Source organism: Acomys minous (assembly GCF_964271855.1).
Source record: "Acomys minous genome assembly, chromosome: 10".
NCBI classification, from domain to species: Eukaryota; Metazoa; Chordata; class Mammalia; order Rodentia; family Muridae; genus Acomys; species Acomys minous.
In genome coordinates, this window is record NC_140491.1 from 56007973 (window position 1) to 56080061 (window position 72089).

Below are 72089 nucleotides of genomic sequence, written 5' to 3' on the forward strand. Positions count from 1 at the left end.
AGGAAGGAAGGAAGGAAGGAAGAGAACATGAAATTGCGGTGGGGACCGTGAGATAGATCGTGGATCTGAGAGGATTTAGAGGCAGGACTTGGGGGCGATCAAAGAACCTTGTCTGCAGGTATGAAGTTTTCAAAAAAGTGATAGAAATATTAAAAGAGGACACAATATTTAATGGTAATTTATGAAATGTGAACAAAACAATGCACTGTTGTTGTTTCTTGCCTATTAGAAGTGTATTAGTACTGATTCTAGTAACATGAACACTCTGGGAGAGATTACAGCAACAGAATCGCCCAAACATGGGTAAGAGATGCTTTTAAATTGGCAGAAAGAAGAGAAATATTCTAGGGTCACAGAACAATATGTAAGTTTAAAATATTTAATGTACTTCGTTAAATATTTGTTTATACTTACTTCTTCCTGTGTTACTATGCCTGCATGTCTGTATGTGCACCACATATGTGGAGATGCCATAGAGGCTGAGAAACAGTCTTGGGTCCTCTGTAACTAGATTTATAGGTGTTTAGGAGGTGCCTGATGCCAGTGCTGGGAATTGAACCTGAGTCTTCCAGAAAAGCAACACACATACAGCCATCTCTCTAGCCTCAGGTAGTCTTTCTTCATGTTGATCAATACGTAAGTTTACTCTGAGTAAATAATAAGCTAATCAGATAATTATGGAATCTTACCTTTCCAGGTCTGTGTTTAACTGCAATCTCATTTATAAGATAAATATTTAAAATATGACAAAAGTAGGGTATTAGTTATACAAGCCAAGATGCAGCTCTGTGATCATATACAAATTATTTAAGTGATAAGTACAGACACTTAAATTCATTTTTTCAGTATTATATTGTTCAGTGTGCACATTAGCATATAAAACAATATGCTAATACATACACAATATGTTTAATACATACAACTGTAGAAATGGTATAAACATACATCTCCCTGGTTTCTCTGTGCCATGTTGAAGCCAGCCCATGTCCTGTCAATTGTGCTATTTACTCTGATTTTTCTACTTGCCTTTCTTCCTGTCTTTCTTTCTTTCTTCCTTTCTAAAATTGAAAATAGATTTTTTTATAGGATAAATTCTGATTACAGTTTCCTTTCCTTAGCTCTCTCATTAGAATATAAACAGGCTTCTAAAAAAAGGGATACTCATAAAATAAAATAAGATAAAATAGAAACAAACCAGACCAGGACAAAACAAATAAACAGAAAAAATAGCCCCCCCCCCCAAAAAAAAGCACAAGAAACAGAAAAAAAAATGCTGGCACATATAGATATGATCAGAAACCATATCTATAACAGAAAAAAATCTGTAAGGTTAAAATGGACCCCCTGACACCCAAGGAAGTACCTCAGAGCCCCTTTTGTTTTGGCCATGTACTGCCAGGCACATGGCCAGTCTTTTGTTGTGGTTTGTGTACCAAGCAAGAGTCAGATTGGAAAAACTGATTTTCTCCTTTGCAAGGGGCTATTGATTAAAGATAGCTTCTAGATCAGGGATGGGGGCTTCTGTCCACTTACCCTCTTAACACTGAGATCCCATCTGGCTGAGGCCTGGGAAGGCCCTATCTATTATGTTATTTATTTCTGGTCTTTCCATTTTCAGAGCCTGATATCAATCATATTATTCCATTTGTTGTCTCTTGAACTACCATGACAGCTTCTTTGTCAGGCTTCTTGTCTTTCCTTTCCATCCAACATAGATAAATCATACTGATACTCAGTGATCCTTGGTCCCTTCCTCAAAATCCGTCAGTGATTTTTTTTTTTTTTTTTTTTTTTTTGGCATATCAGATGTGGGAGCTGCCATCCATGTGAATCTCCAGACTGTCATGATCTGAAATAGCTATGTGTCAGGCTTATGTTCTGTCACACTGCTGTTTCACTTTCTTCAGCGAAAATCTCCTGTCTCTACCTTAACAAATTGCCACATTTCTCATGGCTTAAAACAACAGGAATGCATCCGTTCACCGCCATGCATTCTGCGTTCTGGAGCTCACTATTAAGATGGCAGCTTTGTTGATTCTCTCAGGATTCTTTGAGAGATGTTCACCATTCCATGCTTTATATTATTGTCTTTTGTTGGCTTTCAGAAATCTCTGGCATCCATTAGATTGAAGCTGCACAAGGCACATTTCTACTTGGCTCTGCTTCCCTGAGTGTTGTATTTGAATGAAAATGGCCCCAAAGGCTCAGACATTTGGATGCACAATCACCAGAGTGTGGGGCTGCTTGAAAAAGATTAGGAGGTGTGGCCTTGTTGGAGGAAATGGGATGGACGGCCTTTGAGGTGTCCAGTGTCTCCCTTCCTGCTACCTGCAGATCAGGACGTAGTACTCTCAGCTATTTCTCTAGCATTATGTTTGCTTGTGTGTCACTACGTTCCCTGCCACGATAATGAGCAAACCTCTGAAACTGTGAGGAAACCTCAGTTAAATGTCTTTTTAAAATAGTTGTGGTGCCTTTTCGCAAACAGTGACCAAGACAGAAGATGGTACCAAGGGCTGGGATATTGCTGTGACCAGCCTGATTGTGCTGTTTATTGGAGAAAAGCTGAAGACATTGGAGCGTTGGGTTAGAAAAGTGGTTGATGCTTTAATCGGGGCTTAATGGGTTATCTTAATGATTGATTAAATAAGTGCAATGAGCTAATTGGTGACAAAGCTATAATATATAAATGCAGGTTTATTGGACGTGGCATGGGAGGAGGCGGAGAATGGGAAGTACTCACTGGTGTTGGAGGGGAAGGGAAGGAGAGAGGGCAGGGAGGTAACACAAGACAAGGACAGCAAAGGGAACAAAAGGGCCCAGTGAACCCAAAATGTCTGGTTTATATAGTAAGAGTCTCTTGGACAGGGAAAGACCTGCCCCTAGGAGAGGGCAGGTCCTGCCAGGCACACCCTGCAGCAAGACCTAACATCCTTTTGGTTGATAATAAATGGATAAAGGCGTGAAGAAATAATCCGGTCTTTGACTGCTTCCTGCTGGCAGTAGGTTGGTGAAGGGGGTGGTCACAGTCAGTCCCATGTCAGTGTTGGTCATCTCGGTCAACACAAAAAGGTCGGTAACACACACAAACAGAATTAGCAGACAGGAAGACACATGCCGCGCTGTGAAGGATCGGCCCCAAACCGAAAGTACAGATACCGATTCGGATGGCAAAAGCTCTCTCTGCCACAGAGGCTTTTACCTACTAAAAATACAGATTACAAATTCAGATACCTCCTGGAGCATCCCCCAGGATGAAGGGGAGAAGGTGCCGGACACATCTGCCCCCTTCTCGTCCCGCTACTGACTTGCACGCTATGGAGAGACAGAAGTACAGACAAATACAAAATGAAAGTAACTCACGTCTCTGTTGTCGGTGGCCAGGGCCAAAAAGGGCCTTCAGCAAGGTGAGTCGGTGGTCCCAGAATGACCGCCAAATCCCAAATGAGCCCCCAAATGTTGGACCCTAGCCCAAAATGTTGGACCCTGGGAGTCCAATTCGGGAAGGGGGTCACCGCGAGAGACCACTCAAGTCACACCAGCTGAGAGGTATAGGTATAATTTATTACTGACACACTAGAAGTCCCAATTGTTGATGTGTCAGGGTCTCTCAGCACTTGGGAGTAGCTGTTACAGGCTAGTTTTAAAGGCAAAAACCACAAAGCAGGTGGGGTTGCTTATTACTGGAAACCATATGGACGTTAGGACATCTGGCCTGGGGGAACTTCTTGTGAGGACATCTGATATCTGCAAATTTGCATGTAACTATTCTGGGAATTAGGGTGGAACTCTGGAGGTTAGCAGTTCCGAGAACTGGGAGAAGCCTCTGGGGTCAGAAGTTTAGGTTCTCAGGCCACTGGGCAAGCAAGGCTGGAATTTTACAGTTTCTCAGAACCATGGCAGGGTCAGCTGGTTTCTGGTAAATGACAGACTGCTGGAGAAATAGGAACCTAGGCTCTGACAAGATGGCTGAACATTGGCCATATAGCCCATCCCCAACACTTATATAAGGCTTAGCAAACATACTTAGCCTTTTAATTAAAATGGCAATGAGACCACAGTCTTGTCTATGTTAAGGATATTTCAATAGACAATTTTGTTTATAGTTTATCTCTCAAGTTGGAATGTTAAAAACGCAAGTACATGAGAGAACAGAACAGTTTTTGTGTAACCATTTAGACTTTTAGCCTAAACATGGTTTAAAGCAGTGATTGAAAATCTATTTTTGTAAACACATGAATGTTAATACAGTAGAATATTATAGAATAACTTAAAAACTGTATCACACCCACTAGCCAGGAAGGCTACAGTTGAATTCAGGTTGTCTGGTAGAAGAAGAAACAGTATTTATTTGCTTGTTTAGGAATTAGGAAAAGTATAAATTAAAATATAGCGAATAAACAATTGTATATCCAATAAATAATCACACTTTTTTTTGTCAAAAAGCAGGTGTAATAAACAGCAAAGCTGGGCTGATCAGCTGAACATATCTACTGAATTGTCGGCATACCTGCAATGGAAAGGGGGTGGGGTAAGAGCAGGTGGTGGTTGCCCTTAACAAAGATGGCAGCTAATTACAGCTGTCCTTAGAGGGTAGTCATGTGGTTGACCATAACAAAGACGCCGACTAACTGTGTGGCCTGAGCGGAGGTCAGCGGGCAAATTTTAAAATGATAGCAGGCTGTGAGCGGTGTTACAGGGTTCTCTAGAAGGTTGGGCAGTGGCTCTACCACCAGGAAAGTACAGCTGAGGCGGTGGCTGTGGGCTCCCTGCTGACCTGTTCTGTCCTGTTGTGGCCACGGTGGGGGATAGTGGCAGCGGTGACACGGTCGGACATTAGAACCAGCTGGATCTTGGCTGGAGGAACAAACGTAGCTGGTGGCACAGTGCCAGGAAGGGCCCAACAGGATCAGACATCTGGGCCTCTCTTGGAATCAAATTAGACTATCTGAGGTTATAGGCGTTCATTCCAGGGGAGTTGGTGTCTAATCAGAGGGAAGATGTACACTGTAACCCCAGAAGTCCACAGCTGATGGAGCAGATGGGCGGGGGTGGGGGTTGAGATCCATACTTTACCAAGAAGTTCGGCGTTGGTTGGGGGGAGGCCAGCCATAAGGACAGCAGCGGAGAGAAACGTGATTTTTTTTTGTCCCGGGAGAGAGCAAAGTAGCAGACTTTTTAGGTGGAATGGGGTCCCAGCTGGTTGTATAGAGAGCAGAAAGTAGGAGAGTAGACGGGAAGGTCCTATGAGGTTTGTAAACAGTTTCAGCACCAATGCTATATATAAAAATTAAAGACAAAGGCAGATGTTACGATATAAGGTACCAGGCAGCAGATGTTATGTTATACAGAGTTTATTAGATGAGATGGCAGGAGAAGAAAAGGGGGAATGGGCTACCCCAGAGATGGGGGGGCGGATGGGGGGGGAAGAGAGAGAGGGAAAGGGAGGGAGGGAGGGAGGGAGGAGAAGAGAAGAGAATAGAGAAGAGAGAGAAGAGAAGTAGAGAGAGGTAAAGAAGTAGTGAGAGGTAGAGAGAGGTAGAGATATAGAGAGGAGTAGAGAAGTAAGGGGATAGAGAGGCAGGGAGGGAAGAAGAGAGAGAGTGCGCCACATGGAGGGTGTCTTTTATATGGCCCAGGGCAGAGCCATGCCCCATGGCAGGTAAGCAGTGACATCACAGGTAGGCAGTCTGAAGCAGAATCCTAACAGTGTGGGTCCAGCTTAAGCTGAACAATCAATAAATGAGACCCTTATGTGTTTGCATCCAAACCAGCTCCTAGTGTTGACTGGGGTTTCATTTAAGGCCAGCACAATAGTGCCCCTCGGCAGCAGCTCAGAGACAGGATAACTTACCGAGAGCAAAGTTGCATCAGGCAGGGAGGTAGGTGAGAGAGAAGCCATTGCCATGTGGCCCTGAGTCTCCAGCCTGGGTACTCAACTTCTTCCAGGCTTAGAGGTGATAGGATCAGAGCAGGGAGAGAATAGTGAGGTATCGGGAGTGACCCCCACAAGCCTAGCCTGCCGGACTGAATGGGCCTCAACTTCCTCCGAGTCATGGGCACCTGCGATTGATTAAAGAAACGGCATGAGGTAATGTTGATGAAGCTATAATATATAAATGCAGGTTTACTGGAAGTGGCATGGGATGGGGAGGAGAAGTGGGAGCACACCACTGTGAGGGGTAGGGAAGGAGAGAGGGCAGGTAGGTAGGGCAAGGGCACAGGCAGCAAAAGGGACAAAAAAAGTCAGTGAAATAAAAATGTCTGCTTTATATAGTGAGGGTCTCTCAGAGAGGGTAAGCCTCACTCCTAGGTAGAGGGCAGGTCATTCCAGCCACATCCTGCATCAGGTCCTAACACTTAGTAGGAGTGTAAAAGACAGTGGTGGTGAAAAGGAGAACATTACTAAGTGGCCTTGAAACTTTTCTTGTGATATTCTGGCGAAGAGTGTGGCTGCTTTGTTGATAAAAGATTCCCAAGGCTAGTGAATTTGTCATGTGGTTATTAGTGGTCATTCTTACACAGATCAATAATGAAAAGGAGAAAGCTAAACAAGTAAGAATAGAAAATGTACAGTTTGAAGAGAAAAATAGCACTAGAAAGTATAATGACTGAAGTCTAGTGCTCAAGGAGATCAAATGTTTAAAGAAAAGCCTCATGGTAAATGCAATAAAGGGAGTGGTGACCTCAAGGCAGGATTCCTCCCAGATTAGCTTCTAACTTCTGAAAAGTAATTAAAGAGGACCTTAAGTAGTGAAGGAAATTATCAACAACAGAAAGCTATTGAAGATAAAAGTGCATGAATGGGCCATATTCCAGCCCCAGCAAACAGCAGAACTTGGCAGCTTCAAGCATGTGATTCTGGCTTTAGAGTCAAGGATGAAAGAAAGGGGTTAGGAAATCTCCCTCTGCATCTAAGGAAAGCCACTGAGGCATTCATGGGTCAGGGACATCACTGCATGGAGGGCAAGAGAGGGCTGAAGCTATGAAGGTGAGTCCTGGACTGTGTTGGAGACCGCAATAGTGATGCCAAAGTCATGGAATATTTTTCAAGAAAAGCTGCAGACCAGGAACAAGGAAGGGAAGAGTGTTGCAGTCAACAAAGCTGAAAGGAATCAGAATTCTGAAGAACGCTTTCATATCAGACATGGAGATGCAGAATTTAGTGTTTCTCCTGCTGGTTTTAGGTCTTGTTTTGTGCAATATTTCCTCACTATGGTCCCCTTCTTCCCTTTTGGGATGCTAACGTGTGTTCTGTGCCATTGATGGTTGGAAGTATGTGATTTGCTTTTTAAATTGAGTTTATCCAGTGGTATGATTAAATCAATGTAATAAGTCTCAGAAACTTTGAACTTTGGACTTTTAAACAGTGATGAGATTATGATAGACTATGGGGCCTTTTGAAATTGTACTAACTGCATTCTACCTTGTTATATGCTACAAGGCCACATGAGGACTAGAGAGTCAAATATGGTGGTTTGGGTGAAAATGGCCCCCATAGGCTCATGGATTTGAATTCTTGATTACCAGGAGTCAAGGATTAGGAGGTGTGGCCTTATTGGATGAAGTATGTCACTGGGCGAGAGCTTTGAGGTATCAAAAGCTCTACCTGGCCCAGACTGTCTCTGGGGACCAGGATGTAGAGCCCATCTATTGCTTTTGTTCTCTGTGTGCCAGTGTGCTCTCTGCCATGATGAGGGTGGACTAAGCCTCTGAAACTGTAAGCAAGTCTCCAAGAATTGCCTTGGTCATTGTGTCTCTGACTAAGACACTGTGTCTTATTTCTACCTTTGTGCATTTTACCCTCTTTTCCTTTAGTGTATGAACACCAGTCATTGGACTTTGGTCCCAATAAACCCAGTATGATCTTAGTTGGTGTAACTTAACTGTATCTGCAAGGACTTAATCTCTAAGCATCAGATTCCCATATCTCTTTAAGGATCAAATTCTTTTTAAAGATCTCGTTAAATTCAAATTACTGTTTGTTCACCTCTGTGGCTGCTTAGTCATACTAAACAACAAGAAATATCTCCTCAAGCCCATCTTTTTCTTTACACACATTGTAATCAATGTTTCTTCTGTCTTCTGATTATTCCCCTTGCATTTTTATCTATCTATCTATCTATCTATCTATCTATCTATCTATCCATCTTCTTGTTTCTTTTTTCTGCTTCTGCTTCTACTTCTGCTTATGTTACTAGGTGTAGTTTTTTTTCAGGACTTTTATAATTTTTTAAGTAGAGAATTAACACTTTCTCTCACAGCTCTAAAGACCAACTCAGCTGTATACCAGTAGGATGAAAATTTCACCCAAATTCCTCTATGCTGAACTGTCACTCTTTCAAGGCCTTGACCACAGTTATTTTATTATTGTTTTTTCTTCTTTCCATCCTTAGGATATCATTTACTGGTTAATAAATTCTTCATAACTACAGGAGTGGACAATAATATTAAACACTAAATCCACTACATATGTTACCTCCCCATACACATACAAAAAATGAAAGAAAGAGAGAAAGGCAGGGGAAGAGAACTGCTCTGGTCTTGGCATTTTGTCAAAGAGTAGTAACAAACTTAAAACCTAAAACATTTAATCGTTCAAAACTAACATCTAATTAAATGAAATTAAAAGAAAGACACACACTCTCCCTTCAGTCTATATCAAGAACTTTACACGATAATGGTAGTTAAACAGATAGAGGAGTCACAGAATATGCAGATTAAAGCAAACTTTAATAAACAGAGAATTTGAAGAACACATCAATATATACCTTGACTAGCTTATCAGAAACTATGGGGTCAGTGGATCTTCAGTGATTTCAATACACTTGAGCACCATCTACAAGATCCTTATAGTAATGATAAGAACATCTCATTGCACTGAGAAATAGACCATACAGCCTGACAGACATGGCTTCCTACTGTCCTGTGCCATTTCCTAACCATAAGACTTAAGTAAATTGCACAGTACTTTTGTCTTCATTTTTATTAATGTGGTAATATGAAAGAAAGCTTGGCTCTCCTAGGATCACATGACATAAAAGGATGATACCATCGAGGGTATCTATTTAATGTGTTAGTCAAGGAAGATGGTATCTAAGTGCTGTGTCTTGTTTCTTTTTCTTTTCTTCTTAGTGTATTTGTATTGTACCAGGTTATATCAAGATGATATTGATGTGTATGTCTTATTAGGTGCTTTGGGTTAGAGAATAAGAATGCAGAAAAGTGTTGTTGCTTTAGCTGGAAAGAATTCTGATGGTAGAAAATATTCCTTTGAGGGCATTATCTTATCAGGTAACATGGTAAAGCCATAATAACCAGGCTTTACTATACTTCTCAGCTACCCACTCCCTCCACAAGGGAATAGATAATGAGGAGGGCATAGTGCTTGCTCAGGCTCGATAGTCTCTCTGTGGGAAGGTATGAGATACATCATGAGTTGGGAGCTATCTGAAGAGAAAACCAGTTCTAGTTTATTGACTTTTCTCAACTTAAAGCTGGGTAGCCAGAAAGAATGAAGTCTTCAAATCATGAGGTTCCAAAAGGCCAAAACAGGGTAGCTTACCTCTCCATATGCTGCTCTGAATGCAGTGAGTCACAGCATCAGACCTGGAAGAGTTATTAAGCTAAGGCTCCTGGGCAGTCATCTCTTGGCTTGCCACTTCAGGTGGCCTGGAAGTGTCCAGAAATCTGATCATCTGTGTTTCACATATACAGCAGGGTTGTTTGTGAGGCAAGTGTTTTGGGAAAACAACAACTCACAAAGGGTTTTGTCTTTAAGTTGTTAATGTTCACGTGATAGCATGTAACTGGCATCTACTTCTGTGTCATCAAGGAGGAAACATAGTTTCCTTTATTCTTATGGAGAAGACACCATCACATTCTCATTGTTAAAGCATAAATTTCACTGCTACCAACTCCCACAAGTGCTGATGTTTCTATGCTTCAAAAGCCCATGACTCTTATATAACAACAGAATTCTAACAGATTGGTAAAAGTTGCTTGAAATATAATATTCTGTTAGAATTTTCTGATAAAATACAAAATGCCAAATGTGGTTTAATGCCCAAGAGAGATACATTCTTGTAAAATCTACTTTTTTTTTCAATACTAGAATGTTGTGTAATAGGCTTTTCTGGGGCACATAGGTATACTCTCCCCAAAAGTAGAACTCTCAAGACAAGACTGTAGTAACTATTATACCAAGGTTCAACTTGGAGTCTAATGAGTTGGGCTTACTAATAGAAGAATTGAGGAAGAGTTTCTTATAGGATCCAGATGACTCCACACCATGGGAAATCCCAAGTCAACATGGGTAATGATTCAGGAGAGATACAAACAAGCCAGCAGGAAGATGCTTCAAGAATTTCTCTTTACTTTACTCCTTTTTTTTTTTTTTTTGTACTGATGAGGACCCACCATGGAGAATCCTCCACATTTCAGTTCTCTGAGGCATGCAACCTTTTGTATAACTGGTGAAACTCATGAGTTGCTTTCTCCCACCTGATTCAGAGGACATTGGTGAAGGCTGTTTTTTTAAGTGTCAACTTAATGCAAGCTTGAGTATCTGAGATAAAGAAAGCTCAAATGAGAAAATGACTCCATAACATTGGGCTTATAGGGGATTTTTAAAATTAGTGATTGATATGGGCCCAGCTCCTACATCAGCTCCTGCCTCCAGAGTTTCTACTCTGATTTCCTGAGTGATGGAGTGTGATTTGGAACTATAAGCTCAAACAAACCCTTTCTTCCTCATGATGCTTTTGGTCACAGTGTTTTATCATAACAATAGTAACTTTAGTGAAGACACAGAAATACAATATAGGGATAACCTCATATTAATTTCCTGTTTTTCTCTTGAAATTAACATTCAATTGGCTGTCTTATATTTCTATGTCCTCAAGTTCTGCTGTTTTGTGGTCTAGGAATAAAATGCATTATGAAATAATTTTTGCTTGCTATGTATGTTATTGAACTGTGTGTGAGTGAGCACAACTGGTTGAGTATAAAACAAGCTAAGTAATATAACTAGAATTCCCTATCAGTCAGATGTGGATACTGATTTTGAAGACTCTATACTTCAGCAAAGGACCACAGACACACATATTCTGTCACAGCATTTCAACCAGGTCTGAATCCTTCGGCCTGGGATGTGAAAGGAGAGCTAAGGCTGCAGCTTCTGGAGTGAGTGATAAATCGCTTTCTGATAACACACCTAACAGTGCCCGGCATCAGTTGCTTTAGAATTATGGTTTCAATTCTGAAACCAAACTAGCATTTGTCACTAAACCAGTCTCTGTCCCACAAACAGAACTGCTGGAGAGAACACCATGGGATGTGTTTATACTTTTCTCATGGATTTGACTAAACAGTTCCAATATTTTACAAACAGACTGGTCTAACATTATCAGTCCTAGTCAGTGTTCAAACATCTCCCTAGTAGTTCTATCTGTACTAAACTTTTTAAAGTGAAATTCTTTATTCTTTAATATCCTGGAAAAAAAAGAAATAGAAGTCCAGATGACACGCCAATAAAACACGTCCTATCTGAAATGCTGTTGGCAAGAGCTTTAGCTGCCAATGTGGGGAGCAGAATCAGACCAGCATCCAGAAAAATATGGTATCTACAGTACAAGCATATTGTCACCTAAGAAACATCTACTTAAAAGTCATTCCAAAAGAAAACAAAAAATTTTTATTCATTAAAACTAAAAAAAAAAAAAAAAAAAAAAAAAAAAAAAAAAAAATTGCCAGGCATGGTCACACAGCTGTGCTTTAGCAGCAAGCAGCTCAGCAAGCAGATTCTGAGTTCCAGACCAGCTTGAGATACTCAAGGGAAAGTGGGCTTGTCAACCAACCAACAAACAATAATAACAACAAAAACACAATCATAAAACTATGGCAACCACCAAATTAAAATATGATGTAATACATACTGCTACTCCTATGATATGGAATGTTTTATATATTTTCTCCCATATTCATTTTAGTATTTCATATTCCTTGGTACAATTTAAAGCCTCTTGTATGTAGAATCCTAAGCATGTTGTCATAGTGGCATGAGTGTTTACAGTCCCAGCACTGGGCAAGCAGAGTCAGAAAGAACAGAGGTTTAAAAATAGCCTGGACAATTGTGAGATTCTGCCTTCAAAATAAGCAAACAGGCAACAGCTAATACCAAACATATAGCCCCACACATCACAAAAATTCTGAAAAGCATCAGCAACAACAAGACAAGATGAATAGACAAGTAGTTATTACCACCTTTCCTCACCATGTGATGATACCATGAGCAAGTGGACATTTGTGAAGCAGAAGCAGGGCCATGTCCCAAGGCTAGCAATCTAACTGCAAGGTCCAGCTCTCAGGCCTGAGAGAAACAATCCTGATGGATGAAACAGCACCATCTAAGGTATTGTTACATAACACAAACTGACCACAAGCCTATGGTGGTAGATGAAACAATGTTTTTCTCACTGAGAATATATACAAGATTTGTGTCAACCATGGTGTCAGTAACCTTCACCAGTTGATCTCATGCAGCAGGTACTGTAGGGTGGTGGTCTATATAAGTAGTTTTAATGCATCATGTAAGAAACCCACTCCATTCCTGCCCAGGAGAGAAGTAATGATGGGGTTTGCCAGCTCTGTCAGTTACAGGATATGTGTACTTATAACAAAGGGGCCTATTTCAAGTTAAAAACAAGAAAAAATATTTCCAAAGGATTTTATCCAGCATGAACTACAAAAGGTTTTTCATTCATCTTTTTAATTAAAATTTTATTCATTTTTCTTTTAGAATTATACACACAGACACATACGCAGAATATACACAAATGCACACACATATAGACACACCCAGACATATGCACACACATGCACATATATAAGCAAAGATACACATATACATAACTGCATACACACACACACACATATACACACAAACACACACACTATGCTTTGATAGAAATCCTCTGCCATTAACCATTACACTGGCTTATCTCTTTCTGACCAAACGTCTTCTTCCCAAGTCCTCTTCTTGGGTCTAGAGAGGTCGTGCAACAATTAAAAGCATGAATGGCACATTGCTTTCTCAGAGGATCAGCCTGCTTGAAGTTGGGTTAGAGGCTATTTGCATGAGTCAGGGCAGTGTTCCAGTGACTAAACCACTGATGAATAAAGTTTCTCCCTCTATCTGCAGCCTTTGACCAACTCTAGCATGTAGGCTTTGAACTTTTTCAAACCATTTTATCTGGGGTTCTTTAATGTGTATACCTCCCTTCCAAACTACCTACCCTAGAAAAAAGGTTAATGGGAACAGGAGAAGTAGACCTTTTTAGACTCAGTACCTTCTACTCAGCAATTCTACTCTTCATAGGATTTCGACAGACGCATTAAACAGCAAAGCAGCAATTTAGCAAAGGTGATGTTAACCTCAGCAGCCAGAATCTGGGGTAGTAGCTGGAAGCCAGAATCTCAAAGCATTCTCTGCCAGTGTTTCCCTCTAGGAGCAACTTGAAGAAAGTAATGAACAGCCAAATGATGGGAAATGATGCCAAGACCCAAAAGCCAAAACTCTTGTTTTGTGGCTTGTAAAGATTCCATACTAGGATGCTTATCAGTTCCTCTTCTCTTGGACAAACACCACATGTTCTCTCAAAAGTCTGTCTCCAGTAGACAAACACTGCACATCCTCACACAAATCTATTTCACATTCAACACTGGGGATCAAAACAAAAACATGCTTATGTCCCGTGAATCTGTAATGGAATGTCAGTGGCCCAAGGTGTTGTACAGGTAGCCACTGATACTGTAATTTTTATGTGAATAAATAAGGCTAGGCATAGTGGTATATGCCTTTAATCCCCACACTTGGGATAGAAAGACATGTGCATCTGTGTGAATTTGAGACCAACTTGTTCTATATAATGAGTTCCTGGCCAGCTAGGGCTACACAGTGAGATCTTGTCCCAAGAACAACAACAATAATAACAGCAACAATGCCAGCAGCAACAGAAGCATAAAAATGGAGGAAAAGAGAGAGACAGAAAGACAGATAGAGCCAGACATAGAGACAGAGAGAGAGAGAGAAAGAGAGAGAGGAAAGAAGAGAGGGAAGGGGAGGCTGGAGAAATGATTCAGAGATCCTCATGCAGAAGGCTTGCGTTCTGTTCCCATGACCCATAAGTGTGCTCACAGCCATTAGAAACTTCAATTCCAAGGGATCTGACTCTGCCCTGGCTTCAGTACTCATGTACATAGTATACTTTTACAAACAGGCAAAACGCGTATAGACGTGCAATAAAAATAAACCTTTAAAAGAGATATTCTTGATCCATGAATTATTATGTTGTGATTTCAAGAGACTGCATTGCTTTTGTCCAAATAAGACAGATAGGAGAATGTTTCAGAAGACCAAGGAAAAGAACTGTGGGATTTACAACCCCAAGAAGAGCAGTTTTAGCTTTCTGGATCTTCTGTTGCCTCACATGCTGAAGACGAAGCAATAGGAGTTTGGAGGAAAATCTTGGCCACGCCAACGGGCACTGAGAGGAACAAGCTCGCACCCCACAGCTCACACTCTGAAACCAGTGGACAAGGGGAAGGAGAGGTAGACAAAAACTTCTTATGTTCTCTTCACATTTAATTTGTACTGTGGGTTTTGTTTCCACCTCTGGGGAAGACAGGCCTGAAGTTATAGACCACTTCCTCGCTACGATGTTTTGTCATCCTGTTCTACTTTTGACAGATCTCCTGACACCTCTTCTTGATTCCCTGTGTCTTCTCTCTCATTTTGTCTCCAGAATATTAATTTATCTCTGTTAGCGTGACTCTTTACATTCAAAGAGTTGCACAGAGAAAGCCTCTAGTCCACCATCTGAAATCCACCTGTAGGTGGAGGCATTAAGTGGAAGTTTCTGTTTCTTTGAAGACTCAGTTGTGTCACGTGGTGCTCTCTTGGAAGATGTCTTAGGAGAAGGCATGTGATGCTTTGCTGGGAGCAGACATGTGAGAGGGCATGTGATGTTTGGAACCAGCATAAACAGAACACCACAAACAGTGGGACAGCTATGCCACCATGCAATGCTTTACTAACATTCTTTCTCCTCTTTCTCTGTTGGTGGGTTAGAAGTGAGGGTGAAGTGTTTAAGAACTCTAAATAAAGTAAGTTTTGAGAAATCTAAGCTTACAGAGACATGCCCTTGTCTCTTCCTTTAGGAGTTAATTCAGTTGTCAGGTCACAGGAACTATCCCTAAAGAGGTAGGTTCATCTGAGAAGAACATCCTTTTCTTCCCAGGCTTTCCATCCTCGAATGCAGTCCTTATGAGCTGCTATGAGATTTGGATGGATTGGTTGCCCATTTTTTTCCCTCTTGGTCCTGTTCTTTCAGATGCGCATGGATACTTGTACCTTCTTCCACAATACTCTGGGCGACTCCCTCTTTTTTTAAAGCCCCTTCCTAACATTTGGCTGACTTCCATGCCAGCTTATTTCAAATGACATGACATTTTTCACTTTTCATTCACCTCTTCCTTTCTGGGGACTTGTGAGATTTACAGATTGCCTGAGATTCTTTTTTCTTTAAACTCTAGTAATCTGTTCTTCAGCTTCAATTAAATATAAGACAGATAGCTTGTTGTTGTTGTTGTTACTGTTGTATGTGTGTTTTTCCAGACAAGGTTTTGATAACTGGACATTTAATTCCTATAAATGAATTGCATATAAGTACAATAAGAACATGCTAAAGTCTGAGATCAAGAGCCAAGAACAGTTACGAAAGGGCTAAGTCCAGAGTTAATGAAATCATGAAAATATGGATCTCAAAATGTTTGTATTTGCTATAAATAGAGATGTCACATAAACTCTTGGTCTATATACTGATAATAACTTGCCTTTCTTAGAATGTTGAATGTCATGAGCACATGGATTCTGGTTACCTTCTTATAATCCCAGTGCTAAGAACAGAAGCATGACAGTAGAATAAGGCATCTTTTTCAGAAATATGGCATCTGTTTAAACTGTCATAAACAAAAGATGATTTACCCCTACAACTAAAATGAAGACCTAATAATATTTTTTATGAGGATCTAACAGTAAAGGGTGATTGACTTCTGTTTAGATGGATTTAATCTTCAGTTACACTAATGAGGGCATTCTGTTTGTTTGCATCGGTTTTGAGTCACTGATTGTTATGTAAGTTCTAGTATGTGTGAATTAGACACTGTTAAAATGCTTTTAAAGATAGATTTTAAACTATAGGTCTGTGTGGTTTGTGCACATGTGTGAAGGTGTTCTCAGAGGTCAGAAGAGAGTGGTGGATTTAAAGCCTTTGATCCAATTGAAGTTGAGTTTTGTGAAGATGATAAATATGGTTCCCACAGCTGGACCAAAATGAAAACATACTCGTTAAAATTCTCTCTCTCTCTCTCTCTCTCTCTCTCTCTCTCTCTCTCTGTGTGTGTGTGTGTGTGTGTGTGTTTTAAGAAATTAAAATTCAAAGATTCATCCCCCCCATTGTTTGTGTTTTCCTGGATTTCTTTAAGGGATTTATTAATTTCTTTTTTAAAGGACCTCTATCATCTCCTTAAAGTTGGTTCCAGTGTCATTTTCTTGTGCTTCGGCTGTGTTAGAATATTCAGGTCTTGTTGTAGTGGGCTCTGGTGGTGCCATATTGCCCTGGCTGCTGTTGATTGTGTTCTTCTACTGCTATGTAGGCATCTGGGTTTGGGATGAACACAGGTCTAAGTGCCAATTGTTGAGTTTCTCTTTGTTGGATGGGTGTTTTGTTCCTTGGTTTCTGTTTCACCCTGGGTGTTTCAATCTTCATGGTTTGTTATTTCTGGTGTCTGGCATGGCCTATGGCCCACCCGGGAGTCTCCTTCAGAGTTCAGGACTGGGATTTTGGCAGCTAGTGTTCTTCTGACTGGTGTGCCCTTTACCTGAGAAGTGGGTATGATTTTAACAAAAAAAAATAGCTGAATGTTACCTCATGTAATTTCTGCACTTTCATTATCAATTCATCCACTTATAGACATCTAGGCTGTTTCCAATTCTGTTTGTTTTGAATAGAACAGCATTGCAAATGGTTGAGAAAGTATAGTAGAATGCATACTCTTTTGGTATTTCCCCAAAAGTAATATGGCAGAATCTTCAGGTAGGTTTAATTCCACTTTGAAGGGACAACCACATCAATTTCCACAGTGGCTGTGCAAGTTTGCACTCCCACCAGCATGGATGACTGTTACCCTGACTCATCCTTACCAGCATGAGCTGTCACTCGTTCTATTGATCTTAGTCATTCTGAGGGCTGTGAGAGGAAATCTCGAAGCAGTTTTAATTTTCCTGATGACTAAGGATATTGAACATGTCTTTGTTTCTCAGTCATTTGTGTTTTCCCTTTTGGGAACTCTCTGTTTAGCCATGTATACCACTTTTGAATTAACCTATTTCCTTGATGTCAAGTTTTTTGAGTTATGGAGTTATTTTAGATATTGGCTCCCTATTAGTGAAAATCTTTTTCCATTCTGTAGCTTGTTGCTTTGTCTGAATGATAGAGTGCTTTTCCATATAGAAGCTTTTTAAGTTCATAAAGTTGTATCATTCAATTTTTGTTTTTAGTTCCTATACTATCAGTGTGCTGTTCAGGAAGTCTTTTCCTGTGTTAATGAGTTCAAGAGTATTTCTTACGTTCTCTTTTATATGATTCAGTGTGTCTGGTCTCTGTTGAAGTCCTTTATTCATTTAGAGCTGAGTTTTGTGCAGGAAGATAAATATGGATCTATTTGCCTCTGTCTACATGTACCTATCTAGTTTGAACAGCACCATTTGTTGACAATAATGTGTGTGTGTGTGTGTGTGTGTGTGTGTGTGTGTGTGTGTGTGTGTGTGTTTGTTTTCCAGAGTGTATTTATGGCTTTTTAATTTAAAAAAATAGGCTTTCACAGGTATGTGGACTCAAGTTTGGGTCTTCAATTCTATTCATGATCAATGTGTCTGTTTTTGTGCCAACATCATGCTGGTTTTCTCATTACAGCTCTGCAGTATAATTTAGCATGCTGTTACCTACAGCAGTTATTTGATTGTTAAGGGCAGTCTCCATGCTTAGCAGTAAGAAGCCAACACCAAATTAACGCCATGGTCACATTGGAGATATTTTTTCATTATGTATCCTTTAATCATATATTACAGATTCATTTTTGTTTTTATGGGTTTTCTGTATGCGTGTGTCTCAATGTCCTTATTTCTTGTGTTTTTTTTCCTTTTTATTTTCTGTTAGCTTGTTTTGTCTTATTCTGGTTTGCTTTCTAATTTTTTTCTTATCTTATTATCATTATTATAAAGATATCTGTTTGTAATCTAGTGAGAAAGAGAAAGAAGGGGTGAATGAGAAAGTGGGGAGAATCTTGGAGTAGTTGGGGGAGGGGAAGATTAGTCAGAATATACAGAATGAAACAAACTTCTATTTTCAATACAAAAAAAAAAAAGATTAAAAGCATCAGCAAAGAAAAGAAGCTCTGCCACTCCTCAGATGCTCTGTGCCTTCTGAGTGAGATGCAATGTGACCAGCAGCCTCACATACCTGACCCCATGGTTTTCACCCCTTGACGGCATCCTTCAGTGTGAGGCAAAATAAAGCCTGATTTCCTACAGCAACAAGTGACAATACAACTCATGAGGCAAGGACTCTTTCATCTTCCCCTGAGCTACTGCCTTAACTCTTCAACAAGGGTCTTTTTGCTTTTGTTTTACATTGTGTTTGTTTGTTTATTTTTTCTTGTTGGACAGAGTACTGTTAGATTGGTCATGCTGGCGTAGACCTTGTTCTGTTGCACAGGCAATCCTTTGCCTTGCCATCCTCTTCCTCTACCTCCGTGCATTTGGGGGTCACAGGCTTCACCATGAGCCACACAGTTCAGCAGCTTAATTGTTAAAAGCATGTGCTTCAACACTGAGCTCCATCTGTGGTATAGAAGTTTGTATGCTTTTAAATGGTGGCAATATTTGGACTTAATATACAATACCTTCTTAAGTACCTACTCAATGTCCAGCACAATGCATTATGTTAGATTTTAAATGCATTAACAATAAGGGTTAGAGGATAGAGTCCCATGGAGCTGAGGGATGGATGGCATATACTATAAAAACAGAGTTAACCAAAAGTGCATGAGTATAGAAAGAAAGCCTTTAGTGTAGGCGAATTGCAGATTATCCTAGTATGCCTTTATGTGGAGACATTCTTTGAACTGGATAGATCAAATTGCACCAGCCGGAAGGAAATAGGTATGCATGGGAAGTCACTTCTGGCTTAACCAGGAATGGTTCATGTGACCATGAGTCCAGTTGGGCAGGAAGCTCAGCAAGGCATATTGCATCCTGTTGATTACAAAGGGCCCACAATGCTTGGGTGAGTTTGCATTTGACACTGTAGACGGTGGAAATTATATTAATTGGAAGATTATTACTGCCAGGTATTCGAGATATAATTAAGGCAGTAGCACTGGAGCCAGAAGGAACAGCTGTGGTGTTGGTTTAACACACCTGCAAAGAAAGCAGAACAGTACACCTGGGATTAAAGATGATTATGTAGATAGGGCATTGGAAAGTCCCTTTTAGGTATTTGCAAGTGACTGACTTACAGACTTTCCAGGCCCAGCTTTGTCAGAGGAGAATGAGGGGTAACAGAGAAGGATTAGCTGGATTTTATATTAGAAAATTTGGGGTGCACAAAAGGCCCCGGGTGGAAAATGCTCAGCTGTGAGAACGAAGCTTAGGACAGATCTGAGCCATGTGTGGGTGAGGGTTCTTCACCCTGGGCCTGGGCCCTGCATCCCTGTGCTCCTCTGTTTTGTCAAGGTTGCAGATCGATCAAATTGCACAGTCCTTTTAGTCATTGTGAAAAAAGAAATGGCATTTCCCTTGAAGGCATCCAGGTGATCTATTGTAAGCCTGGATTCTCTCTTTCTGGGCTGAAATTAGTCTGGAAAAAAGAAAAGTCTTAAATGATAAACGTTTCAAATGTTGGTAGGCTTTCCAAGACAAAGTTCAAAGAAACATTTCCAGCTTGAAGTCGGTGGTCTCTCCTTGTTGCAGAGGAGAAGCGGTGAAGTAAAAGAGCAACCCCTTGGCGTCCTGCAGAGGCACTTAAGCGAAAGGTCAAAAACATTTTAGGTTTAGGTACGGGGAAAGAAGCTGCCACCAGAGGGCAGTCTCACCTTGAGATGAGCTAAACAATGCCTTTCCTGCAGGGTTTTAATGCAGCTTTTGGTTACCAGGGAAATGTGCCATGTGGCACCCATTACCAGGAGAGCCAGGTCTACAGGGCAAACTTAGAGAACCGCACAGGCACCCAACCAGGGAAGCGATTCGATCTGTTTGCTTTGTAATTCAGAACAAACCGGTTCACGATTCCCCTACATAGAAATTGCTTTGTTTCTATCAGTAAGAGGAACCGCGTTTTGCTCTGTCCACAGGGGAGTTCACTGGATGGCTCAGATCTGAGTGGCAGTGTTCTTTGTATCTTAGAAAACTGTTATGATTACAGTCACAGACAATGCCAACATACATGAAAATGCTAACCTATAAAGGTGGAGCTCCACTGTTGGATGCAGAGGCCAACAGCATATAGTTAGTAGTCCACTTAGTCCCAGCTACTCTTTCTGAAGAGTCAAAAATGATATCAGGGGTTTCTTTTCAACTACTCGATAGCACTGCTGCAAGCCGTGCCACAAACCTTTACTTAACAGAACGGTAAAAGGTACCTCGGAGAATATCTATTCCAAATTGTCACACGTAGAAAAAATGGGAAGAATGAGTTGAACAGATGTGTTTTGTGCCCACGTCTTTGTTCTTTGCTCTCTGTAGGTTCTGTGCCTTGGATGGAGGGTTTCTCTCGAGAAGCATGGAGGGAGAGAGGCCAGGAGAGAGCTATGAAAGCGCATGCAGGCAAACATTCCATCCGTCCTGGCGTCCTTCAGCTTGACACAGAGCACAGCACATGATTCCTTAAGGAGGTAGCAGCAGTGAGGAGGCTTTCTGATAGGAGTGTGGGCCTTATGAGTCTTCAATAGAGATCCTTCCTCATCTTAATCTGTTTGGAAATTACACCACCATGTGTCCAGATATATCTTTAATAAGCACAATCATCTCTGGGGAGAGGAAGGAGGTGTCTAGAAGTCAAAATGAAAGAGGCCAAACTAAGAGGACACAACTTAAGTACTCTTCTCAGATGTTCAGAGGATGAACACTGTGTAGAAGTTTTTCCTCTGTTGTAAGATAAAAAAGCAAATGTTTTCCTTCCATTCCGCAGGTTAGGAAAGGAAAGATAGAAGGGAGTTGTTCCCTGATGGCTTCAAACTGAATGACCCTGCAGTCAGGACCTGAAGGTAGGGCTCCATACTCTTCAACTTTTGAAGCTAATGTTTAGTAACAATGATGATGATGCCCTCCATTGAAAATGATAATTTCAAACAGCAGCAAAACCAAAATGACCCTGCCTGAGCTCCTCTTCCCACCTCCGGGGCATCCCTGCTTGGCGCTGGTCCAGTACATTGAGAACAAGAGTACACGCAGCACTTTGCTTGGTAGAAATGAGCAGAGGCTGGTGTTGCTAAGCTGTGACTAATTTCAAATAAAAAAAACCAAATACTTCTGGAAAACAGGGAAAACGTGCTTGCCACCTTCATGCCATGACCGAGTGTTTATGTGGTTCCTGAGTAGCACAGATTGGAAAGAAAAATGAAATGGGTACCCCTCCCAAAATGTAACGTTGCTTCTCTGTGCCTTGAGACAATCACATATTTACACAGGAGACACAGTGCAATCCTATCAGGTCGATGGAACATTAGGTGACTTGAATTGTTGGTGATATGATACAATGATCATATTTTTCACAGAATTTACACAGTTTTAAAAGTAAGTTATGCATTATTTTTTTAAATCCCATATATATTAAGTAATACACACATAACATATACTATTACATTTCTTTTGTTTTGTTTTGTTTTGTTTTTTGTAAGGTGTGCACTTTTATTAAATGGTCTTAAGTCAGTGTACAGGCAAACCCTGGCTGCCTCAACACCTCAGCCCACTCCCAGGGAGACCAAAGCCTTCATACATCAAATTGAGGGGACCAAATAAAGAGGGGGGGGAGCCACGGAAGGCCGACCATTCAAAAATTAAAAAACAAAAGTAAAGTAGTATGAAGGCGGAAGATTTTTAAAAATTTTGCAGTACATAATTAACATAGAAGCAATGCTGTCACCTCCCCAGTATGGACTCAGGGCGTGGACTTGGCCATCCTCCTCTCAGGAGTAGGGGTGGTTTTTGGGAGGGTGAGGGATTTCCTGTAGCCATCTCATGGATACTTGGAATGACTATTTAAAGTGAAACAAAAACAAAAAAATGTACAATTCTATTATTTATTCCATGACTTTAAAAGTAGTATAAACTATATAGTGTATCATTATTATACATGTGCAGTATCTAGGAGGAACCATCCTCACCTTTCCCAGGTTCTAGAAATTACCTAAATTCCTTCAGTTATGGTTCCCATCTTCATCTTCAACCCCCTTTCTTCACTGCTGTTTTCACATCTCATTCTGACTTTTCTCTGAGCTTATATTGGACAACCAGACAACCCGGACATCTCATGATCTTCAATTATCTGTGACATCCTCTTTGCCATGTAAGGCGACATATATAGGTTGTAGGTATCAAAGCTATATCTCTTGAGGTGAGACATTTTGCTAGATACTATAACCCAATATAATCCATTCCTGACTAAAATGGATCTGATCACATTTTTATACTCCTAAAATACCTTAAAATATAAAAATGTGGGTTATTCTGAAGAATTATAAAAATGGTATGAGATTGTTCACGCTGTCTTGGTTTTGCACAGAACTCAGCACCAACACTATGGACAAGCGGGGGAATTATCTGGGATGTGAATTGATTTCTGGCCATTGTATAGAGCTGCCTAGCAGGACCAAATTCTCTCAACGCTGTGCCCATCTTACATGGCTCAGTTTCTCCAGTGAACAGTAAATGCTGTCTGAATTCTTTTGGATGTCATGTCAGGAAAAATTTCTCCATTATTTTTTAACATAATTAAAATAATACAATTTCCACAAATGCACATCTATTTTAATAAGAAAATCAATTGAGTATTTTGGATCTTAATAATATTTCTCTAAAGGAGACCACTTTTTTTTTTTTTTTACAGCTCATAAAGCATGGAAGCTCCAAGGATATGGTAGACAGACTGACTTCTCATTCTCCATAGGCTGAACACATCCAGAGATTAAGAATAGAGGTGAAGCCGTTAGTCTGCTGTGCTCCTGTAACTGAGCAAGGCAATGCAATGATGAGAAGATTCATTTCCTCATTGCTATGGAGGCTGTGGGGCCAAGAGCAAGCTTCTGTGAGGCTGCTTATCAGGTGAGACCTGCATGTGTTTCTTAATTTCAAAAGGGATTCATGGCATCTTGGCTCATAATGACCCCAGAATCTTTCCAGATTTCAAAAGCAGGTCTATTTTGTTATAGTTTTGTTTACAGCTTCAACAGAATTTAAACACATATACACATGTATACATGCATGTTCATGTATGTGTGCATGCACACACACATGTACAATATTTCATTTAAAGATATTCTTACAAATCTTGGCCTTTCCTATTTCCTACACCAAATAAACAGAACTATGTCTCCCTCACAATGAATGGAGAGATGACTCCACCTATGTCCTTTCTGTCTTTTTTGGGCAAAACAGGTTTTTTGATAATCAGTTCTATATATTGTTGGTTCTCTTTTTACCTGAGCGAATGTAATGTGAAGTAATATAATAGCCCACCAGGTACTTAAAATCACTTTGAGGTTTCCTTGGAGTCTTCCATAGACATATTATTAAGAATGTCAAGGCAGTATCTCACATTGGTTGACTGCTTGTTACTTGCTGTTGTGGGGATTCAATGCTCTGTAGGTGTTAGATCAGAAACTCAGCCACTATGGTATAGCTACGTATAAAGAGGTATGGACAAAGTTAAGAATCTGTGAGCTGATGTGTGGAGCAGGCTTTGACTTGGGCACTCTACCAGGTATTTCTTACTATAACTTGCTTAAAGGAAAGAGCTTTGTCTTATGCGGGACCCTCTGCTGTGAATGTTTCGCATCTTGGTCTTCCACTTATATACAGCACCTTGGAATTCTGGAACCATCCCCAGCATGGCCAGCTTTATATTTGGTGGTCAGCTCATGTACATATCAGAACACATTTAAATAGTCACATTGGTAAGCCACGATTTGTCTTCCTCACTTCTTAAAGTCATGAACTCATACTATATCCTCATTGTTGCATATTAGGAAACTTTAAAAGAGTTGAGGATGAAAGATACTTTACATAAATCCACAATTTAAGTAACTTCTATAGATAGAACCACTTGATTTTATTTTTATTGTTAAGTTGACCTGCTCACTTTGATTAAACATTTATTAAAGTCAGAAGAGGACTGAGAATATGGCTTATTTTTTCAAGTAATTAAGAACTCAGAAAGCAAAAAAAAAAAAACAGATAAACAGTGATAGAGTCAATAGGTATATGCAGTGCCTCTCAACCTTCCTAATGCGGCCCATTAATACAGTTCCTCATGTTTTGGTGAACCCCGATCATAATATTATTTTCATTGCTACTTCATAACTGTAATTCTGTTGCTCTTATGAAGTGAAATATTTTTATAAATAGTTTTGGAGACAGAGGTTTGCCAAAAGGGTTGAGAACCACTGAGGATATGGAACTCATATTCATAGAAGACAAAAAGATCTGGGTAACAACAGAAGTATTACTGGGCAGATGAAATTTAGAACTGGGATGATTTCTGCTCAGGAGTAGGGAGAAGGTGGGGGAAGGAGGAAGCAGGGTGGGATGCAAGAGGGGGAAAAAGAGAGAGATGGGAAAAGGGGAAAGAGAGACAGGAGGGAGAGGGAGAGAAGAGAGCTAATAATAACAGAGGGAGGACAATGATCATGTCAGAAACAGAGCCGAAATGAAGAATTGGTAAAGAACGTCTAAGAGAGGTACTTTCTGCAGTGCAACGCCTACACGAAGAGATCAACAGCAGAAGAGGCTTCTCCTAGCCAGGACCAAGCCGACTTAAAGGGCTGCACTCTTCCATCTACACTGTATGCTGGAGAACTAGCACAGGGCTGTGTATCAGACTTATTTAGTGTCCTTACAAAGGATATTAAAGTTTGCTCACTGAGCTAGAGATTTGTTAGATAAATAATATTAGACCGTTCTATTTTTCTAAGCTTTTATTAAAACTCCACTTTATGGCATAAAGATCACTTTAGTCAATATATTTTATATTGAAGGTCCCCGACCCATAGATAAGTATGAGAATCCACACTGCAAAATACAATGTAACTTTTTCTATACAAGGAAACTATGGTTGTTTGTTCATTTTTTTTTAGCATATATACAAAATAGTGAAAGCACACACACACGTGTGTGCATACTCACACATAACATTATTGGCCTTGGCACAAAATGAGTTTTAAAGCAACAGGCAAAGATGAGGGAGGCAGAAGTTACTGAGATGTGTGCAATCTGACAGGAGCATCCTCGGGCCCAGTTGTCTTTTTTTGTGAAGTATTTCAATATTGTTATTCATTCCTGTGCCTCTTGTTTTATAACTCTCAAATTACAACCTGTCCTTCTCTTAGTGCCATCTTTGCACAAGTTGACTCATATAAATTTGAGTCTTGTTCTTTTCAATGAAGACAAAATTTCTTAGTTTGACATTCTCAAAACCCACTCTTCTCTTTTTTTGTCTTAATCAACACAATATACGTTCTACCCGCAGCTACTGACAACTATTTTGTTTTAAAACGCTATTGCGCATGTATATGATACTCACTTTAATTCTGTCATAGTTATATATGCATATAGTGTATAAATTGATTTGTGTTCCTTTACAGCAGAGATGCAAACCCTTCTTCAGAGACAACCACTTTCACATGTTGGTCAATCCTATTGATTTTTAACTAAGTTGCTTATATTGTAGCATCTTGACTTATCATCCTTAATCATTAGATGAACTCTTCTCTCAACAAGGATTTAGATTTGTGTGTGTGTGTGTGTGTGTGTGTGTGTGTGTATGTGTGTGTGTGTGTTGTGTGTGTGTAATCATATGGAGGACAGAGCTCAATCGTAGGTGTTGTTCTTCAGTTATTGTCCATTTGTTTCTTAACACAGCATATCTTACCATCCTGGAGCTTCCAGAGTAGGCTAGTAGCCAGGACACTCCAGGGATCTTTTGATGTCTACCTCCCCGTATTGATTTACAAGCACACCCAATATGTCTGCCCTTTAATAAGGGTGCTAGACATTGACAGTAGGCCCTCATATGAGGCAAGCACTCTTCCTGGCTAACCTATTTTACCAGTCCCCAGGAATTAGACTTTTATTTCTGTGACTATAATCTCCACCACACATGAATGCTTTTCTTACCTCATCCTCTCAACCTTGTCCTATGGAAGTTTATATGTGATCATTTCCATAATCTTTCCATATTATGATACTAACAATGTTCATAGTTAAACCAGTTAGTAAATTATAATTTTTCCCTGCTAGGAATTATGATTTAGTTCTATTTTTCCAAGTACAAATAATTTTCTTTCGCCCTAATTTCCTTCCTTCCTCCCTTCTTCTCTCCCTCCCTCCATCTTTTTTTGTTCTTTCTTCTTTCCTCTTCCCTTTCCTTCTAATAATGAATGTATCAATAAAAAAATTGTCAATTTCTGGAATCTCCACTGAGAATGTTTGCTAGTTTTGCATATTCTGGTATTTATCCTTCTGTGAAGACACTTTTCTCATGTGATTTGGTTGTTCACCGCACTTGAGCTGTCATCCTGGTTCCTAGCTGCATGCATACTCCAGAAGCTCCTGACTGCTGAGCTGTCAAAGCTACTGCTATTTCACTTTAAAAAAAATGTTTATAACTTTGTCATTGTAGAGCACTTTATTCAGCAATTTTCTTTGAAGGCTTGTGTTAAAACTAACACATTGAAAGTATCACGAACCAAACACAGCAACTTGCACTCTGTTATTTCCATCTAATTATATATTATTTATTAAACATTATAGGCAATCCAGAGATGATTTGAAGAATTTCAGAAGATGTGTTTAGATCTTATGAAAATAAATACTTTGTAGAGTAGACACAAGTTTCTGGGGATTTTGACATCTGCAGCAGAGGCTGCAACTAGTCTTCTGTATACACTGAGCAGCAAGAATATCTCTATAGAAAAAGATTCTACCACAATGCATAAAAGAACAAACAACAACAGGAGAAGCAATACAATGCATACACTAATGAGGCAGCAAAAAGATAGAGGGAAAGGAGAACTTTCTGGATAATATATAGAGTTTTACACACTTATCTTGTTTCTCAGCATGACAGCCAAATCTCTAGCTCTTCTGTTTGGTCAAAGCTCTTCCTGTACCATGAGAAAAGAGGATCATTCTTTCAGGCTTCACTGAGGCTTGTGTGCAGTGCCTTCCTAAGTCGAAGAATACAGATATTTTATAATTGTGTGTATTCTAACGTGACCTAAAGTAATTTTGGTGCTTTTTTATTTTTCTATAACTTGAGGGGCACTAATTAACAGAATAATGAATGAATATATATATTTAAAATGGGGAGGTGTTATGTGGGAAGAGTAAAAGGCAACAGTTATAAAAGCACCAAAATAAAGTAATATTTAAGTGAGTTACTTTCTAAGTCTAAAAGTCTTTTTCATTTTTCTAAATTTTAATTAAAATATAATTACACTATCTATTCCTCTTCTAGCTCCTCTCGAGTCACCTTTCCCTAACTTCTTAATGTTCACTTAAATATCTTAATTTAAAACAGACATTTTCTATTGCTCGTAAGACAAACCAACAAGTCATAACATTAATAGATAACTCTTCAACATTTGGGGAACAAAACCAGATAATAGGTCTTAGAAGTAAAAAGCATCTAGACCATGATTCTCAAAGAAAGCTAATGGGAATGCAGATTCTCCTGAGAGAGTGTCATTTTTGCAAAGAGCAGAGAGGAGGTGCTTCATGAATCTACAAAGCCAAATGGGATTTAGAGTCAAGACTGCCTAAATACTGATTTTGGTCTTGTTAAATTCTAGCTGTCACCTGACATCTTAGTCCTCCCTAAGGGAACTAAACAAGTGTTGTTCAGATATTGACAGAAATCCTAGGGAAAGAAAGCTCTTTTAGGATTGATATGCTCTTGAAAAGTATGCAGAAGAGCAATAATAAAACAAATTTTCTTTTCCAAAAAGGTTATCTAAAGAATTGAGGATCTTCAATGGATACATGTTGCAAAGTGGCTACAGTTTGTGGGGATTAAAAAAGACTTTCTCTTTCTAAAGAAGAGATTATGACTAGATGTGTGTAGTAAGTAGCTGGCTCTCAAATGACCCTGCAGAGAAGACTCACCCCCTAGATAAGAAGCTATAGGGCAGTCAGTCTTATTGAGGGATGCAGCCTCTGAGAGACCGCCCATGTTCCACTGGATGATTCTACACCCTTGCACATAGTCAGAGCTAAGTGGGTTAAGTAGCTTTAAAATGCAGGAGGGAAAAGTTGTCGTGGGACTTGGGTAGTTATTAGATGGGAGATAATGTGAGCTGATTTAAGAAAAACATTTTATATGTATGCATGAAGTGCTTCATTAAATAAAACCATAATAATTGAATCCCAATATTTTCCAGGTTCAGAGTGTTGAAAGGTCTTGTGTGCTAGCACACTGTTGAGTAGAGCTCTTTGAATTTAAGTGGTCCTAGCTGATGTTATCAATAATATATTACAGAAATCAACAGGCATGGCCAGTTCAAAAACAATATTGTTTTTGCTTTGAGCTCTTGAATATCCTAAAGGAAAGTCATACCCCATATCAGAAGGAAATACCAGAAGCCTCAGGACATGTCCTTCAAGCAAGGAGTTGAGACTGGGTCAATATCCAGCAATAGCTTGTCATTGGTTTCCTGAACATTTTTAGGTAGTGCTATCCCCTGTCAATTCCTCAGGTGACTGAAAAAGACCTAGCTGACATTTTCAATTCAACCTGATAGGAGACAGTGACATTGGAATGGCCTTGGTAAGCTATGCAGAATTCCTGACAGTGAAATCATATAAGATTACTGATATTTTAAGTGTTCATCTGTTAAATGTTCAGCGAATTTGTCTCATAGCCACAGATAACTAGTAAAATAATTGTACCTTAAAGTGAAAATGATGACCGAAAATATCTAAGAGGGACTTTGTGTCATAAGTGGGTAGAAGTTTGGTTGTCTTTGGATACCACATTATTGAAAACCTAAACTGCCTTGGACAGTCTCTTAGAAGAACAATAGATGTTGAAGGCTGGGAAAAATGGCATCAAAATCTGAAATAATGAACAGGTATTAAATAGTGAATAAAAGTCTAGTAACACTGTCATCTGTGGTGACATGACAGTACAAAATGGAGCTAATAGTCTTTATTGGAGTGAGTAGATTCCAGTAGAGTGAAATGGGAGAAATAATCCAGAGAGGGGCTTGTTGAATTGCAGTGAATCAGGAAGAACTGGTTTTGTAAAACACAAGACCCTTTCATTTACAAACAGCTCTTAAAATGAAAGAAATGTTTCAGGCACATATTATTGAAGAGCATTCCCTAGAAAATGTGATCAAAGATGCCACCAAGGCTGTGGTTATAAAATCCCTTGTTAAGACCATAGATAGATAAATTCAATTCATCATGGGAAAGGGATTGTAGAAGGATTCTTGGAAGAACTTTAAGGCAAGTGAGGAAAGGCTGTGCAGGTGATTTTTGTTTAATATAGTATATCTCTATAATATTTTTAGGATGTCTAGTACATTTTAAAGAAAGTTACCCTGTCCAAATCACAGGTAGATTGACGTCAATGTAAGATACCAACCTCAACAGCAAAACCATGTTTGAATATACACAGTTGGTTTCTACAGAAAGAAACCAAACTCCAGAACTTTCATCTAAAAACACAAACTCATTTCAGTGACAATAAAGGGAGTATATGGGACTGGAGAGATGGCATAGCAGCTAAGAACACTTTCTGTTCTTTCAGAGGAAATGGGCTGCATTCCCAACGCTTAAGTCTTACAACAGCCTGTAGCTCTTGTTCCGGGGGATAAAGAACCCACTTCTCACCTACATAGGCATGATAAACACACACAGTGCATATACATATATGCAGGCACTCAGACATACACATAAAAATCTTTTTAAAAAAGAAAGGTGATATTCATTAAATAACCTATCACTATAGAATAGAGATAAGAAATAAAGAAAAAAATACACATTTTTGGCTTGCATGCCCTTTCATTTATATAACCTTCTCTATATTCATTTATATACCTCCTCTGCAGGAGGAGGAGGAGGAAGACAAGAAGAACGCATGTTTGAACTTTATATAGATCTCAACAAGCTAGTTTCTGAAATGAGAAAGTGTTGATTATATGATCCATAGATAAATGTTTGACACTTTAATTCACTGGCTCCAATAACACATTGAAAGTTAACAGGGATCTATTCAAATTATTGCTAAGATTAAAACATTAACTGAACTTATGCTGGACACACAGATGATTAGAGTGACTATGTAGGAAAGCCATGAGACTTCCATTAGGGAGGGCATAGGAAGTGAGCCAGCCAGTCACTAAGCACATAATAACACCAGGTAAGCAAACATAGTTATTGGAGGACACATCTCATGAGCTCTGAACACCACACCTGTAAGCTGAGAGTTTTCCCTTTTACTGAGATTATTTTTTCTCACATGATTTATCTTGATTCTTATTTCCTTTCCCTTTACTCTTCACAGTGCCTCTCCAGCTCTCCTCTTATCCTTATCCACCTTTTTCAGTGTCTCATTAGAATACAGACAGGATTCTAACTGATAATAATAAAGTGAAATAATAAAAATAAAATAAATAAAAAACTAGCACAGCTGGATCGGAAAAAAACAAACAAACAAATAACTTGAAGGAAAAGAACTCAAGAAAAGGCACAAGAAACAGATATGGATGCAGAGACCCAGTTGAGTTCGCACACTCAAGAATCCCATAAAAACACTAAACTGTAAGCCACTCTCAGTTCCTGTGAGTTCATATCTGCATCAGTTCTGTTGTATTTAGAAGGCCTTGTTTCTTCGATTTCCTCAATTACCTCTGGCTCTTGCTTCAGCCTCCTCTTCCAGCATGGTTCTCTGAGCCCTGAGGGGAGGCACTTGATGGACACATCCCATTTAGAGGCGAGTGTTCCAAGGTCTCTCAATCTCTGCATGTTGTATGTCTGTAAGTCTATGTATTTGTTCCCATCTGCAGCAGGAAGAAGCAACTCTGATGATGTCTGAGGAAGGCACTGATCTATGAGGGTAGCACAATGTCATCAGCAGTTATTTATTGCTGCTGTCTTTTGCTAGAACAGTAGTATTTTTTTTTTATCCTGGGTGCCTGGACTATCTAGTATCAGGTTCTTGTTCATCCAAGCAGTGTCCAGCATGGGTTCTAGCTCATGAAGTGTGTCTTAAGTCAAATCAGATATTGATTAGTTGTGATGCCACATTGTGGTGTGTGCCATCATTGCACAAAGATATCTTGTAGGCAGAACACTATCGTAGTATCTGGGTTGGCATTTATATTTTCCCTTTGGCAGTATGCAAAGCACCTGCATGTGTCAAAGATGCTGTAATGTAGGGGTCAAGTCCATTTAGGCACCAGCTGTACATCTCTATACTGAGTGAGTTGTATAGGTGTTGGCTTCAGCAATACATCCTTGCTGTCAGTTTGTTGACAACAGCCTGAGTTGTTTTCACATCCCCATGGAACCATTTTGGCAAAAAGTTCAATTAGATGAAAGGCAATTTTGGTACTGGCAGCATTGTTTGGTGACAAGAGATGGCCACTCTGCCTCCCCAATTATTTGTCAGTTTCATTTAGATTGTGTGTGTATGTGTGTGTATGTGTATGTGTGTGTGTGTGTGTGTGTGTGTGTGTGTGTGTATTAGTATTCAGTTTTATACTACCCATCAAAACTCCCTTAATTTTAGCTGTCTCTCCCATATTCTCTCTTTTATCCCCTTTTCTTTTTTCCTTCCCTCTTGATATTTTTTCTCCAGCCCCGTCCCCGTCCAACCATGACTATTCTATTTCCCTGTCTCAGAGAGATCTGTCTGTCCTTTCCTGGTTCTTACTCTTACTCTGTACCTAACTTCTGAGGTTCACAGATTGTAGCTTGATTATCATTGATTTAATAGCTAATATCTACATATAAGGAAATAAATATCATTATTTGTCTTCCTCGGTCTGGGTTCCTTCACTCAGGATGATTTTTTTTCTAGTTCCATCCATTTAGTAGGGGGAGTTCTTAATGTTGTTCAAGACACTACCACTCTTGTAATTTTTCTATTGATTCATAAATTTTCAAAGTTAATGAAATTAACATTTTATTCTGTAGCTACTTATTGTTTCCAATTAATTCTTAAAGGGGACAGCTCTTCTGTCAGCATTGTGTGGCTTCTCTCTGGCTTTCTGTCATTCTAGTCTGTGATTCTTTGCCTTGGTTGCTTCTGTGCAGCTCTTGTGTTGCTCTGTGTTACTTCTCGAAAGTAGAGCGTGGCTGGCTTCTCACTGTTCATTCTCTCTAGAGGAGGCTTCTGACTACCACATTTCTGGTCCTACGGGCTTCTAGAAACTCACTGTTCTATTACTCTTTTATGGCCCTCATAGCATTTATTACTACTTGATTTTATTACATTTTCGTGCATTTAATAGCCATATCCATTCTGTAGCATATAAACTTCAAAATAATATAAACTTTGTCTTCCTCAATATATTCACTTTTTTAAAACTTTTACCCACCTATTTCATTTCATGTTTTTAAACTGAGAAACAAATAGATTCATTTTTTTTTTCTGCTTAGATTTGGATTGTTGTTTTTTTTAGCTTTGTCTCCCCCACTCCCTCACTTCTAATTATATTCTCCCTGTGTTGTTCTTTAGAAGAAATATTTCCTTTCCTCATGGTATTAAAATATTCTGGTAAATTAAAAAATGCTTTATTGTGAATGAACTTTTTCTTGAAAACTTATTCTTCAGAATAGTGATATAATTTGAATATATTTCTTTTTAGATTGCTGCATAGATATGAGCTCAGGATATCATTTCTTTATTCTCTTGAGTTAATTGTACCTTACTATCAAAAACAGTTTAGATTACTGTTCTTCTTTTTAAAACATTCTCTGATAAATTCTATACAATTTATTTCATTGCTCACCTGATCAGAAAGGCTCGTTTAATTAGAAACCCAATGATGAGAGCTACCTTTGTGATGCGTGATCCACACTGATAGATTTCTGTGGCTTGTCAGAGACTGCTAATCTTACCTTTTGAAATGAGTAGTATTGGAAAAGTCTTTATCAGGACAATGTTAGCTGTCTTTCAACACATTTCCTCCTTTTAAAAAATTTTGTTTATTTATTTGTTTGTTTGTTTTATTTTTGAGACAGCCATTCTCATTGTAGCTTTGTCTGTCCTGGAACTCATTCTATAGACCAGGCTGACCTCAAACTCAGAGATATCCACCAGCCTCTGCCTCCCTGAGTGCTGGGATTAAAGGTGTGTGCCACCATATCCCAGATTACATTATCTCTTCTTAATGTTAGTCATTAACCAATTGCTGTGACTATGTTTTCCATAATTAATAAACTCAGGTCTGGAAAAGACTCTAAAAAGTCATAAATATATATTTTTTCTTCCTGTAAGTCAGCTTGAATACAAATTTGGCAATTGAGGACTAATGTCTCTAACTTTCTAACTATCTCTAAGGCTGCCACTCTATCTAGTTTTTTATTTGTTTATTTGTTTTTGTTTTTGTTTTCTAACCATGCAAGGCCTGTCTTCTTTTTTTAAGTTTTTTGAGACAGGGCTTCTCTTTGTAGCCCTCGCTGTCCTGAATTCACTTTGTAGACCAGGCTGGCCTTGAGATCACAGAGATCCAACTGCCTTGTTTCCAGAGTGCTGGGGTTACAGGCATGCACCACCACAGCCCACTTTCTATCTAGTTTTAATAATTAGAACATCCCTATTGTCTATGTGTTTGTTTCTCTCTGCCCTTGGATATTTTGTCACTGGGCATCATGTCACTATCAGTAGATTCCTTCAAACACTCACCTAATGAAAGCAGATATAAGTCCATTTGCATTATTTATCTTTAACCCCTGAGGAAAAGTAATTTGAGATGCCCAAAACATAGCAAGTAAACATGCTGAATATGCATTAAATGACAGTGCAGAAGCAATGACTAAAATATCTTTTTTGTTTCATTATTTTGGTCTCATTCCTTTACCCAGTGTTTTAGAAGTGTAGCCTCTCACCAAGATGTTGAAGATTTAAGTTGGACAGGGATTTGACTCAGTGGTATAGTTCTTCCCTCGTGTGTGAAAGGCTCTAGCTTTGAACTCCAGCACTGCACTAAGAAGAAAATGAGTTGAAGGAAAATGTTAACCGTCCAGAGTATGAAGCAAAGGAAGGGACTTCGCATTTAGAGTTGCCTTGCAGCCACCATGGCCAAAGCTGAGCCTGCCCTGTTTGATACCTGTGATGTTCTGTACAATTAACCAAGGCAGAAACTCAGAAAAAAATATAATTTAAATGGTAAGTGATGACTATTTCAATGGGGGTTAGTTTATTGTCTCTTGAACTCAAAGGAGACTTATTATTTGGGCTGCATTCTTCTGTGCCAGAATTCACCTAGGAACCAAAGGAGGAATCTGAGACATTTCTTCAGGCAGTGCTTAATGGAGCCACTTCCTGCCTTTGCTTCTTCATCCTCCATATGGAAGTCAGGTTCCAAAGTGTGAGGCAGTCCCAGGCCCCAGTGAGTGAATATCATAGCACTCAGGCTTCTGCGGACTATGGCGTCCTTGGCTGGTCATCATAGGCCCCAAATGAGTTTGCTGACTCGAAGAACAGGGAAAATAGATGTACATAGCCAATAAATGGGATCAGATCTGTCAAAAATACCAAACAGCCTCACATTATTTCACACCTGCTCCACTAAAAGAAGACATGGTACAATTGGAAGTAGCCAACCAGGAATTTGAGCAAGCGCTTAGGCAGCTGTTGGTAGCGGAACAGCTGTCTTCTCTGTGTGCTAGTGCACCAAATGCCATACAAACTGCATTCTCTCATGCTGGTTCATGGAAGGGCAGTGCTTTTCTTTGAAATCCTTTTCTCAATGCATCTATGAGAAAACATATTGGGAAAAGTTCAGTAGAAGGGTAAAATGGGCTTGATAAATTGGTTTATCTGGTAAAAACAAACAAACAAGCAACAACAAAACCAACCCCCTGCCTCCCTGCCCCAAAAAAAACAAACAAAAAAAACCCCTAAGTACTGCGCAGTTATTTAGAATCTACTGTTCATTTTCTTTTTTTGTGTCTTTATGTCTAATTTGTAGCATTACAGAGGCCATATTTTTAGGTTGGAAGATGTCAGGTGTCCATATGTGTGACTTGTAGTACCTGCTCTTTCAAGCAGAGGATGTCCAACAGCTGTGTGCTTGTTAAAATTTTTTTTTTAAAACAGTAACTTTTCTGATGTTCTTACATGTGCTTGTGGCAACTCATTCATTTTAAGGCATACAATCTGAGACCACACCTTATATAAAACATCTCTCCCATGATAAGATTGTAATACTGTATTATAACGAAGGTCACAAAATTGCTGGGCTTTACATTTAAGTTAATATCAGAAACCTTACTTTAAAGCAGTGTTTCTCAACCTTCCTAATGTTGTGACCCTTTGATACAGTTCCTCACTTTGTGGTGATCTTGAACCATAAAATTGTTTTTTTATAAATCATAATATAAATATATGATATATAGGATATCTCATATGCATTCCCTGCCAAAGCATAATTTTAAGCACAAATGTATCACATCATACCGGTTAAGATCCACTTTAAAGATGAAAAAGACATGCTAAATAACCCAAATGGCCTATAGTACATGGGCCCGAGGATACAGTTACAATATGTCAACGACTGAGCAATTTAATCATGCTAAGTTTGTATGTGTTTCATTGTCCACATAAGAATGAGAGATTCTAGAGTTTTTAAGTCATTAAAAGTCAAAAGGTAGATACAAATCTCAGTGATTCCCTTCACACTGGAGGCAGGCATTTGTTTTATTCTCCTTACTGGCTATGGGTTGTCACTATTCAACTTGATTTGTTACTGAGCTGCTTAATGTCATTAACAAATGATCTTTCCTCTGGGTGGAGACTAAATCATGTACTTAGCAATATGATGGAGACATTTGTATCTAAAATATCTGGCTATACTAGAAAAATTACATAAAATATATTTATCCAAACCATCTTCCCAACAGAAAAAAAGTGCTGCACTCTTGGAATGACAGGAAACTTCTTACGCTGAATCAAGACATCAGAAGTACAGGCAGGTTTTGGTGAAAAAACAAATACATTTGTTTTATCCTTCTTTCCTTGATTAAAAATGAGTCGTTGTACTTTTCAAAGTTTTAAAAAGAGAAACAGAACTTATAGAAAGGATATATATATGTATATATACATACATATATACACAAACATGTACATATATATATATGTGTGTGTGTGTGATATAGGATACACACACACACACACACACACACACACACACACACACTTTCTGATAAAGACAAATTTATTAGAGTGGCTTACAGGCTGTGGTCCAGCTGTAATGGCTCACTACCAACAGAAGGTCCAAGAATCCAATAGTTGTTTAGGCCATGAGGTTAGATGTCTCAGCTGGTCTTCAGTATTCAGAATCCTGAAGAAGTAGGCTGTACAACCAGTCAGTAGACTGTCATCTCAGCTCTTGAAAGTCAGAGGATGGACTTTGCAGGGAAAGCAAGTAGGCAAAGAGGGCAAAGCTTCCTTCTTCCTTGTCCTTTATATAGGCTATTCACAGAAGGTGTGGGTCAGAGTACGGTTGGAGCTTCCCACCTCAGAAGATCTGGACTAAAATGAGTCTCCACATGAACTCTGGTGCCACCCCCCACCATTTGATCACTTTCCCTTGGTGGGGAAGTCTGGCTATACACAGAGGAAGAGGAAGCAGGCTATCCAGATGAGACCTGATATCCTGTGGCCATATGGTGGGGAGGAGGTCCCCTTCTGTCAGAGGGCTAGGGGAGGGGAAATAGGGTGGAAGAGGGAGGGAGGGTGGAAACTGGAAGATACAAGTGAGGGATAACATTAAGGGAGTTAATATGAATCTGCATATTTTTAAATTAAAATTTAAAAATAAGAAACCCAAAAATTAAAAAAATTGAGTCTCACCACTTCAAATAATTTAATTAAGAAAAATATTCCTGTCATTCCCAGCACTTCGGATTTTCTTAGTTCCAGTTGTAATTAGATGGTACCATGCATAGCATTACAGTCATAATCAACCTTCAATCTCAAGAATTATCTTCTCACAAGCTCCCCACTTTTTCTCCTGCCTAGTATTCAGGACATGCATGGTAGTTTCAGCATTCTAAGAAAGTGTTCAAATTCTCAAGGCAAATGTGTCCTCTTTGTTTCTCTCTTTCCTTAGTAGAATAACTCTGGCTTCTTAACTAAGTCTTGATTCTAGTGCTATAGTATCATGGGTGTTTTCACTTGGTCCCAAACCACCACAACAGTTCACTTCTTTTATGCTTATAAATTCCTATCTTAATTATAAGTATTGAGATCCATCTCTTCATCTCCCCCTTTCTATGCACATACACATATTCATATATGTGTATATACATAGTATACATAAATGAGAATATAATTCAGCCAGGTGCAGTGGTGCATGGCTGTCATCTCAGCTCCTGAAAGTCAGAGGCAGGCAGATCTCTGTGAGTTCAAGGCCAGCCTGGTATAAACTGAATCCAGGATAGCCAAAGCTACACAGAGAAACTGTGATTGAAAAAAAATTGTGAATTTTATAAGGATTGAAGATTTTTTTCTCGTTGTATATTTATTCAGATTATCTCTGGTATTTAAAGAAGACTTACAAATAGCCTGTGAGCAAATAAGTTATGTAGTAATAATAGTTGTGATATGCTGTCTTAGAAAAATGTATGGTTTAGCTTTCCTTTTCATTATTTTTCCTTCTTTACATATATATTTATAATATTCATATTTATAGTATTACACATTTATACAATAAACTACATACAGCAAGAAGAACCATGAAACAATCAGGAATTATATAAGAGTTACATTCTGAGTGTTTTGGCTATTTGTGTTTTGCAACCTTGAAGAAAACATCTTTTCTATCTTAGTACATCTAAATTCTGAATGTACATCAATGTCTATCATATCTCATCTTTATCAACTTAAAACATCTATGTAACTGAGAGGGACCTCCTACCCCTGTATATGCTCATAGGGTATCAAGTCTCTTCTTGGTAGCCAGCTATTCTTCCTCTGAGTGCTGCCAGGCCTAGGGGAGGGGAGTAAGGGGAAAATGGGAGGGAGGGAGGAATGGGAGGATGGGATAGCAATTGAGATGTAATATGAATAAATTAATAAAATATATTGAAAAAGATACCCAACTAAACCAATGAAACAATACACATTTTTAATGTTTTATATTAAAAAAATTATGTAGACCTAAAAGCATCTTAAACCTTAAACAACTAAGCTTAATTATAAAACTAAACTATCTGGTCTTCAACCCCATCAGAGACTTGAGAAGGAAAAAAATTAATTATCTGAGTAGACAGGAAGTGCACATTAGCAGCTTCCAAAATGAAAAAAAAATGACAGAGACAGTTTGCTGCCTGAACAGTCATCCAAAACTCTCTGTAATGTTGGAGCATTCTCTTCAGCCTTCTGGCCCAAGGTATCTGACAAATATTTGTGAGGCAGGAACTACTGAGGTCTTGCTAACCCTGCCTTGGCAGAGTTTGTCCATCAGCTCTGCCTGCATCCAAGCTTGTCCATTTTTAGACAGAATTCTCTCTGTGGCCAAAACAAGGACATTTTCCCAGTGGCTTGTTTGCCACATTTGAAGTCATCTCCATAAGGACATTCTTTGATGCTCCTCATCTTCTTTGAGGTAGGCTGGGTGTTGCCGGGCCAGGAGTTAACGTGTCTTTAAAATAGTGAAAACACCTGGTGACACTCAGAGGAAGGATAGCAGGTTACTAAGAAGAGACTTGATACCCTATGAGTGTATACAGGGGAGGAAATCCCCCTCAGGAACAGTCATAGGGGTGGGGAATAAGGAGAAAATGGGAGGGAGGGAAGAATGGGAGGATACAAGGGATGGGATAACCATTGAGATAAAACAAGAATAAATTTAAAAAATTAAAAAAAAAATAAAACAGTGAAAACATCTTTAAATGGCATATTCTGTAGGTCTCTGAAATTTTTGAAAATCTTATCTACTTTACCTTATATATCTATAGAATCATATCTATCTGTTAAACTTAGGATGTATATTCTTGTGAAAGAATACACTAGTAATTGACATGACCATAGTTTGATCAACTAATAGTTAACTTGTATTACTAAATTATTCTAAGCAGCCTTCAATAGCACTTTAAAAGTATTGGAAATAAACATTTATACTATAGTTGAATTGTATGCCATTAGAGTAGAAATATATATAATGTGTGTGAAGAGTAATCTTAACTTGAATTCTATACACACCAATGTATCAAAATTAAACTTATTTTGCATCAATATACAAAATTCTTTTCTTTCTTTCTTTCTTTCTTTCTTTCTTTCTTTCTTTCTTTCTTTCTTTCTTTTTTTCGAGACAGGGTTTCTCTGTGTAGCATTGGCTGTTCTGGACTAACTTTGTAGACCAGGCTGGCCTCGAACTCACAGTGATCTGGCTGTCTCTGCCTCTCGAGTGCTGGGATTAAAGGCATGTTTCACCACCACCCAGCTATACTAGTGAATTAAAAATAATCTCGTGAATAATAAATAATGCATCAAGTTGAGGAATAGATTCAATAAACTGATCTTTGTCATAGCATCCTTACATATTTCTATATTCTCCATTTTTTCTTTTCACCTCCTATCTCCAAACTAAAGAAAGAAAGATAAAGGAAAAGCAAGACAGCCCTCAGTCCAATTTTGTTTTCTCTCTGAATAAGACCAATAATAACTTATAACCAACTCCCAATGAAAATAAACATCTATAGCCCATCCACAAACTAGAAAAGCAAATGAGAAAATATCATTAATAATTTAAAGTATCCTGTTAATCAAATTTTCAAAGAATATAAGGCGACATTTATTTTTGAGAACAAAGCGGCACCAGTGTCTTTGTGGATCTCAATCTGAATCCTTATTAAGTAAAATTAAAATTAAAAAAAGGCCTCTCTTCTTACATTACTAAGTCCTACTGTGATGAACTGCAGCCTAAAGTAAATTCTCACAAAGGTATTTGCATTTGCAGTGAGTATCTGAGACCCAACTAGGTAGAACTATCAGAATTCAACAAAGAATAGGGTGACAGTTCTTTAAATGACATTAAAATAAGGCAATGGCAACCTGGAGCCAACCCAGTTTTCTTTGGCCCTTACTCCTCTCTTTTATGACCATCACTTTCTTTTTTTCCTCTCACAAATGTTTCTCAGATGACAAAATAAATATAGGCTTCCTGAATCTTCTCTGATTCTGAAGACTGACCAAGTACAAATCTTTCTTTGTTTATTTAAATAGGAAAAGTAGGGAAGGAAGGTCTGGGAGGAGAGGACGAAGGGGAAACTGGTCAGCATGTAAAGTATATTAATTAATTAGTTAATAAAAAAGGAAAACTTTGGTTTAGTCTCAAATTTATTATTAAAACAATTCCTTAGACACTTTTGCACTTAGCCTAAAAGAATTTCCAAACTATCATTCAGGACTTAGCCCTTTTGAAAGTATCAAGAATGTGCAGAAAATGGGAAGGATTTCAGGTGCCAAATATTTCAAGTATTTCAAAAGGAAACTGCTCACAGAATAAACTAACCAGGGTTCATATGGGCTTACAGAGGCTGAAGTGACAACCATGGAGCCTGTGTGGGTCTGACATAGGTCCTCTGCATACATGTTATGCAGTGTCTATTTGATCTTCTTGTGGGACTTGTAAGAGTGGGAGCAGTGTCTATTTATTACTCTTTTGCCTGTTTCTGAGACCCGTTTCCTTCTCCTGTGTTGCCTTGTCCAGCCTTGGTATGAGGCATATGTCTATTAGTATTGTAACTTGTTACACCATTTTTGGTTGATATCTCTGGGAGGTCTTTTCTTTTCTGAATGGACATGGAGGACATGTGGATCTGGGAGAGAGAGGTGCTTGGAAGAGGGACTTGGAGGAGAGGAGAGGAAACCATGTTGGGATGTAATATTTGAATAATAATAATAATAATAATAATAATAATAATAATAATAATAAAGAATGTGGAGGCTCTAAAGCAAGCCCACTTGTCTTTAACTATTCCTGCTTGTGTTTGAGAATCTGTGCCTTTACTCTATGGACAGTTTACCATGATTTTCTTCAGAGAACATTAACAAAGAATCAAAGGTTTAATACTGTTTCAGTGAACAGCTGTACAGCTGCTGAAACTTTTTCAATATATTCAAATGAGAATCTCAGAGCACGAGGAGTACCTCGAAGGTAAGTACATCTTAAAACAATTTCCAGAAACAGTATACAATTAAATAGCCATATGTGTTTTCTCTCTGTGAGTGACACACATTGTATAATAGGAAGGGGGGGTGGCAACCATTTCATAGACATTAAAATGTTTCCTATGAATGTCTGCCAGATATTCTAAGTGATGTTAAAATTAGTTTTGAAAAATATATCTCCATCTCTTAACACTTCTACTTGTTTGTGCGGAGGAAAATACTCCTTCTTTGCTAGGCATTGAAACATATATCATCAGTCATGTGGTTGGGACACATCTGTTGTCTCTTTCAAGCAAAGAGGCAGACAGATTTTAATTCATAAGTCAGATGAACACATATAACCTCTGTGTTTAAAACGTGTCCATAGATGAGTTTAACCACAAGTGAAGTGTGAATCAAGAGAATCACTAATGAATTAAACATTAAAGATAGTTTACTGCAGATGCAAAATGAATTTGCACACCTGGAAAGGCAGGTTTAGACAGCAAAAAAAAATGGCTCTACCATCTGAAGGTGTACTTGAAAGAGTGCAAACGTGCAGGTCAGTGTCCAGTGGGAAAGGCAACTCTACCTAAGCAAGGCCATGGGCACCATCCTGTGTGGCTTGGATCCTGGAATACTAGCTATGGACAGCAAGAAAGTGAAGAAAGGACAGACAGAGGCAGTGAATCTAAGGTTAGCTGGGATTCTGCTACCATTGTCATGACATCTGTAACCTCAGTGTATTTATGATGTACAGCACAGAAGGAGGACTTGGCTAGTCTCAGTAGGAGGTATCTCTAGAGAGCAGTCTCAGGCTGTAAAGATCCAGGAGGAGGAAGCTGCAGTTGATACAGTCTTTCTACAGGCTAATCAATTGCTCATCAATAGCTTCATCATTCTCCTTAAGCCTAGCATATGTGAATACAAATTTCCTAGTTGTCTCATGAATCTGAAGCCTTGACTTCCTCCACGTGGCTACACCCATGTCAAAGTACAAACTCACTCAGGACTTCACTCACTTAGGGTGTCATCTGCTCCCTACAGCCACAACTAGAAACTGATGTAGTCAGAAGAGCTATGAAAATTTAAAAGCAACATTGACTGTTTGGGTTGGGAAGCAAATTGGACACTAGTTATTTTTTCATGTATTGCAAGCTATTCTTCATTTCAGAATCTTATTACTTTTATCAGATTTATTACCAAAATGATGGCTGTGCAGCCATACAGCCACGACAGCAAAATTATAAATCTTGAGAAAGCATATTTCTTATTTGCTAATCTTTGGACACTTCTATTATTAAAAATTGCCTTTTATTAGTATGGAAGTCTTTCTGTATCTCTACACAGTATATAGTTGTTCACTCAACAAATTCAGTACAGTGCTTCCTGTGTGTCAAGAATGTTTGCAGTGACAATGAATGAAAAAATCAATCAACAGAAAATGGTTATGACAGTCTTGGAGTTCACTGTTCACTGAACAGTACAGACTAAATCACAAACATTACATTTTCTACAGAAATTAAAAAGAAAAAAGAAACAAAAGCTTCACCAAAATTACTCTACTTATTTGAAGTTTTAGAAAAATATTTATGGAAGGTGTTAGAAAATAGGAAATAACTGCTTTCAGACAAATGGGGTTGAGGATTTGGAAAAGTCATGTGGACCCTTTCTAGGAATTGTAATACTTTATGTCTCAAAAGATGTTAACTTTCAAATCATATACAAATGTGAAGACTCATACCTACTGTTTTAATTTTTGTAAATTTTAAAATAATAATACACTTATCTCAAATATTACATTTTATTTTATTTTTATCAACCAAGGTCAAATGGAGTTTCAAGTATGGAGATCTGAGGACAACATCTGGGAGTTGGTTTTCTCTTTCTACTATGTGGTTTGTAGGGATCAAAACCACAGGCTTGGCAGCAAATGCCTTTATCATCAGAATACTTCTTAATGCTAACAAAATGTGACAACTTTCTGAAATGCTTGGCAGTTAACTGTACATATGTTCAAATGCTTTGAGATACATATTCTTAAATGATGTGTGTGATATGTCTAGAAATACTAATAACTAAATATGACAGCAGATGTACTGGTTTGTGCAATAATAATTCGTTCAACTTTTCTGTAGATCTTGTATTTTTATAACAAAATGTTAGAGGAAAAAATGAAAAAGAAAACATTGCATTGTATAGCAATTTCAATGTAGATAAAATCTTGGAAATGAAGCTAATTAAGACACAACATGTTGTATAGGGAGATAAAGCTTTCCATCCTAAAGGAAAGTTCCTTAAAATTTAGCAAGTAATAAACTCCATAGCTTTAGGAAGTTCATAAAATTAACCAGATTTAATAGGCCACTCCGTATGCAAGCATACATAAGCAGTTGAGAATTCCGGGGAACATTTTGAGACCAATGGAGCTGCATAGAAGGTGCTCAAACTATTTGAATTTTCCAAAGGAGACACCCTCTAACCTGTTGAGCAGCTTGTATATCCTGCAATGGATTCCAGGTTTCCAGCCTTCATGCGCTGTCAGCCATACCAGGGTGGGATTTTGCTGACACAGCTGTCATTGAGCCATGCCCGTTTCTATAGTCAACCCCTCACCCACACTTTTGTCAGTAACACCAAGTAAAACTCATTGGATCACCAAGTTGGAATTTTTTTTAGCATCCTTATTGTAGTCTGTCCTCGCTTCCGTATCTTGAGTGAATAGATATTTATTCACATATCCCTAGGAATCGTGTCACATAACAGTGTGTAGGAATTGGATCAAATAAGTAGTAAGAAATAAGTAGGATTAAAATATAGATGATTCAGGTTCTTTTGGTCCCTTTATACTTCATTTTAATTCAAAACAATGAGTAGTCACTGGAAGTTTCTGAGAAAAGAAATTAAAGATCTGTTTAAAAGGCTGTTCTATCTAAGGACAGCGGGCACATGGGTAATAAAAGCCATAAGAACCATATTCAACAGTAGGTAAGAACTGGATTATACTCCAGTTCTATGAGCAAAATGATGACAGCTTAAGCCAAGGGAGTAGTTGTGGTATAAAGAGAAATGGTACAGTTTTGTATTTACTCAGGTACCTAACCAACAGACATTGCTGCTTATTTTTCCAACATGTTTCTATTAGTTTCTAGAGTTTAAGAAAAAATGGTAGGCTGCACTTTTCCTATCTTAACAAAAACAAACAAACAAACAAACAAACAAAAAAGCACGAGAACTCTGTCCTATTTTTTATTAAGTACAAAACATTTTTAAATTTCCACTTGATCTTAGCCTCACTGTTTTCTGAGGTTAGGGACTTTCTTCAGTTGGGTGATTACTGACTGGTTTTAGTTACTTGTTGCTGTAGGACCGAGGCTCCTAACTCCCTGTTTTATGTTCATCAGTGACTGATATTGGCTCCTGGAGGACTTTGAGCTTTTTATCAATGGTCTTCGCAGAATGAATGCTAATACTTCTTCACAGCTAATGAGATAATTCTTTGTCTTTAGAAAGAATAATCTCAAATGAACTGAGTTAAAAATCAATTGATGAGGATTATTAATTGTATCAGAAACTATCTCTTACTTAGAACAAATGACATGACCTCATTACAGGAATAATAACAGATCTTCCCTACAGGTCCTGCCTACACTAATCTTCTGGCTGCCACAAATAAGAACTGCTTTGAGCATCTGGATATAACTTTATGTGGCTCTATGTTACTGACTGTGTGTAAATATCCACTTCCTAATGTATGCAGCCAGAGTGATCATGGTCAGATTGTGCAATAATTTCTACATCTCAACATTAAAAACACAAATAACCAATCTAAACTATTAACCAAGAATTAAATGCTACCTCACAATATATATATATATACACACACACTTTTTTTGCGGGGGGGGGGGAGAAATTCTCCCTTCTTCTCATAGTGTATGTGATGTCTTGTCTCAAGCAAACTTTACAAAACCTGCTTCTCTTGTGTATGTCAGCTCTTCAGTAGGGTGTGATGATAGTTCAGTGATTGCCAAGACCAAGCACTACACTCCATAGATGCACAGAGAAAGCTGTGAACTAAGCTGTTTGGACTCATATTTCCTCATTTGTCAAGCAATAATAGTAGAATATAGTAGAATACTTCTTCATAAGGTTATGTAACAAAGAGATGGTACTTTCAGCTATGATTCATTCCACTTAGAGGGACAAAAATTTAAATAAAATTACAAGGTATTTCAAGATTTGCATGAATCAAAAGGAGAGTTGCAGTTCATTTGAGTGTATGAAGACTCCCTTATATATGACAGTGATAATATAATTATATATACTTTCATGTGCATCTATCTATCTATCTATCTATCTATTGTCTACTATATCTACATCTCTATCTCTATATCTATATATAGTACCCCTCTACTTAGAGGAAAAGAAAGAGAAAATTTAATTTCATATGAATTCTCACCTTGCCAATGTGTGGCAAGCAAGTGTGTTGCAGAGATCTCATGTAGTAAAAAACAACAGCTGCTGAACTGTTCAGCATGTGTTGTCAGGTTTCAGAGATATACTGTATAATTCTACAGACATACATATAATCTTAAATAAAAGAATTCCTGGCAGAGGGATCCAAGATGGCGGCAAGCAGTGTGGACCGTGTTTAGAAGCTCCAGTAAACAATTCAGGGAATTGCACAGAATTTTGAAATAGGAACACCGAGGTCCCCACACCACTGCAGCAGGAGTGCTCCATGGTTCGAAGGGACCAGGGTGCAGAGGAACTGTGTGCCCCTGCACATGGGAAGAGTGCAGATTTTATCGGACAAGAATGGCAGCAGTGGTGGTGGCGGCGGCTGAGGTTTACAGCTCAGAGCCATCTGGCAAAGGCAATTGGTGTGGTGGCCAGTGGGAGTTGCTGCAGGAGATGGGACTCTGGGCAGGATTTGGGTCATGCCACATGGTTTGGGCTCCATGAACCAAGCTTAACTTGGTGCACAGCTCATGCCCTGAGACCCAAACTGGACTCATCACACAGTTCAGCCCCTGAGACCCAAGCTCAGCTCAGTGTGCAGTTCTACCCCTGAGATGCTAGCTGAGCTCAGTGCACAGTTTTGGCCCAGAGTTCCTAGCTGGACTTGGCGGCCAGGTTGGGCTCAAATTCTGCAGCTGAGATTTGTACGCAGTTGCAGCCCTGAGACTCTGGCTGAGATCGGCATGCAGTTTGGGGCCAGAGTCCCTAACTGTGCTTGGCAGACAGGTTGAGCCCAGAGACTCAAGCTGAGCTTTTCTCGCAGTCCCGGCCCTGAGACTCTGGTTGGACTCGGTGCAGAGTTTGGGTCCAGAATCCCTGGCTGAGCTTGGAAGGCAGTTTGGGCCCTGAGACTATAACCGACCACGGAGCGTGCTTTGGGCCCAAAGTCCCTAGCTGAGCTTGGTGCATAGTTGTGGCCTGGGAACTCTGGCCCAGAGTCCCTGGCTGGACTTGGCAGGCAGTTTGGGTCCTGAGACTCCAGCTGAGCTTGGCTCAGTCCCAGCCCTGAGACTCTGGCTGGACTTGGTGGGCAGTTTGGGCCCAGAGACTCTAGTTGAGCTTGGCAGATGGTTTAGCCCCAGAGAATCTCTCTGAGCTCAGAGCGTGGTTAGGGCCCGGAGTTCCTGGCTGAACTTGACAGACAGTCCCAGCCCTGAGATTCTGACTGGACTCGGTGGGAAGTTTGGGCCCTGAGACTCTAGCTGTACTCGGCGAGCTCAGTGTGTGCTTTGGACCCAAGACTCTGGTTGGACTCAGCACTAACTGGACTAAGTGCATGGATTAGGCCACGAGACCCACTTGAGTCCAGAGACATGAACTGTTCTCAGTGTGTGGACGGTTTGGGCCCTGTGACACTAACCTGGACTCTGCAAGTGGTCTGTGTCTTGAAATGCTACCAGGAACCACAGACCAGTGGAGCATCAAAGCTCCAGGACTAAGGAACTCTCAGGAAGACAGGGAGTAGAGTGGCCATCAGACCACATCCACCTGACCTGCTTCAGTTCCTGGAGAGCTCCGGTGCTACAAAGGGACCAGGAAGGCTGTGGACACTTTAGCCTGACCCAACACACCTTCAGAAACCCAGAATGATTACAGGACCCACAGTACAGGGGAGCTGGGGATCACTGGCTGTGAGAGTCCAAAACGACAGGGTTAGCCTCCTGCCATTCAGACTGGTGAAGCATCAGAGCTTCCAGCCTAGGGAAATCATGAGAAAACAGGTGAATCTATCATCAGACTCCCTCCACCCAACTCTGGAAGTTACCCAACAAAAACAGAGATGGCAAGATGTCTAAAGAACAGTGTAAAATCATACACAAAAACCCCAACAATATGGCATCTCCAGATCCCAGCTATCCCAAAGAAAACAAGCCAGAGAACTCAAACACAATGGAAATACAAGAAAATGACCTCAAATCCTTCGTAATGAGGATGATAATGGAGGAAACAAATAAAATTCGTAATCAAATGCAGGAAGATGCAGCCAAACAGGTGAGAGACATAAAGGAAGCACATAGAGTGGAACTGGAAAAATTTCAGGAAAATGCAAACAACCAGATGAAAGAAATAAATAAAACGGTGCAAGCTCTGAAGACCTATAAAGTGGCAATGGAAGAAACTCAGGAATATACAAACAATCAGATGAAAGAAATCAAAAAATCAGTTCAAGATCTGAAGATGAAAATGGATTCAATGATAAACACACAGACAGAAAAAAAAAAAAACCGGGAACGTGAGACCTCAGAAAAGAAGGTGAGCAACACAGAGGTGAGCTTTTCTAACAGAACCCAAGAGATGAAAGAATGAATCTCAGGTCTAGAAGATACAATCACAGATCTTGAAGCAACCATTAAAGACAATGCAAAATCTCAAAAACTCCTGACACAAAACATCCAAGAAATTAAGGACACCATGAAAAGAAGAAATCTGAGGATAATAGGCAGTGAAGAAAGAGAAGATATCAGACTCCAAGGCCCAGAAACTATTCTCAACAAAATCATAGAAGAAAATTTCCCCAATCTAAAGAAAGAGATGCCTATAAACATACAAGAGGCATACAGAACACCAAATAGAATTGACCAGAAAAGAAAAATTGCCCGTCACATAATAATCAAAACACAAAACATACAGAACAAAGAAAAATTATTAAAAGCTGCAAAAGAAAAGGGCCAAATAACATTTAATGGCAAACCTATCAGAATTACACCCGACTTCTCAGCAGAGACCATAAAAGCCAGAAGGGCCTGGACAGAGATCCTGCAAACCCTAAGAGACCACAGATGCCAGGCCAGACTACTTTACCCAGCAAAACTACCAATAACCATTGATGGAGAAAACAAAATATTCCATGAAAAAAACAAATTCAAGCAGTACCTATCCACAAACCCAGCTTTACAGAAGGTACTAGAAGGAAAACTCCATCCCAAAGGGACAAGCTACAACCAAAACTACACAGGAAATAGATAACTAAACCATGGCAAAAACACAACTACACAAACACTCGACTGGAACCAACATCAAAATTAAGACTCTTAACAGTAACTGGTCATTAATATCTCTCAACATCAATGGTCTCAATTCTCCAATAAAAAGACACAGAATAACTGAATGGATGCAAAAACAAGATCCAACATTCTTCTGCATCCAAGAAACACATCTCACACATAATGATAGACATTACCTCAGGGTAAAAGGTTGGAAAAATATTCCAAGCAAATGGTTACAAGAAGCAAGTAGGCATAGCCATTTTAATATCTAACAAAATAGACTTTCAACCAAATTAATCAAAAAGAATGAGGAAGGAAACTTCATATTCATCAAAAGTAAAGTCAACATACATGATATCACAATTCTGAACATCTATGCTCCCAATACAAGGGCACTCACATTTGTAAAAGATCTATTAACAAAGCTTAAACCACATTTCAATCCCCACACATGAATAGTGGGAGACTTAAACACCCCACTCTCACTGAAGGATAGTTCATTGAAATAGAAACTAAGCCAAGAAATAACATTGTTGACCAATGCCATGAATCAAATGAATCTAACATTTATCTATAGAACCTTTCACCCAAACAAGAAGGAATATACTTTCTTCTCTGCACCCCATGAAACCCTCTCCAAAATTGTTCACATCGTAGGTCACAAAGCAAGCCTCAACAGATACAAGAGGATTGAAATAATACCTTGTATCCTGTCAGATCACCATGGTGTTAGGCTGCAATTCAACAACAACAGAATTAACAAAAAGCCTACACATATATTGAAACTAAACAACTCTCTGCTTAATGACACCTGAGTCAGGGAAGAAATAAAGAAAGAAATTAAGGACTTTCTGAAATTCAATGAAAATGAGGGAACAACATACACAAATTTGTGGGATACATTGAAAGCAGTTCTAAAAGTAAAATTCATAGCACTAAGTGCCTTTAAAAAAAGAAATTGGAAACATAGCACATAAGTAACTTAATGCCACAGCTGGAAGCCCTGGAAAAAAGAGAAGCAGAAACACCCAAGTGAAGTAGACATCTGCAAATAATCAAACTCAGGGCTGAAATTAATACATTAGAAATTAAGAAAACAATCCAAAGAATAAACAAAACCAAGAGCTGGTTCTTTGAGAAAACAAACAAGATAGACAAACCATTAGCCAAACTAACTAAAAGGCAGAGATACAGGATCCATCAACAAAATCAGAAATGAAAAGGGAGACATAACAACAGACACTGAAGAAATACAAAGAATCATAAGATCTTACTTCGAAGGCTTATATGTCACAAAATTTGAAAATCTAAGGGAAATGAACAATTTTTTGATAAATTTCACTTGCCAAAATTGATTGAAGAACAGATAAACAAGCTAAATAGTCCCATTTCCCCTACAGAAATAGAAGCAATCATTGATAGTCTCCCAACCAAAAAAAGCCCAGGGCCAGATGGTTTCAGTGCAGAATTCTACCAGACCTTCAAGGATGTGCTAATACCAATACTCTTCAAGCTACTCCAAAGATAGAAATGGATGGAACAGTAGCAAATTAATTCGATGAGGCCATAGTCACATTGATACCTAAACCTCACAAAGACCCAACAAAGAAAGAGAGTTTCAGACCAATTTCTCTTATGAACATTGATGCAAACATACTCAATAAAATATTTGCAAAACAAAGAGAAGAACACATCAAACATATTATTCACCACGACCAGGTAGGCTTCATTCCAGGCATGCAGGGATGGTTTAATATATGGAAATCCATTAATGTAATCCACCATATAAACAAACTGAAAATAAAAAACCACATGATCATCTCCTTAGGTGCAGAGAAAGCATTTGATAAAATCCAACACCCATTCATGTTTAAAGTTTTGGAGAGATCAAAGATACAAGGCATTTTACTCAACATAATAAAGGCTATATATAACAAGCCAATAGCCAAAATCAAATTAAATGGTGAGTTACTCAAGGAAATTCCTTTAAAATTGGGAACAAGGTAAGGCTGCCCACTCTCTCCATATCTCTTCAATATAGCACTCGAAGTTCTAGCCAGTGCAATAAGACAACAAAAGAACATCAAGGGTATCCAAATGGGAAAGGAGGAAGTCAAATTATCCCTATTTGCTGATGATATGATAGTGTACATAAGTGACCCTCAAAATTCCACCAGAGAACTCCTACAGCTGACAAACACCTTCAGCAAATTGGCTGGATACAAAATTAACTCAAAAAAGTCTGTAGCCTTCCTATACACAAATGACAAGCTCACAGAGGATGAAATTAGGAAAATCACACCCTTCACAATAGCCGCAAGCAATATAAAATATTTAGGAGTTACTCTAACCAAGCAAGTGAAGGACTTGTTTGAAAAAAATTTCAAAACTCTGAAGAAAGAGATTGAAGATGATATGAGAAGATGGAATGGTCTTCCTTGCTCATGGATCAGGAGAATTAACATAATAAAAATGACCATCTTACCAAAAGCAATCTACAGATTCAAGGCAATCCCTATCAAAATACCTACACATTTTTTGAAAGACATTGAAAGTTCAATTCTGAACTTCATAAGGAAAACCAAAAAAACCTGAATAGCTAAAACAGCTTGTACAATAAAAGATCTTCCAGAGTAATCTCCATACCTGATCTCAACTGTACTATAGAGTAATAGTAATTAAAACAGCATGGTACTGGCACAGCAACAGGCTGGTTGATCAGTGGAATCGATTTGAAGACCCAGATACAAATCCACACACATATGGTCACTTGATTTTTGACAAAGAATCCAAATCCTTTCAATGGAAAAAGGATAGCATCCTCAACTAATGGTGCTGGTCTAACTGGATGTCTACGTGTAAACAAATGCAACCCGACCCATACTTGTCACCTTGCACAAAACTCAAATCCAAGTGGATCAAAGACCTTAACATAAAACCAGAGACAATAAGTCACTTAGAACAAAAGGTGGGGAAGAGCCTGGAACACATTGGCACAGGAAACAACTTCCTGAACAGATCACCAACAGCCCAGGCCTTAAGGTCAACAATTAATAAGTCGGACCGCATGAGGCTGAGAAGCTTCTGTAAGACAGGAGACACTGTCAAGAGAACAAGGCCACAGCATACAGACTGGGAAAAGATCATCACCAACCCTACATCTGACAAAGGTCTAATATCCAAAATATATAAAGAACTCAAGAAATTAAATACCACAAAACCAAATAACCCAATTGAGAAATGGGGCTAGGAACTAAACAGAGAATTCTCAACAGAGGAATATCAAATGGCTGAGAAACACTTAAAGAAATGCTCAACCTCCTTAGTCATCTGGGAAATGCAAATCAAAACAACTCTGAGATTCCATCTTACACCCATCAGAATGGCTAAGATCAAAAATTCAAGTGACACCACATGCTGGAGAGGATGTGGAGAGAGAGGAACATTCCTTCATTGCTGGTATGAATGCACAATAGTATAACCACTTTGGAAATCTATCTGGTGCTATATCAGAAAACTGGGAATAGGGCTTCCTCAATACCCAGCTATTCTGCTCCTTGGAATATACCCAGAAGATGCTCCAGCACACAACAAGAAAATTTGCTCAGCCATGTTCATAGCAGTCTTATAATAGCCAGAGCTTAGAAACAGCCTAAGTGGTACATTTACACTATGGAATATTACTCAGCTATTTAAAACCAGGAATTCCTGAAGTTTGTGGAGAAATGGATTGAACTGGAAATGATCATAATGAGTGAGTTAACCCAGAAGCAGAAAGACTCAAAAATGGTATATACTCACTTATATTTGCAATCTAGCCCAAGGGGTCTGTCCCATGAAAGTCTTCACTTACTAGGAAACTGGGACAGAGTGGACGACATCCTATTGAGACTCTAGATGAGAGAAGTATGGGAGAACGGCAAAGTAGAAGGATCCAGAGGATCCTAGAAACCTACAAGAAGAATATTATGGTAGGTAGATTTGGGTCCAGGGATCCCGCTCAAACTATGGTACCAGCCAAGGACAATACAGGCTGTAAACTTCAAACTGCTACCCAGATTTAGCTAATGGACAGGACATTCTCCACAATTGAGTGGAGAGTAGGGTCTGACTTTCACACGTACTCTGGTGCTTTATATTTGGTCACGTCCCCTGCATGGGGAGAGCTGGTGGCACTCCGAGGAAGGAAGGATAGTATTTTACTATGAAGAGACTTGATACCCTATGAGCATATACAGGGGGAGGAGGTCCCTCTCAGTCACAGTCATAGGGGAGGGGAGTAAGGGGAAAATGGGAGGGAAGGAAGAATGAGATGATACAGGGGACGGAATAACAATTGAGATGTAATATGAATAAATTCATAAAATATTTTATTAGAAAAAGAAACAAAGGGGTCTGACTTTCACATATTCTCTGGTGCCTCATATTTGACCACATCCCCTGGATGGGGGACCTGGTGGCACTCAGAGGAAGGGTAGCAGGCAACCAAGAAGACACTTGATACCCTAGGAACATATACAGCAGGAGGAAGTCCCCTCAGTCACAGTCATAGAGGAGAGGAGTAAGGCGAAAATGGGAGAGAGGGAGAAATGGGAGGATACAAGGGATGGGATAACCATTGAAATGTAATATGAATAAATTAATAAAAAAGAAAAGAAAAGAAAAGAAAACAAAACAAAACAAAAAACAAAAAGAATTCCTAAGGACATATGGGTAGATTATTAAAAAGGTTTTAAGTAGAGAAGTCACTAAAGGTAAGGGAATGGTGTGTGATATAAGAAAAGATAAGGATGTATGAAAAAACAGTATGGAAACCTACTAATTTGTAAGTTAATTAGAAAATACAACTTCAAAACATAGAAGGCATTTTATAAATACAAATATCTTGCAGGGGTGGACCATGACTACCTTTAAATTTGTGAGATCTTAAATGAAAATCTCAGTGTAGGTTACCTCCATGAGTTCCAGAATCTGACAAGGCTTACAACACAACACAGGCTCTTTCTCTGAGCACACACACACACACACACACACACACACACACACACACACACACACAGAGAGAGAGAGAGAGAGAGAGAGAGAGAGAGAGAGAGAGAGAGAGAGAGAGAGAGAGAAAGACAGACAGATAGACAGACAGACTGACAGACAGAGAGCGACAGAATGAGAGAGGTTATGGACATAGAGAAGTCAAACTGGAACTTGTGATTCTCCCCTTCCCTGGGGAGTTGTTGGATACAAGCCCACCAAGGCAAGAAGAGCAGAAGAGACACAGGGCTTGGATGGTCATTCACATGATGGAGATCAAAGGTCCGGGAACCACGCCAGGAGGATAATTTAGCTTTAATCAGGGAGAACAGAGGTTATACACCCTTACGGAGTGGGTGGGGCTTCCAGGATAGACATTAATAATTGGTTAAACCAGGCAATTCTAGGATGCTTGTTTTGCATTTGGCAGCACACTCCTATCATAAGAAGGGGAACACCATGCCTAATTGTCCTATAGTCGCAAGGAGTGGAGAGCTATCAGGGAGCAGTGTCAAGCACCATATATCAAGTGTAATTAGCAGAATCTATGTCTAAAGAAAATCTCCAGACGGAGTTAGGCAGAGATCCAGAGGCCCTGCTGGGGAGAGGGGGTGTTGCACCTAACACACATCTCAGAGTGGTTATCTGGACTGGGGACGACTGCAACCTCAAAGAGTAGCGTTATTCCAAGAGGAACTGACATGACAATTTCCTTTCTGTTAACCAACATTACCAGGCAAGATCAGCTGCAATAATGCCCTGAAGGTTATGGGTGTAACCAACTGCTTTTGAATTCTGGCCTGGTACTGGAAATCTGTATGAAAGCAGAGACTCATAACTAGTCTATCCCACAACCACCCAAAACCCAGGTACAGAAAATATCCCCAAAGAGGAGTGCAATGAATTTCATAGCTAGAAATTGGAGAGGAGTCCTATGAGATGTCTGCGAGATATGGCATGGGTATTGTACTCCTGAACTCGCTGCAACTCTAGTGACCTGCACAAGATGAAATGGATAAAATGGAAAAGTTAAAAATTTGTTCTATAGACATATAATAGAAATATTATAAAGAAATAAAACATGGTGTATATGTAAGATTAGAAGTATTGTTTTCTTTTAAAACAAAGTCAGTCAATATGGAGAATTTGAAGATGAATCTAACTAAGACTCCTAACAGTGAAAGACCTGAAGACAGACATGGATAGCTCTTAGCCTAGCAGGACTTCCAGTGGGAGGGAGACACAATTCACGCACAAAACCTTTGATCCCAAATTTACCCTGCCTACAAGATGTACAGGGATAAAGATGAAGCAGAGATTAAAGAAATGGCCAACCAATGACTGCCCTTACGTGACACCCACCTCATGGGAGAGAACCAAGTCTTGACCCTATGATACTCTGCTATGCTTGCAGACATGAGCCTAGCATAATTGTCCTCTGAGAGGCCCCATCCAGTAGAAGATTGAAACAGATGCTAAGACCCAGAACCGAACATTAGACAGAGCTCAAGGAGTCTTATTGAAGATCAAGAATGGTAGAGGGACCTGGAGGGGATAAGAACTCCACAAGAAGATCAATAGGTTCAACTAACCTAGGCCTATGGGGCTTACAGAGACTGAAGCACTAACCATCAAACACACGTGGACTGGACCTGGGCCCCCTGCCTATATGTAGCTGATGTGCAGCTTTGTCTTTATGTGGGTCCCCTAACTAGTGGAAGGAGGGCTGTTTTTGGCATGGACTCTGTTGCCTGCTTGTGGATCACTTTCTGCTAGCAAGGTTGCCTTGTCTGACCTCAGTGGGAGAGGATGCACTTAGTCTTTTTGTGACTTGAGGGGCCAGAGTTGGTTAGTATCTTTTATGGGGCTTCCTTCTCTGAGAAGAAGAAAAAGAAGGAGGAGGAGGAGGAAGAAAAGGAGGAGGAGAAGGAGGGGGAGTAGAAAGAGGAGGAGGAGAAATCAGGGTAGTGGGGCATGAGGGTGGAAATAGAGGAAGAGGGTGAGGGGGCTGAATTAGGCTATATAGTGATTAAATAAAAAAGAATTTTGTTCTATAGACTATTACACAACAAACAAACAAAACTTTGTATGTGTAATATCAGAAGTATTTTTAAAGGAAATTTTCTCTTAAATGGCATTGTTATATTGCACAGGACATTTTTAGTAAAATAACTTCATTTTCCATCCCAATTCAAGTTCTATTTCTTTTGGGATTATTGGGTAGCTGAGTATCTCAGAGTTTGATGCTGCCCTTCCGTGCCCTTTACTAACATAAAAGACACTTTCTAAAACATATTCTTATTCTATGTTCTGTCATTTCCCCAAGACAGGCTTGTTTTCCCTTGGCTGTATAAGGAAATCTAATCAAGTATAGCAGCTGAATGGTATATTATGTCTTCAATCTGAAAACTTCCATTTTTTTTGTTCCTTTCATTAGAAACCTGTGGATTTTTATTATTTTCCCAGCCTTCTGTATTTCCTTTGCCATGTGCAAGGCCACTATTTAGGGCATCCCCTAAAGCTGCAGAATAATAAGACAGTCACCAGGACAGACAGGCCATCTGTCATATGACAGTAAGAAAGGTACACAGTATTACTACCCAGCACTTGAGTTGACAAAAGCCCTGCCTAGTTTCCCCATAACTTGAAAAAAATCAGAGAAATTGGTAAGGAAAGTAACTTTATTTCATGTTATATTATCGTCTTTTTAAAATCCCTTCTTGTTGTCAAGAAATATTTCTCTCTTCTCTCTCTCTCTCTCTCTCTCTCTCTCTCTCTCTCTCTCTCTCTCTCTCTCTCTCTCTCTCTTTCTCTCTCTCTCTCCAAGTCAGGATTTTCTGTGTAGCCCAGGGTGTCCTGGAACTCACTCTGTAGAGACTGGCCTCAAACTGAAAGATCCACCTGCCTCTGAGACTAAAGGTGTGAGACAGGACCACCCAGCTAAAGAGATATTTTTGTAAACCAATCCATACCAACAAAGAAACCACTTAGCCACAGAAGACCATGAAAGAAGGAGAAAAAAAAATAAGTATAAATGGACTAAAAACAATTTATAAAATTTTTTGTTAGATCTTAATTAACGATAATTAACTTGAATAAAAATAGATTAAATTTACAGTTAAAAGACACAAAGTATTGAGACATATTAAAAGTTCAAGGCCCAGCATTACATGGTTTACAAGATATTCCTTCACCTCTACAGATTGAATGTAAAGAGTTAAGATATTTTGTGTAATTAGAATTCAAAAGATTGTAACAATAATTATATCATCTAAATCAACTTTAAATAAAAAAGTCAACAAAACAGAGGCCACTATGTAATTCTGAGGTTGGTTCTTCAACAATTCTTTTGTATTCATAGGACTGCAAAAGTAAATAACAACAGCCGTGAGGTATGAACACATTTCAGGGTGGTAAAGCAAGGAGCTTTAAAACAGCCATGTGAAACAGGGACAGACATCTGGGATAACATCAGCAATGAAACAAAGTGCATCCAACTCCAAATGGACTTTGCCCTCACAGAACATCACATTCAATGACTATAGAATATACATTTATTTTCACAGGTTCTAAAAGAACCATGTGCTTGCCTTTGCAAACTTCTAGAATCTATTAGCAATCCTTTCTTTAGGACCTCTGCATAGTCTTCCAAGGCCCTTCCTTCACTATTGTCCTCACATCTGATTCTGATTTGCCATTATGAGGGCAGCTCCAGATAACCCAGGGAAAACTGTCATCTCTTGACCCTCAGTCAGCCCTGTAAAATCCACTCTGACATGTCAGGCAACCTCACATGTTTCAAAGAGTAAGGCTACAACTCCTTTGCGGTTGTACATTATTCTAGATACTATAATAAAATATTTCTATTTTTCTCCCTTTGATTAAAATTTCTCTCCACACATTATTTTGTACTTCTAAAGTATTTTTAAATAATAAGATATGGGTTTATAAAATGCAAAAATTAATTTAGATGAATTTACAATTTGCCCACATCAGTGAGAAATGTTTCTGGTTTCTATTTCTCTCTACCATTCTGGTAGCCGCATCACAGTTTGATGGTAAATTGAAGACAAAGCCAAAACTGTGAGCATATTGAGATAACTGCAAGGCGAGCAGTAGACATTGTCAGAGTGACTGGATCCAGAATGTTAGCCTTTCCCTTCATCCATCACTGGATTCCTGGAGAAATCTGAAGGCTTTGGGGTGCACTGCCTAAATGGTCTGAGAGGCCAAGGTGTCTGAGAGATTTGCCACTTTTGATCATTTTTCATCTCAGAAATTCCTACCTGATCCCCCATATATAAAACAGTTATACAAGCCAAACATTTATTTAGAATAAATATGATGAAGAAATTTATTTTCAAACAATTCTTTGGGCTGTGGAAATGGGTTATTTGGTATAGTATTTGCATGCAACACTTGGGTCAAAGGTAAAAGAATATTTAGGACCCACAGCACAGGCACCATGCATGCCTGAGTCTGAGAAAGCATAAGATGGTGTGTTCCCCCTCTTACTCTCTGCTGTGTCACAATCATAATGTGTCATTTCTATATGTCATGATTGGGTAAAAAGAAATGAGAAGGAAGTGAAAATAAAAACCAAATCATTCTTCCCATTCCATTCTGTTTATACACCTAGACTATTCCTGGATCCAAGTGCTCTGTTGTGTCAGGAATGATTACTATACCTGTTAGTGCCAAGACCTCCCACCTTTGATTCTGTTGCAGTCTTCAAGTGAAATGCTTCTTAGTGATAAGCAGATTTCTATTGGGGATCATTTGAGAGAAAGAGGCACATCTTTTTCTCACTACTTTCTGGGTACCAAAGGCACTGCAGCACTCATTCATGCAAGGCATTTATGGTTTGCCTTGGCTTGACTGATTTTTATCAGACATTGGCAAGTACCTTGCATACTACAACATTGTGCCACCACCCTATATTGTGAGGTCCCTTTATAGCAATAACTGACGACTTCCTCAGCTTTTACTCTGTCAAGTATTGGGCCAGGGGCTGATTATGTTTATTTAATCCTCACAAAGGAAAAATCTGGAACTTATTCTGTTTGGTAGATTATAAAAATCTCAAGCAGAATAGAATTTGACTTCTATCAGACAGAAACACATTTTTATAGAGCAGTTATCTAAATATATGTATTATTATTTACAGAATGGCAACAAACTCAAGAATCAAGATGAAAGGTCCCTGGAAAACTGTGATGCCCCAGGAATTAGAAAATCCATAACCTTTATTGACTTTAAACATAATTTTTAGACTACTCAAGGGGGTAATTTGATTACAAATCAATATAATTCACAATCATGCATATTCAGTCATTTAAATATATGTATGTATTTTATAAACATCAAAATAACATTATATATCTTGAATGTCTTTTATTAGTTACTTTCTTATTGAATGTGCATTTTTCTTCTTTCCTTGGCCTATGTCAGTTACTCTTTATCTCCAAAATGTCACTTACACTGTACCTATGCTCTCCACAGAGTATGTAATTGACACACTCAGCATCAAATCTATTCAGCCACTATACAAAAGATCATCACTGGCTGGTTTACAAACACTAGAGTCTTACATCTTGCTGATGTTTGATCTGTGCTTTCTTTTTCCCCACAGAGTATTATTCCTGCATTTTATAGCAAGAGATGGTAAGAGGATTCACTTGGGCCTCTTACATAACAGCTCTTCTATCACCCTTGAGTTACATCTCATGACCTAATCCCATCCCTAAAGCCTCACCTCCTCAACCATCACCATGGAAATAAAAGTTTCAATATGCATAGCTTCAAGTCATGAACATCCAGACTATGGCTGTGTACATGTGCATAGTTCAGAAGTTGTTTATTTTTTCATATGAATTTTCTTGGAGTACTAGATAAAGGAAGGATGTTTCACTAATTGGCCATTTGTTCTTTTTCAAATCATCTCAACAATTTTAAGCATTTTTTTTTTTTACAGAATTGCTAGTTCCTTTCTTGTGATTTTATGGGTTTCAGTAAGATATGCTATTCACTTATTTTAGAATTATTTATTAAGCATATGTTTTCCCTAGGAAATGCACATGTGTCAGTATATTTATTAAGCAAGTCATATGTTTCTCACTGACAGACAAAACTCAAGATTGTTTTGTATTAAATTGCCATAGCTATACCAGAATCTATGTTCTAATACAACTGGTTTCCACTGATCAAATTGTATGTTGTTGCTTTATATCAACACAATATTCACTTTATGTTAAATTCTTTTTCTCTATTTATTCACTCTACATACAGATCTCACCCTCAGCCTTCCTCTCCTCCTGGTTCCATCCTTCACCCTTCCCCCATTTACCCTCTCTTGCCATCACATCCTTCCACTTCATGTGGAATCCTCTTCCACCGAGGCCAGACAAGGCTTCCAAGCTAGAGGAAAGTGTCCAAAATCAAGCAATAGAGTCCATATCATAGATAGGCTCTGGAACCCACATAAAGACTGAGCTGCCCAGCAGCTCTATAAGTGTAGTGGGCCTAGGTCCAGTCTATGCATGCTATTGTGTTGGTGGCTCCATCTTTGTAAGTGCCCATGGGCTTCGATTAGTTGACTATATTGGTCTTCTTGTGAAATTCTTGTTTCCTTTGGATCCCTCTATTCTTCCTCTAACACTTCCACAAGATTCCCAGATCTCTGTCTAAAGTTTGGCTGTGGGTCTCAGCATCTGTTTCAACCCACTGCTGGGTGGAGCCTCTCTGAGGAAAGTTAGCTTGCCTCCTGTTTACAAGCATAGCAGAGTATCATTAATAGTGACAGGTTGGCTCTCTCCCGAGCAGTGGGTCTCAAGTTGAGTCAGTCATTGCTTGGCCATTTCCTCAAACTCTGCTACATCTTTATGCCTGCCCATATTGTAGGCATGGTAAATTTTTTATCTAAAGGTCTGTGTGTCGGTTGTGTCTCACTTCCTCTGTTGAAAGTCTTCCCTGGCTACAGGGGGCGACCACTTCTGTCTCCATATAGCCTGCTGCTAGAAGTCTTACCTAAGTCACCCCATATCCCTATAATAGCTAACTTTCTTTTTAATGTTGGTAGTTTGTATGCCTTGCTCTTTTTCATAAAATATTTACTTGTCTTTATGTACTTAAAGTAAATTTTCTTACAACAATATTATTTATATTTATTTGAATATTGTTCATAATCATGGCACCACTGTCTAATTTATGACTTACTGAAAATATTAGAACCGCTTATGTTTAAATCTAATGTCTTCTGAAACCCCTCCCCTCAATGCTTAGGGACCTTAGAGGAGAAACAAAGGTTGTAAGAAGTCAGAAATGAAAGAAGACACCAAGGAAAAAGTTTCTTCCAGACACACCAGATTGACATACATATAGACTCACAGAGGGCCTGTGCAGGCTCAAACCTGATGGGATCCAAGCTCTGAAAAGGGGGAGTAGATACTACATACCTACTGCAACCAACAAAGAGAGCTTTTTCCAATTGATACCTGCTTGCGAAAGAAGTGTCACTGATTAACCACACTCCAAAGCAGACCCCCTGCTCAGGAGTAGTTGGACAGCATGAAACTCACATAATCAAATGCCTATTAAAAAAGAAAAGAACTTGATATATAGACTAATTATCTTATTTCACTTGTGAAGTGCATCTTTGCAACAACTCCCAATGGCTGCGCATTTCCTGAAGTCTATCATGGAAAAATGAGTGAATGTGGGCTTATAATTATGTGAGGATATTACTTACAAGAAAAGATCCCTCAGGAATGGATACAGAAAGTACTTGTTGTTGTTTCTGCAACACACAATTTCTTACTTAGGACACTATTTGAAGGCCTCTCCGACAGGCCTAGCACAGCAAATATGGTGCCAGCAGGCCTTGCCAACGCTCCTTACCTCTCCCTTGCTAAATTATCAGATTCCCTTATTTAGTCACTTCTACATTTCTAAAACTAGCCACAAAGGTCCACTTTCTTGAGGCTGACCACCAACGTTTGGTTATCAGAACACCAGGGTCCAACAATCATCATTCCCCATTTGGCTACCCTGACTAACTTGTCCAATAAAAACTTGCCAACTCATCTTACTTAGCACAGACCTCCCCACCTCCTCCATTTCCCTTTACAAATCACTCCTGCAAGGCCACTTGCTGCTGTTTCAGCTCCATTCAGATCCAACCACCTTGTCTCCCTGTACTGCTCAAAATAAAGGATCTCTTTAAAGATGCTGGAAATTGATGTTAGGGTGTGTCTAATTTGGGATATGAAAGGGAACACTCCACAGCGCATAGGTCCCTTCACTACTTGTTTTCCTTAAAATTTTGTTTAATTAGGAATGCACTTATGAATATTATAGAATCTTCTTTTCGGTGTTTCCATTGTTGGGAGCTGTTTGTATGGGCTCTCTATTCATATGCATTGGTCTTTGTTCCAGCATAAGAATCGCATAGATTGCTAAGACTATGGCTAGTCAAGATGTTCTGCCAAGTTTACACTCAAGGTCTTCAGACTATCAGAAAAAGTACACAGAGTCAATGGAGATTACACGGCCTTTCCTGTGAGAATTTATCTCCTGAGAGTGACCTTCTGCTTTGATTCCCCAGGCCTGAGATGCGTATAATTCGAACAGATGAATAAAGCTGACGGGTTGTGTGGTATTGACTGCAGGCCCTCTCGAGTCTATCCTGTGTTTCTGATTATTTCTTGCCTCAGTTTCTTATTTCTGTCCTTTTATTTCTCAGCCTCGCTCCCTGGTCTAGGACCTGTTCATAATTTTCCAAAGTGGACTCTGGCAATACATATTTAACTCTGTGCCTTTTTACATTTTAAATATTTTTGAACACCTTATTTTCTTAATAAGAAATCAATAGACAAATATAATTACCCTTATAGTGAGATAACAAAATGTAATCATTTTCAAGTCATTAGATTGCTTGTCATGATAAATAGCCATCTCTGCTGCAGAAGTCTCAAATGATAACCTGAGAAGTGTAAAACATCACCTTTCTTTCTTGGAGAATAACACCAATATAGTGTGCAGGTAGGTCTTTGGGAACTTTATCTCTTCTGATACATAGGGAATTATTCATGTTTTGTAGTCTGTACTTTATTGTTGTATATTTTATAGCCTTAATACACCATACATTTAAGAACAGGCTAGTGTTTTTTTTTTATCTCACAGAACAATATTTAAGTTCAGGAGCAAAGTTCCTTGTAATATATAATGTCTTCACACACCCATGTTTGTGTGTGTGTGTGTGTGTGTGTGCGCGCGCACATGCATGCGTGCACGCCCACACATGTGTGTATCCTTTCCTCCCTCGATCATTAACTCATCCACTCACTTTTATTTATTTTTGTTTTGTTTTGTTTTGTTTTTTGAGACAGGGTTTCTCTGTGTAGCCTTGGCTGTCCTAGACTCACTTTGTAAACCAGGATGGCCTTGAATTCACAGCGATCTGCCTGCCTCTGCCTCCCAAGTGCTGGGATTAAAGGCGTGCACAATCTCATCTCACATAGACAGGGCTGCACACACACACACACACACACACACACACACACACACACACGCACATGCACACACACACGCACACACACAGGCACAGGCACAGGCACACACACACACACACATACACACACATTACCAAAATATGTGCTCATGATAGCTGTTCACTAAACAATTGTACAATATTACATCTTTTAATTGATTTATTTGTTGCTTTTGTAATGGCAGAATGAAAAGAAAATGTTATATAAATTTACATATGTATTTTGACAGCTGTCTCTTCAAGAGATGAATGTTTCCATGAGAATTTAAAACTCAATTCTTTCTCTAAAAAGAAATAAATGTAGTTCTGTTGATCATGAAAAAATTTGCTGTGATACTCAGGCTTAGCTCTCACATGTTCTGTGCCTTATGTACATGTTAAAAAGAAATAGAAATAAGGGGCAGTAGGAAGATTTGCTTAACACAGCTAGTTAATAGGCATATCACCCTGTTGGAAAAGCTGTAAGGCGAAGTTTTCTGTGCTACTTTACAGAGAATATCATAAATTCAAACCTCAACAACTTGTTCCAATAAATCAGAACTCTGTCTCCTGACTCATGAGTAAAGGGCTAGAAAAGGTTTTCCAAGCCCAAGACGCAAACTGGAGAAGCCATTCTAGTACCTAATAAAATAATTTCAGCCAAAATTAACCAAAAGAGACGAGGAAGGACACTTCATACTCATCAAAGGAAGAATCCACCAAGATGACATCTCAATTCTTAACATTTATATCCTAAATGCGAAGTCACCCATATTCATAAAGAGAAACATTACTAAAGCTTAAATCACGTATTGATCAGCACACATTAATAGTGCCAGACTTCAACACACAACTCTTACCAATAAACAGATAATTGAGACAGAAACTAAACAGGTATACAATGAAACTAACAGATGCCATGGATCAAGTGGACCTAACAGATATCTATAGAACATTTCACCAATACATAAAAGAATATATATTATTCTCAGCACCACATGGAACTTTCTCCCTAGTTGACTATATAATCGGTCAAAATGCAAACCTTAACAGACACAAGAAAATTGACATTGCTCCTTGTATGTTTTCAGATTACAATATATTAATTGTGGACTTGAATAACAGTAGAAAGAACAGAAAGTCTACATATTCATGGAAACTGAACAATGACCAATAGTTCAAGAAATAAATAAAAAAAATTTTTAAACTTCATAAAATTCAGTGAAAATGAAGGCACAATATACTCAAGCTTATGGCACACAAAGAAAGCAGTGCTAAGGGCAGAGTTCATAGCACTAAGTGCCTTTGCACATAGAGAAATTTGAGCATTCTCCTACTAGCACCTTAACAGCACACCTGAAAGCTCTAGAACAAAAGAAACAAGTCCTTTAGTGGAGAAATTTGGAATGAGTTGAAGTGTTTGAGATGCACCATTTTTAGCCTTCTACTGGAAATATAGCAAGTAAAGCCCCATATTTCACCCAGTGATTGGAAAATCTCCCCAAAGCATGTTGGGCCAAAGCCATGTCAACTCAAACCTTCACTTTTCCCTCCAGACAACAGTGCAGAGAAAGAACCAAGCAAGGCAAAGGTTATTTCAGAAATGGATCATGTTTTTATAAGACAAATCCCTTCTCCATTGCCCCTGGATGCTATTTCTTGGCTATATTTTACACCTCAAAAATGTGTATAATTATTGCTTTGTGCAGCTTTAGCATCTGTGTGACTGTCTCATCAGGCAGAATAGCATGGTTCAATCTAATTACTAAATTACCTGGCAAGAGAACGCTTGTGTTTAAGGAAATTAAATTGAGAAAAAAAAAACATAAAGGCAAAAAGAGATATAGTAAAGAAATTCACCAGTAAAGTCAATCTCTGGTTTTCTCTCACCCAGTGCTGATAGAAAATGCTAGAAAATGCAAGCAAGAAAAACTGACAAAAACACCCTTAATTTTTAACCCCATAATTTAGACATATTTCCAATTCACTTTAGGTACTTTTGGCTTCATTGTTGTTTTTGTTGGAGACTAGGTTTCTCTGTGTAGCCTTGCCTGTCCTAGACTCACTTTGTAGACCAGGCTGGCTTTGAACTCACAGCAATCTGCCTGCATTTGGCTCTCTGATTGTGGGAATTAAATATATGAGCCACTATGTATGACTTGGCCTCAATTTTTGATACATAATATGAGATACATAATTTTGATACATAATATGAGAAAAAATTGTTAACACTCTAGATTTTTCTATTAAAGCATCATGAGTAAGTTTTCTGTATAATATGCCCAAATCTACAACCATTTTCTCATGATAAGGTATTTTTTCATAATCAATTACTAACAGATTACATTAAACTTTAAGTTAAATTTAGCTAAATTCAGATAAAGTTTATTTTGCACACCATTTACAATGACAGCATCATGAAAGGCCGTGGGTATGCATATCAATAATATGTTACTTCCTTTCTTTTATGATACTCTGTGTCATTAATCAGGCAATGTGACCACACCAAGGTGCTTAACAACAAACGGGACAACAGGCATCTCTAAAGACACCTCAGAAACGTGGTGACAGGGGAACATGTCACCCACTCCCAGCAGCTATGCTGCTTACCCTGCTGGAATTCTTTCCTCCTGTTTCACTCTGGACCTGCCTGCTTGAAGACCTAGCTTTCTATACTCAGTGCCCGCTGACTGGTGAATTTGCCCTTCTTCCTCACTGTAAAGGTTCCCTTTGTCTGAGAGACTACCAGTACCTCTCTTGTTCTCTGGAGAAGAGAGGTACCCAAACTACAGTCCTCACGACTGTGGCTACTCCTTCTTGCCGACCTTCCGTTAGGAAGTTTTCCTTCAGGTGCTATCTCTCTGGCACGTTTCTCCCTCCTCTGCTAAAATCCTAGCATGCTAGGTGAACTGTTTCTCTGGGATAAGCTCATTCCTGTTGGGGATACGCTCTTGGTCTCTGGCCAGCACTGATGAACAGCTGGAACAGATTGCACCAATTTTTGAGTCAAAATCCATTCTTGGGATGCCTGGATGGACCACTGACTTCACCTTCCCATGGGAATACTCCTTTCCTCCATTCCTCCAGGCTCCTCCTTTGGGGTTTCTTCTGGAGAATTTCAAATCCCAGTGCTTAGCACCCACCTTAAAGGCTTCTAAACTTACATGTCTCTGCAATCAAACCTGGCTGCAATATCCTTTCGATAATGAATCAAAATGACCAATTAATGGCACATTAAATCCCAATAGTATACAGAATCTTTTTAGTTACTGCCAGCAGTCAGGTAAATGAAAGGAAGTTCCCTATGTTCAAGACCTTTTCTTTTCCCTCCAACCTTCCTTCTGTTCTTCCTGTCCACCCACTGAGCTCCTTCTAGCTATAAAGCTTTAACCTCCAGAATTCTCTACTACCTTTGACCCTACTGGTGAACCCCTGGCCCTCTGCCATCAACCCACAGCTTCTTCTTCTCCAACTTCTTTCTTTCACTCTTAAGCTTCTTCCTCTCTGGCTTCTTCATCCTCTTCACCTCCCTCTCCTGCAACCAGACACTCTATTCGTCCTTCTTTGGCACCTACTTTCACCCCACCAGCAGCTTTTAGTCTCCCCACAACCTGCTCTTGTTTAACAGCAAAATTTCCCTCTTTTCTGCCTACTTAACCTAAACCAGCTTCAATTCTTCCTTTGTGGGAGGTGGCTGGTGTGGATGGCTTAGTTAGGGTGCATGTTCCCTTTTCACTAACTGAGATCTCTCAACTAGAAAAGAGATTGGAATCCTATACCTCTAATTCTTCTACTTTCATTAAAGAAAATTGCCAATGCCGCTCCTGTCCAGCAGGAAAGACACCAACACTGGGAACTCTTCTTGCAGCAGTTTTTATTCAGGATCATGGAGTGAACCCGGGAAAAGCTCCAACAGAACCTTTATAATGTGCCTGTCCTATCAGAAACTGCCACGTCGTCACTCCTGGTTGGTGCATTTGGATCACACCACCTCATGCCATGCCTTGTCAGATCACACCACCTGACGCTATGACTTGTTTGAATCACGCCACCTCGTGCCATGCCTTCAGGCATGCGATAAGGGGCTTGCTCACTGCGCATGCGCATAAGGATTACTCACTGTGCATGCGCAAAAAGCGGTGCACTGCACATGCCCAAAGGTTTACTCACTGCACATGCGCAAAGGTTTACTCACTGCGCATGTGCAAAAGGGGGCGCATTGTGCCGGTGAAGCAGCAGGGGGCGCTGCTATCTGTGGCTCTCCACAGTTCCCCCTTATTCATTAAATTTTGAGCAAGTGGCACAGAGAATGCCTGGCAGGTTGCCCTCCCTGCACTGGAGAAATAGACTGACAAGATGGTTGACCATTGGCCTTATAGCCCATCCCCAACTTCTTCTTCTCCTCCTCCCTCACTTTATTAGAAAAGGAGGTAGATGGATCCATCATATATAGGTGAGCTTGGGTCCCCGAAGGGAGTGGGCATTAACCAGAGGGGGGAAGCATTGACCTGATCCTCCTGGGGCCACATTGGCCTGTCAAGATGTCTTTTTCAGGAGGAGAGGGGGGTCCTGATTTGCTGTCTGTGGGCATCCCCAACATACATCGAACAAGACAGTTTCCGACATCAAACTCTATGCAATCAGGTTTACTTCTTGGGGGACTCAGAGTCGGACAATTGGGTCCTCCCCCTGCGGTACCTCGTCCTACACCCCTTGCAGGTGCCCATGCCTTATGGCAGGCAATATCTGAGTATATGCCATTCTCACCATGCCAAGGAAGGGGAAACGGAAGCACATTAGTGTCATGGCCTTGGTCTGCCAAGTGCATGGGGGATCTATACCCATCATTGACTACTTCTCTATCATGCCAAGCCACATTTGAGGAGATTGCTCAGCGTCCAGTGCAGCAAATGCTTGCATCATAGAGGCCTGCGTGCGATGTTGGCGGGCATGCATCCTGCATATGCACCAGAGTGCTAGGCAACTGACAAGGACCAGACACACTGTCAAAGCTCTTATTCCTGCCCATTCCTGCCAATGAGAGAAGGCGTTCTGGAACCACTACGACAGCCCAGAGACCATGGAGACGTCAGTTCGTGTAGAATTGATGTGCACCATGGAGAGACGCAGTTCCTGCAGGGGACTATCCAGGCTTCTGCTCCAGTTACCTGCAAGATACTGGGAGAGACTGCTAGACAAGTTAATATTCCATGGTGAAACTGAGGCCTGTAAATGACCTAGTTCCAGCTGTTCCTTAGCCAGCTCATGAATGGCTTGCAATTTTACTGAGGGCAGGGGCCACTGGGGAACCTATACAGGTTCCTCAGTTTTCCATGTAATGGGAATTGTATCCTCAGTGGCCCCTAGGAAAAACCCAGACCCTTACGGTCAACCTTTGGAATGCCGGCAATAGTATCCGGACGTCCCCCCAAATTTTTTCCAAGTCCTTTTCCTCCAATATATCCCATATTATTCCTCATCTCCTGGGACTGTCTGCTGTAGGACTCCTGATTAGTGATCTTATATCCCATTTCATTCAATAAATCTCTTCCCCACAAGGTTATGGGGACTTCTAATACATAGGGTTGGAAAACTCCTCCATGTCCCTCTTCATCTTTCCAATTTAGCATTCTGGCACTAATATTCGGGATTTTCTCGAAACCCAGCCCTCTAAGTGACTAGAGGTTTGAACAGGCCATCTGGGGGGACCAATCACCTTTTGCAATTATGCTAATGTCAGCTCCAGAATCCATAAGACCAGTGATTGCTTTTCCTTCTATTAAAAGTTTTAGAGTGGGGCGATTTTGTAAATTCATGGCCATGTAAACCGAAGCTCCTGAGGATCCAAACCCCTTCTCTCCACGTGTTTGATCTTTTGCCAGGAAAAATTATGACAGCTAGGAAGAATGAGCAACTGCGCTAGACGGTCACCGGGCAAAATTGCGCTCACCCCATGAGGAGATGAGATCATAATTTTTACAGTGCCTGTATAATCTGAATCAATTACACCAGGATGAATAACAAGGCCTTGCAATGTAGTAGAACTATGGCCAATTAGTAGTCCCACTGTGTCTTTTGGTAGAGGGCCAGTTAAATCAGTGGCTACCAACTAAGGCCCCATTTGTGGGGTCAGTACAAGTCTGGTGGTGGAACAGAGGTTGAGGCCTGCACTCCCTCTAGTAGCTCTCCAGGGTGTTGCCATTCTATGGGAGAATGCAGACTCGGCCACTGTTCTGGAGCCCTGGTCTCCTCCATTGCCCCATATATTTGAGGGCCCTGAGGACGAGGGCCCCGTGTCCCGTTTTTTGGCCGTCTTCCTCTAAATCCTGCCACGAGTGGTTGACCATTAATGTCTTTTAATGACCGGCATTCATTAGCCCAATGATTTCCTTTCCTGCATTTGGGACAGAGGCCAGGTGTACGTGGAGGAGGATTTTGACTAGTCTGACTAATCCCCCTGGGACACTGGTGTCTGAAATGTCCTTCTTTGCCACACTTGAAGCAATTTTGAGGACCAGTAATTCCCTTTCTATTCCTTCCCTGGGCTGCCTGCATCACGGCTGCAGCCAATCCTAGATTTGATAATGGTTCTCCTATCTCTCTGCAGATCTTTAACCACACATCTAAAGATTTATGTTTGTATGGATTTATAGCTTGTCTACACTCCTTGGTACATTGCTCAAAAATAAGTTGTTTTATCAAAGACATTGCAGTATCTGGGTCGCCGAAGATCTTTCCAGCGGCATCAACTAATCTGGCCACAAAGTCGGCAAATATTTCATTGCCTCCTTGAATAATTTTTGTGAGATTTCCAGATACTTCCCCTCATTTAGGAAGGACTTTCCATGCCCTTGTGCTAATAAAATTAATTTGCTCAAAAACTTGCGCCGGATATCCTGTCTGTTGGTTAGCGAAACGTCCCTGCCCCATAAGCATATCCTGGTCCCATGCCGGTTGTCCGTTAGCTGCATTGGCAGTTGCCTGCTCAGCTGAGAACTCAATGTAATAAGCTTTCCAATCTAAATAGATGCCAGGTGAAAAGCAGGCTCGTGCTAAATTTTGCCAATCTGAGGGTGTCATGCAATACCTCCCTAGGGATTCCAACTGCGCCATAACAAAGGCTGCGGTCGTGCCATAAGCACAAACAGACTCAGCCAGTCTTTGGACAATTTTAAAATCCACGGGTTCGTGATAACGATTCCCTTGTGCATTCTGAAAAACTGGGTAACAATGAGGGGCATTTTGCAAATGAATTTGCCTCCATACCTCAGGACAGGCAGACCTACCTCCCCCTGGTATTTGGGGCGGGGGTCTTATTCCGCCTAGAGATTTAGGTGATTCTAGTTCAGGAGCTGACAGCTGCATAATCTTAGTCTCCTTCTTTTTTGGTATAATAATGCTATCTAGCTTTTCAGCCAACTCCTCTAATTCTTTGTCCTCGGGGCCAAAATCGTCCCCTTCAAACTGTTCCTCTTTCACTTTCCCCAAAATATAATTCCCCATTTTGTCCAAGTCCCAGAACTTTATTGTCTCAAAGCCTGAGAACTTAACAATTATGTCCCACTGACCGGGAACTTACCAGCTAGCTGTCCTGGCTGCCACAAGTTCTGAGATTCCCCGTATGGGCCACCAAAATGCCGATGCCGCTCCCATCCAGCAGGAAAGACACCAACACTGGGAACTCTTCTTGCAGCAGTTTTTATTCAGGATCCTGGAGTGACCCCGGGAAAAGCTCCAACAGAACCTTTATAGTGTGCCTGTCCTATCAGAAACTGCCACGTTGTCACTCCTGGTTGGTGCATTCGGATCACACCACCTCATGCCATGCCTTGTCAGATCACATCACCTGACGCTATGACTTGTTTGAATCACGCCACCTCGTGCCATGCCTTCAGGCATGCGCATAAGGGGCTTGCTCACTGCACATGCGCATAAGAATTACTCACTGCGCATGCACAAAAAGGGGCGCACTGCGCATGCGCAAAAAAGGGGCACACTGCGCATGTGCAAAGGCTTACTCACTGTGCATGCGCAAAAGGGGGCACATTGCGCCGGGGAAGCAGCAGGGGGCTCTGCTATCTGTGGCTCTCCACAGAAAATATATATAAGTATAAACATATATAAAGAAATTATATATATAATGTGTATATATATATAATTTTTAGACTGGATGACATGCAGATGACATACCCCAAACTAATACAGAACACCCAGGCAGGGCTCAGGCGGTGCCTGACAGAGACCAACAGTGGAATTATAATACCCCAGAAAGCATTTTAGCCAGAGAACCATTTATGACCTGTC